At 36.5% G+C, this 70,386-nt stretch overlaps 4 protein-coding genes across 6 annotated transcripts; 2 read left to right on the top strand and 2 right to left on the bottom strand.

Moving 5' to 3' along the window:
- Positions 1 to 4,041: 4,041 nt before the first annotated feature.
- Positions 4,042 to 11,634, top strand: FGB (fibrinogen beta chain). Of its 2 annotated transcripts, XM_061192503.1 has the most exons (9): positions 4,042 to 4,162; positions 4,389 to 4,409; positions 6,797 to 6,988; positions 7,458 to 7,641; positions 8,524 to 8,751; positions 9,282 to 9,395; positions 9,743 to 9,868; positions 10,082 to 10,367; positions 10,975 to 11,634. In XM_061192503.1, exons 1-9 carry the CDS (start codon positions 4,058 to 4,060, stop codon positions 11,204 to 11,206), a joined length of 1,488 nt encoding a protein of 495 aa, XP_061048486.1. In that variant the 5' UTR covers positions 4,042 to 4,057; the 3' UTR covers positions 11,207 to 11,634. The 2 variants fall into 2 exon arrangements, with proteins under 2 accessions (XP_061048486.1, XP_061048487.1); XM_061192504.1 differs by lacking the exon at positions 4,389 to 4,409.
- Positions 11,635 to 26,909: 15,275 nt separating this feature from the next.
- LOC133091836 (NEDD8-activating enzyme E1 regulatory subunit-like) lies at positions 26,910 to 28,387 on the top strand. Its single transcript, XM_061191031.1, has 2 exons — positions 26,910 to 26,934; positions 27,021 to 28,387. The coding sequence occupies exons 1-2, from the start codon at positions 26,910 to 26,912 to the stop codon at positions 28,307 to 28,309; spliced, it is 1,314 nt and encodes a 437-aa protein (XP_061047014.1). The 3' UTR covers positions 28,310 to 28,387.
- A 7,911-nt stretch (positions 28,388 to 36,298) lies between these two features.
- Positions 36,299 to 44,279, bottom strand: FGA (fibrinogen alpha chain). Its single transcript, XM_061192502.1, has 6 exons — positions 44,155 to 44,279; positions 42,140 to 42,265; positions 41,140 to 41,323; positions 39,906 to 40,051; positions 37,972 to 39,319; positions 36,299 to 37,213 (listed from the first exon to the last, which is right to left on the bottom strand). The coding sequence occupies exons 1-6, from the start codon at positions 44,206 to 44,208 to the stop codon at positions 36,504 to 36,506; spliced, it is 2,568 nt and encodes an 855-aa protein (XP_061048485.1). The 5' UTR covers positions 44,209 to 44,279; the 3' UTR covers positions 36,299 to 36,503.
- Positions 44,280 to 54,380: 10,101 nt separating this feature from the next.
- Positions 54,381 to 62,638, bottom strand: FGG (fibrinogen gamma chain). 2 transcript variants are annotated; one of them, XM_061191586.1, is made up of 10 exons: positions 62,332 to 62,638; positions 62,186 to 62,230; positions 61,808 to 61,991; positions 61,603 to 61,696; positions 59,923 to 60,053; positions 59,489 to 59,622; positions 58,387 to 58,571; positions 56,659 to 56,936; positions 55,118 to 55,287; positions 54,381 to 54,594 (listed from the first exon to the last, which is right to left on the bottom strand). In XM_061191586.1, exons 1-10 carry the CDS (start codon positions 62,407 to 62,409, stop codon positions 54,580 to 54,582), a joined length of 1,314 nt encoding a protein of 437 aa, XP_061047569.1. In that variant the 5' UTR covers positions 62,410 to 62,638; the 3' UTR covers positions 54,381 to 54,579. The 2 variants fall into 2 exon arrangements, with proteins under 2 accessions (XP_061047569.1, XP_061047568.1); XM_061191585.1 differs by lacking the exon at positions 54,381 to 54,594 and having other exon boundaries at positions 54,884 to 55,287; positions 62,332 to 62,637.
- Between the last annotated feature and the right edge of the window lie 7,748 nt (positions 62,639 to 70,386).

Genomic DNA, 70,386 nt, shown 5'->3' with positions numbered 1-70,386 from the left:
GGAAGCCCTAACTTGCCTTTTAAATAGTACCCCCCTGCCATTAACTTACCAAAAGATAATGGGGGGGTACTATTTAAAAGGACAATCAGGTGTCTCAGATTTGGCAGAAGAATCAAATGATCAAGTTTGGAAGTTTTGGTGGCTCCTGCTGCTGAAGTTGGTAGGCTTTCTCTCTAGAATGCTGCCATGAATATGACATCAGGCCAATCAACCTAATTATTTCCTTTGCTTATTTCCTTTGCAAACATAAAACTGGGGGAGAGAAGCTGATAGGGCTAGCTTGGGTAAGGGATCTACCCCTACTCAGTCACCTGTGGCTAGAGGATCAGGGTATCACAATACTAACAGGACTGCAGGAGCCCCACTCCTGCATTTTAGGGGTCATTCCAAGAGAAGGGAGCAGCACTCCAACTGGTGTTGGTCACACCCTTTGTGGTTTTGAGTCTAATGTGACAGAAGCAAAAGAGCATCTCTGTCTTTTCTCTAGCTCCTGTGATTGGCATTGGGTTGAAGGAGAAAATGTCCTATTTCTCCTTATTGCCGTGGTATCAGCTTCTGTAAGAAAAGCAAACTGATATCTATCAAGTCAATAGAAGGAGACTTTCCATAAGAGACAGAGCTAGACCTACCCTTCTTCCCTGCAATGTGCTTTCCCATTGCAGATGCTAACCAGTTATGGCTGTCACTGTCACATTAGTCTCAGGTTTGCCCATCAAGCTCTGGTCCAAGCTGGCTTCCAACTCTTCAGTATTAATTTCCCCTTGGATAGTGGTTCTCATACTGTGGTTCAGGGTAAGACAAAAAGCAAAAAGAAAAAAAACCATACAGAGACTAACAATGATTTAATATGGTTCTCAAAACCTATGCCTTCTTAGACAAAGAGAATCAGTATTTCATTTTATTTATTCAATCATTCAGTCATTCTATGTTCACAAACTAGTTCAACAGATATTTGTCAAATACCTATCATGTGGCCGGTGTCTGATATAAACCACACAGTCATTCAAACCACAAGTTTCAAGTCCAAAAGCCTTTTCCTTTCAAGTCATTTTTCCCCTGGAAGGAGGTTAGGGTCCCTAAGTTACTGTTCCCAAAGCCTCACCTTTCCTGGCTCAGCACAGGGTCTTAGGTTCAGCACATATAAGTAGTTTTTATTTTCTGTCTTCCCCTCTAGACACAAATCTTCATGAGTACAGGGCTTTTGTCTATCTTGGTGACCAAAGTATCCTTGGCCTCTAGCACGAAATAGGTGTTCTATAAATATTTGATGAACATAACTTGCCTTGTGTGCTATAACTGGGCCTGACTTGAATTGTAAAAGTATCAACAACAAATGCTTGACAATCAGTGCTGGCAAGTCTGCCCTTCCTGCCAGAGAGCTGCTGGGCAGGACAGATAATTTCTGTTTTTTCTGTCACTGATTTACTGCCCTTGACTTACATAAGGGGATCAGCTAATTAGAAGAACCCTGCACTATTGATCTAAAAACATAACTGAACAAATAGTACTCCCTTTCTCCTCCCACCAATGACAACAACATTTTTAAAAATTTAAGTATTTTAGCAAGCAGGATCTCTGTAAATGCATTTCTTCTCTTTGAAAACATGGTAATTTACTTTGTAATATTAGGCACTTTAAAATGTTAGTATAGCTGTATATAACTCTATAAAAAAATCTAGCAAGAAGTAGAATTAAAGAAACTCATAGTTATTATTCACTGCATCAACCATGCCTCTCACACAGACATGAATATCCAACCCACACCCACATATTACAGTGAAAATGTAAGTGAAAATAAAGGGTAAGGATGGGAGTGCCCATCTGAGACACTGTAGTCTCAAGAAAAAGAACTGACCAAAACAACGACAACAGCAAACCAAAAAGGTACGGGTCAATTCTTTATCATGTTTGCATTTTGTTGGGCAATATGGTCTAACGGGCACAGAGCATGAACTGTCTGGTCAGACAGACATGGGTCAAGTCCTGCTACCAGTACTTACTACCTGTATGCCTTGAGTACTTTACTTAACCTCTCTGAGTCGCTGTTTCATCATCTGTAAAACTTAAAGCAGATAAATGATTATCAGAGCTTGGAATCTGAGGCCTGTTTCAATGAAAGCTAGTTCACTCATTCATTCTACGATTTTTTATCAAATGCCTACTATGATCTGTCTTATTCACCAATGTATCCCCAGCTTCTAGCACACTGCCTGTCACATAGGAGACCCTGAAGAACTATTTGTGGAATGAATGTTTAGTCTCTGGTGTTATGGAGTATAAATTCCAGTGATTTCCTTCCACCTTCCTGGTGATGATGGCAAGAATGCCTGTCAGAGTAGAAAAACAGTGCGACTTATAAGGGAACTTTCACGTTAATGTTGCACAAGTTACTATAATATGCTAGAAGAAACAAAAAATTAACAAACTTCTGGGAATTAAATAATGGTTCTATTGCTAGTTGATGTAATGTCAGTGCTTGAAAATGAAGATAATATAATGTTACCTCAAAAGAAAAAAAATTTTTAGTTGTCTTAACGTTCTCTGTCTTTTTAAATCAGCAAGAACCTGACATCACTAAAATAAAACCCTGCCCGGATGATTAAAATAAACTTTTCCTCAGTTACGTTTTGAAGGGAAATATTATTGCAGCTTCTTTTAATTGACACAGGCATACACACAAATTTGCTTTCTCAGTCAGAGTATGTATTCTTCTAAGAGAAAATAAAACTAAGCTGATCTTAAAGTATAGTATTTACCCAGTACTAATGATTGAGATAAATTTGGAAAAATCCAATCAACTATTTTACTTAATTTAAACTCAACATTTTGCTTCTATAAATCTGAGTTAAAAGGATTTGGGAATGCAACTTATGCTACCCAGAGAAGAAAGAAATTTAGTGTGTTTCATACCATTATCAAGAGACTGCTTCAAAGCATTGTTTAAAACATATTCTCCTGATCCAAACCTGGATAACCTGCTATCTTTTTAAGAAAATCACTTTAAAAATTTAACAACAGATGTTTCACTTTGCATACCAAAAAACCCCAGAAAAATGCTATAAAGAGCACACTTGCTGGGATTTTTGTTTTGGCTATGGTTTTGCTATTGATTCTTGTAAGATTAATCCTGATTGCAAAAAACAATGAAAAGACGACAAAGATGCATTTGTTAGCTTATAGGAAATTATGAAAGGAAATGGTGTATGAGCTTCTATTTGGAATAGATATATGAAGCCTTCACTAATGTTAAAATAACATTGTTTTTATAAATATTAATAATATAATATAAAATGTAATATAAAAATAAAATGTTAAATATGTATCCAATCACCATAATAATGATTTTGATTTAGGAATCTGTAATCTACTAATTATTTTAATAATGTTTAGAATTATTTAAACATTTTAACATATTAGTAAAGAACAAAATATGGAAAGTGGTCAGAGCAAAAAAAGAAGACTACATTTTCTTTTTCATGTTAGTCTATCATAGCATAAGGCATGAATATTATCGATAATTTTGTTATTCTGATTAATGTCTGAAAGAGAAGATGAACACATGGTAATATTATTCTTTAGTTTAATGGCCTTTTTAAAAACTGAATTACAGGATTACCTCAAAACAACACTTATGGTAAACCTCTAGTGAGTTCAAAATGTTAGTGGGTGCCTTGTAAGTAGGTCGAATTTTTTTGTGCTTGGATTAAAAATATTTTTTTCCTCACACATTTTGGGAGCCTGTGTAGCATCCACGTTAATTTACAGGAAATGTGATACACAACTCTTTTAGGAATGTCCCAATTTCCCATCATATTGTCCGATTAAATGAATTAAGGAACTTCGGTGTTACTAAACTCGGCCAACAGGGAACAGTTGTATGACAAGTAAATAAGTCTTGCTGGGAACATGTTGCTTAAGGGATAAAATGGTTCAGCCAACAAGTGAACCAAAAAATTAAACGTTAACTAAGGAAGGTAATCACTTGGAAAGGCATAGCTAACAGAGGATTCAGGTATATATAGGATTGAAGATCTCTCGGTTAAGTCTATAGCAAAGGATGGTTTCTTGGAACTTCCAAAAATTTAAAACCATGAAACATCTACTACTGCTACTATTGTGTGTTTTTATAGTTAAGGCCCAAGCTATTGATGACTACGATGAGGTGACTTTTAAATATTATTGCATTCTTACTAATATTATTAATATAAAATATAACCAAAACATAATCATATGTGAATATTATAATGAAATTAACATTGATTTTAATTATGAAATTGAATTGTTAATCTCTAAGACCTATTTTATTTAAAGAATGTTGCATAGTATTTCTTATATAAAAACAAAATAATAATTTCTCATTTTCTGGCTTATCACCTTTATTTTCCCAGGAAGAAGATGTCAGAGCTAATGTAAGATCTGTTTTTCCGATTGTTGCTGTCCTGAGTACTATCATTTTCATTGAGTTCTAGCAATATGTTATTACAATTTGAGAACAAATATCTGAAAATTTCCCAGACTATAAAATAATAAAAGAGCAGCATTTTAAAAGAAAAAAGCTGTAGTAGCTAGATGGCTCTTTGGTGAAGGAGGGTAATATAAAGATCATGAAATTACAGGCTATTTATGAATGAAAATTGTAAACTAAATCTAAAAGCAGAAGAGATCAAGTGTGGTAATAGAAGATTAAAAATTGTTTTTTTCAAATGAGAAATTTATTTATTGTTATTATTAGTGGTTATCAAATATATCGCTCCATTTAATTTATTCATTCGTAGAACAGTTTTTCCTCAAGTACTATCTTTGCTGATTTACTCCTACTGGTTTGAAGATGTCAAAAATACAAAAATGCATTTAGAGAAATGAATATTTAAAGAATTAAAATTTTATTATCAGATAACTCCTGATCAAATTTCTTGTATATAGCATAGTATCACCATACTAGAAATAAAAGTACACAGTAATACATAAATGAAGTGATTCATTTTGGATCACTTGTTGAATTTGAAGGGAGCCTAAGTGTTTTAATTATCAAACTGTACATATAAAAAGATAGTTATTTGGTTAATTGAATTAGGTAAGAAAAATGTAAAAAATGTGTAAGAGTAAACTTTTATAAAGTACTTGGCTAAGCACTTTTACATTCCTGCTCACCAACTAATCTACACAGAGACAGTTTACTAGTTTAACCTTCCAATTGGATTTTCTAGTTTTAGTTATTTCAATAAGTGGTCTTCATAAACTTCATATAATTTCTTTTAAGATGTTTAACATTTTTCATTTACTTTTCTCTAGTAAAGCTAGATCACCAACACTACCTCTTTAATTATATTCTAAAATAAAAAGGAAATATTTTTCTTCTGTTATAATTTGATTTGTAGTAAACAGATGAATCACATTTCATAAAATTCCTGTCTGGCTGGGACCATGTCTTTGACACAAAATATGTATATTTCCTACAAATCTTCATACATTATTATTTTTCTTGCAGTCACACATAACATATACTGTAGTTTAATTTCAGCAGTTAAGCAGGGGAATCTTGATCCAACTTGCCTGGGTTTAAAGCCTAGCGCTCTACCACTAAATGTTAAATATTATTCTAACTTACTGAATAAATGACAGTGAAATTCCAAACAGTCATTCAATGACTTCTAGGCCCACAAAATAGCTAGAGAGCTTAGTCTCTGCAGCAAATCTAGTCATTTGTTAATTTGTAATTAAGTCCCAAAAGGTGTAAGTCCTGACAAAGGTCATATGATGATAATGTAGTTAATCTAAGCCAGCACTTTTGTATTGCATTGCATATTTTCCACTTCACTATCTTTTAATGTAATATTTTTTCAATTAGCAAATAATTTTAATTGCAATGCACATACCTTGAGAATTATTTTAAATATGAGAAAATCATGGTATTTGATAAAGGAAATCAAGTAGAAAATTTCATGAGAATGATTTAACAATTTTGTTGATAGAAGATAAGATTGAAGTTAGTAGTGGAAAAGCCACTTACACTGTAGTATCTGTTATGTGTGATTGCAATAAAAAAAATAATAATAACTCAATATGTGCCAGGTATTCTTCTAAGGGTGTCATATGCAATAAGTCATTTAATCCTAGCAATCATCTTATATGGCAGATACTTTTATCATCCCTATTTTACAGATGAAGTAACTTGCCAAAGATCTTTATAGCTAGTAAGTGGTGGGGGTCAAGACTTGAAACCAAGCAGTCTGGCTCCAGAATACCTTATTCCTCTTCAAACATGTTAGAGCCAATGGTTGTCTTATTACAAATAAATCCTAAGTAAATTTCGCTTTTAATAAATCTGTATTACCTCTTAAATATTATTATATAGGAGTTAGCCAAATTAATCATCAATTCATAAAAATTGAAAGTAAAAAAATAATTAACAATAATTACAGGAATTTAGTAATCCAGTGCCTTGAGAACATTTATTCCTCCTGACGGTATAGATTTCTTACTATTTTGTGTGTTCCAATGTATAGGTTTCAGGAATCTGAGGTCATTACCTTTCATTATCTGATACAACATTTTTTAAAGTCTCTTTTTAAAAACTACCCCAGGCACAATAACTTTTTGCACTGTTTTTCTTTCTATTGTTACTGAAGAAACCTAAGGAACCTATTGATTTATGAACAACAACTAGCTAGTTGATGGACCTTAAGCAAATCCTCAGTCATTTGATAACCTAAGTTATAGAATGAGGGTGTTGGAATAGCTACATCTAAAATCTCCTATAACACTCTACATTTTATTTCTGCCTGGTTCCCTGAAGTTGCATTTGGATGCCCGTGGTCATCGACCCTATGACAAGAAGAGGGAAGAGGCTCCCAGCCTGAGACCCGTCCCCCCTCCCATCAGCGGAGATGGCTATCAGGCTCGTCCAGCCAAAGCAGCTATCCGCCAGAAGAAAGTGGAGAGAAAACCCCCTGATTCTGACGGCTGCCTGCACGCTGACCCAGACCTGGTGGGTGGGCCTCCCATGCGAAGAAGGCCTGTATTCATCATGTCTTCCTGATGTTGTGTTGACCCACATTACCATCATTTTTATTTTGTTTGTATCTTTTTGATGTAAATACAAAACATAAACTTATTGGGCCTTGGGCTAAGGGTGCTTTTCTAATTTTCTTTGGTCTGGGCCCAAGATTACAAATTAGGACACATGATGTTGCCTCTCCTTTGTACTTTGCCCACTTTGTCTGTTCAGAGGGTAACATTTTCATAGCCTAATTACCTTTGTTCTGTGGTAAGGATTATTTTTAATCTTCAGAGGAATATAATGATGAGTCTAGAATTTCTGGTCTCACATAAAGAAAATCAAATTGCAAGTTTTTATATTGGTGAATGATGTCATTGAATTTTCACTATGTGCTATTTTCACAAATATCCATAACCCCAATCCTTCATCTAATGTTGGCTATTTTCTTTGTTTGCAGGGCGTGTTGTGTCCTACAGGATGTCAGTTGCAAGATACTTTGGTAAAAGAGGAAAGACCAATCAGAAAGAATGTAGAAGAGTTAATTACTAATATAGAGTCTGTTTCCCAGACCTCTTCTTCCACCTTTCAGTATATAACTCTGCTAAAAAACATGTGGAAAGAGAGGCAGAAGCAAGTAAAAGGTAGATGTCCTTGTGTTTCCTGTTTGATTCTATTATAAAATTGAAACTGTCAGAGTGCCTTGGGGAATTACCCCAAGGTCCTCACTTAGGCATCTTCACCTGCAACTTGTCTGACGAGCACTATGCAACTCTTATTCCCAGTCTGGCATCAGCAAGGATGATTCTCTGTGAAAATTTTCACTGTGAGTCCTTATTTTTAGTCTATAAAAAAACTTGTGACTCCGAAGACAGTATATTCACAGAGTAAAAATTTAGCATTTATAGATTTAACATTTGAGGTTTTGAATATAACTGTGTCCAGGATATACTCAATTGAATTGCAGATAATGATCTTATCCTTTGAATCCTGAGATCTGAACTTTGAGTGCTATTGGCTTGGTGGTTAGGAATCAGCTAGTGAGCCAGCATGGCATAGGTGTTTCAGGGAGTAGCATACCCAAATTTGGACATTTTTTCAAAGGAATCATGGCATTTCTCTTGTATATTTCAAGGCTCTGCTGTACTTAAGTAAGATGAATAAATAAATCAAGTGTATCTACTCCATAAGATGTTGAACTTCTGAGATGGAAAGCCTAAGTCCTGCTTTCTCCTCTTTTCCTCACCAAAGTAATAAACAACTTATTGTATCTATTATTAGGCATAATTTTTAGCTTAATCTAAGGTAAATTACTATTATAGTAGCTAGACTATATGTTAATTTTTGTATGCCATGGGGCAAATAATTTCCCCTAAGTACAACTACATATCATGACTGCCCGATGTTCATTCGGGGTCTATTAGTTTATTCTCAGAAAATCAGAATCACAATTGTGTGGTTGAATATGTTTAGTTTTTTTATCAAGAGAAAATGCTAACCACTCCTACATAATTTCATTTTTCCAGATAATGAAAATGTAATAAATGAGTACTCCTCACAGCTGGAAAAGCACCAGTTATATATAGATGAGACTGTGAACAGTAATATCCCAACTAAACTTCGTGTGCTCCGTTCAATTCTGGAAAATTTGAGAAGCAAAATACAAAAATTAGAATCGGATGTCTCAGCTCAGATGGAATACTGCCGCAGCCCGTGTACTGTCACTTGCAATATTCCTGTGGTGTCTGGCAGAGGTAACTAGTTAAGATACATATTTCTAGTAGGTTCCAGAAGAACTCACACTCTCTAAAAATAAGAGAACTAAAAGAAGTCCAGTGGATTTTCCCAACAGATCCTAATGACATCTTAGCACATCATGAAGATATCCCTACCATGCCTAATGCATTTGCCAGTTTTTGATGAGTAGGAAGCAGTGTAATGATGGTGGTAGCTCCATGGGTGTAATGTACATGCTTGCTTGAAAAGATGGTGGAATCATGGATAGATGTAGGGATTTCTCCATCACGTGGGTTCTGGAAGTTTATGGATATCACAGGACACAAAAGGTAGAGAAGAGCTTTTTCACCCCCTTGGCACATAGAATTCCTTGAAACCGAGTTTGATTTTTAGTAAAAGGAAGATTAAGTTTCTACAACATATTCTCAAATGTCTAAAATAAAATGTTCTTTAGTATCTATGTAATCAGTTATCTTACAAAATTAGTGACTAAAGACAAGGTAATGATGTTGTAGTCCCTAAATATAATGTTATCTTACGGTTGCAGAATGTGAGGAAATTATCAGGAATGGAGGTGAAACATCTGAAATGTATCTCATTCAGCCTGACAGTTCTATCAAACCATATAGAGTATACTGTGATATGAAAACAGAAAGAGGAGGTAAGTGTTTGATAGCTTTTGACCTATTATGCTGAAATTATTTTGATACCATAAAATGCCAGGAAATAAAACCTAGGTTTAACGTAGCTAACAATGAGCCATTTGATTTGGAATTCAATCTGATGTTTTAGAATACCTCTGATTCACAATTTGGGGTAAGATAAGGCACTTGCAGTTTCCAAAGATTTTGCGAGTTTTCCTCTCACATTTATTTCCTTATTATATCTATTTTGGAGCACTAAATATCGATGGGCATGAATTAAATGGACAAGGAATTCAGACATTGCCCTCAAAGCGACATTATTTGTTAGTGGTAATGTGTGTTATTTTGTTTCTTTCAACCAAAGGATGGACAGTAATTCAGAACCGTCAAGATGGTAGTGTTGACTTTGGCAGGAAATGGGATCCATATAAGGAAGGATTTGGAAATATTGCAACCAATGCAGATGGGAGAAAATACTGTGGTGTACCAGGTAAAAACTGGGAGTACAAAATAAAATCATTCTTTTTTAGATGGTTTTTTTTTTCCATTTAAAAAACATAGTGTTGGTAGTCTGTTTTTAGGAGTTTTAGGAGGTTAAGAAGAATTTACAAAAAGAGTATAAAAGCTAATGATGAGGGAAAAAAGCCAGTTTTTTTTTTAAAGGTTTTATTTTTGGTGAGATTTTATTTTATTTTTCCTTTAGGTGAGTATTGGCTTGGAAATGACAAAATTAGCCAGCTTACCAGGTTGGGACCCACAAAACTTTTTATTGAAATGGAGGACTGGAAAGGAGATAAGGTGACAGCACTCTATGAAGGATTCACTGTACAGAATGAGGCTAACAAATATCAACTCTCAGTGAGCAAATACAAGGGCACAGCTGGCAATGCCCTCATAGAAGGAGCCTCTCAACTGGTGGGAGAAAACCGGACTATGACCATCCACAACAGCATGTTCTTCAGCACATACGACAGAGACAATGACGGCTGGTACGTGCTGGTTCTTCCCTCCTGCTTCTAGCACCGCTGCTAACATTGCTTCTTGGAGTCATTAGTGATCGCTAATGTGATTAGTGACTCTCATTTCTTGGGTACTTCCTGTGTGCCAGCCACTGTGCTAAGCTCTTTCTGGGTCACTCTAAAGCACTCCAGCTATAAGATTGCCATTACTATCCTCATTTTACAAATTAAGATTAGAGAGATTAAGTAATTTACACAAAATCACATAACCATAAAAGATACAACTGGAATTTGAGCACAGTTACTAAGTAGTGCATACTTAGATAGATTTCCCTATCTCTAAATTGTACTGTGTATATCAAAACCTCCATTTTGTTTTCCAGGGATCTGTAACACTAAGGGATCTGAAAGCTATCATTTCAGGATAAAGTAACAAATATAGATTAATTTGCCACATAAGCCCAGTTCTCTCCCTTTCTTGCTATAGGGCAGAGAAGACCTTTGCTGTGTAATTGTGACTTTACATATAGAACCAGAGGGAAGGACTATTGCACCCAGCACTTCTCTGTGCGTACTTAGCAAAGAATTAACTTGAGAGCACTGCAGTTCTAATAACCCCAAACGAATTTCCTTTCAGGAAAACTACAGATCCCAGAAAGCAGTGTTCTAAAGAGGATGGTGGTGGATGGTGGTATAATAGATGTCATGCGGCCAATCCAAATGGAAGATACTACTGGGGTGGCCCTTATACCTGGGACATGGCAAAGCACGGCACAGATGATGGAGTGGTGTGGATGAACTGGCAGGGGTCCTGGTACTCGATGAAGAAGATGTCCATGAAGATTAGGCCCTACTTCCCAGAGCAATAGTCCTCCACACATAGATTATTATTCTTCCCTACGTAACAACATTTTTATATATCATGTCATCAGAATTTTTTTTCATACCTTATATCCCTCTAAAGCTATCAAAATGTAGTAAGTGTGACTTTTTGGAAACAGTATTTAGACAAATGACATTTAAAACAGCACATGATTTTCTTTCATATTCATTATTTCTATTGCATACCAAGATGTAACTAAAAGGATGACTGTGGATAGTCAGTGTTCATAATTTCAGTGGATTGTGAAAAGTTTCAAATTAGGAAGAGAAATTTTCTATCCTTGTGGGAAAACTGTGAGGTGAGCTGAAAACCTGTGTTTAAAAGTCCACTTTTAAACCTCTCTTTATTTATGTAAGATCTGTCACAGAAAACTCAAAAAGATTTATTCATTAAACTGGTTTCTGTTACAATAAATTAATGTTTTCTTATTTTGTACTCCACATGGCCACTGAGTTAGGCTTTGTGAGAACTGAGGCTTTGTGAACTTGTGAGAAAAGAGAAGCATTCACAACCTCAAGTAGCTAATGAAGTGGCAGTGAACCCCTGAAGGTTCAGCATCTCCCTCTGCACCATGAAAATCCACTGCTCTGCAGGGAACTAGACTTGCGGATCAGAGATCCCAAGAGGACAGTCACGGTCAAGTCTTCACCATTTGTTTTTTGAGGGAAACAGCGAGGGAGGAAGCAGCATTTGTCTGTTGCCCCTGGAAATTCGACCTATTGGCCTCAACTGGGTTTTTGTTTTTCACATGGTCACACCAGAACTGAAATAGAAGTGAATTTCTCTTCTTTCTACTTCTCCTCGGCAAATGAGTATATCAACTCATCTTTCTTTTACTCTGTATTCTCCAACTGCCCTGTGCAACCCTCTGACCCTTAGTCCTCCTTCCCTCTTGTAGCATCATTGCCACTGATTTTCATGGAAACATTGTCCTGACGCTCATCTTCTTAGCCTTTGCATCTAAGCAAAGGTTATTCATTTCTATCACGGGAATGCCATCACTCCCTTAATTCCTCATCATAGCCAACTTCAACTTTTACCTGGTTTCCCTGCCGTAGGTTCTGTCTCACCTATATTCAATTTGTCTGTTACTCTGCCATCACATATACCGTCCTAAAAACAGAAAATTCTGACCAAATTACTTTCCTGCTTAATGTTAGCTCATTGTTATCTAAGTGTTAAAATCCAGATTTCTTAACTGGGAGTGAAAATGGTTTGTTACTTGGTCCCAGCACTGTCTCCTGCCCTTGTTCCTCTTCACGATACATCTGCACTCTTGTCACAGTGAATTTTTCACCGTTCCTGGAAAGGTCAGGCCCTTTTATATTGTGGTCCCATTGTAAACAACATCTTTCCTCCACCACCATCTGACAAAATTGCTGTCCATTTCAAGCTTCGCTTTAAATGCAATTTGTCTGTTCTACACATCTTTCTCCTTCGCTGATAATGAGCTCTTATTCATCTTTGATTCCAGAATCATCTGCCTGTCAGAAAGTCAGATTTTCATAAATTTATAAATATTCTATGACTAAATCCAATGATTATCAAGATCTTGGATAGCCCTTTCTTAGGTAGAACCCATTTTCCAATAAAGGCACACATAGAAACTCAATATGCAAGATACTGGAAAGTAGAAATTTTGCAGCAAGCCTGAGTGTATCAAAAGTCCACGAAATAAAGGATGGGGAGGTGGCAGGGGCCCAATCTAAGGGCAATATCCCTCAGATCTTTGCTCAACCCCCTTATGTACCCAGGACTAAGTGAATCCTAGAGTTTAAAGTAAAACCACAGATTAAAACTCACTAAAGTAGATAATCCGATGGTCAATTTCTTAGTTAATGTACAAGTAGCAGAAAAACAGAGACCACACCTGGGTAATATGTAATATCTATCTAGAAAGAAGTAAGCCTTCTTAAGGTATCAGTTGGTAAGAAATGTTACCTATCTGATTTTGCCCATTCAAGCTTCACAATTTTGAATACAATCAAAAGGTAGTGTCCCCTAGTTAGAATATATAAAACAGTATCTAAAAAGGTTAACTCATGACTTTTATGAAGATAATAAAAAGATGAGTTGAAAATTAATAATCCCACACTATGGCATGAGAACTATAATATATTTATTACACAATTAAGACTGAAAGTATGGAACAAACTATAAAGGATATATGCACTTAGGATGTAAATTTCCCATTCCTCTGCATTTAGGAACCAAGGAAAACAAGTAACCAATGTTAACTGAAGCCTTGTTTTTTAAGGTGAAAACACATGGGACAAAAATGTAGATTATCTAGCATACCACGAGCCACAGTAGTTGAACTGACATTTCTGTTCAACCATTACACACACTGATCATCTAAACCTGCAGAGCTTATTTAGAATACAGAGTTCCTGGAGTCAACCCAGGTTTATTACATCAGAGCCTCTACATGGGAAGATCCTAAGAATATATATTTTTAATAAATGTCCCCAAAAGATTCTGATCACCAGCTGGATTTTGGAACGAGTGATTCAGGCTACATTTGCATTCACCTGAGACTCCCATCTTTCTTATCTAGCACTCTTCACACTCAAGTGGTGACTATGAGGCAATATTTAGAGCAAGAGGTCATCTTTGAAATTACTGTGACTTCATACTGTGACCACTGCCTATCTTTAAGGCTCAACTTGGATTTAGCAGCTAACCACTATTTCTATTCTGGTATCTGTCAGTATCAGCTGATTCTTTAGTTGGACTTTTAGTTTTTCTGAGGTGTAGAAACAAATGAAAGATGCTACCGACCATTTGTACATAGAGCTGAAGCTGTGATCTGAACACCATGCATTCCCCCACTGTGCCATGTGATCTGATGCTCCCTGCTTGATGCTCCCACTGTCACTCAGCTCTGCACCAAGTCACAATGTGTTGGTGCATAATTATGCCTAAACCTAGCAAATGGAATAAGTTCTGTTTATTTTAACATTAATTGTGGTTTTAAATAACGAAAGTAGTACATATTATGTGTAGACGTTTTGGGAAATACAGAGAAATGTAGAACCATTTATAATTTCAGCACTAAGAGGGAAGCAGCTAATATCTCGGTAGATGTTTTTCTTTTTATCCTGTGCGTGTTTTAGAACTTGAATATTTCACATTGTGGCATGGAAAATTTTCCATGTTACTTAATATTCTTCTATAATGTTGTTTTCTATATGATTTTTAATGGTCATATAATATTGCATTGTGTGCCATGTACTCTTTTTTTAAGCAAGTGTCTCTCATTAAACATTTAGATTTTTCTGACCTAGTCCTAATAAAGACAATACTGCAATTAGCATCCTTATGCATAACTTTTTTGCATATATACATAATCTGTATTTTCTATAATATAGGTTTTTATCTATTTCCTTCTAGAATAAATTCCTAGAAGCAGAATTTCTAGAGGAAATAAAAGGTTTTGGCATTCTAAACGTTTATAAATAAATATATTGCCAAATAACTCTCCATAAAGATTGCATTGATTTACCTGTAACACACAGAATTAGAGGTGTTTATATATATATTTTTCTTCTCCTTCATGAATGATGAAAGTTATGATTAAAATATTGACAATTGCTTTAATTTTCATATCTTTAATTACTGGTGCAACTAAGGGATTTTAAAATGTTTAATGATCATTTGTGTATCTTGTTTTGAGAGTTCCCTTTCAGGTCCTATCCCCAATTTTCTATTAGGAGAATCATCTTTTATATGAATCCTTAACCATTCTTTATATATGTAGGATAGCAATCAGGAGCCTGATATTACCTATTATTTACTCAAATATTTTATTTCGTAGGTGATTACACTGGGAGAGTCATATGCTTATGCAAATAGTCTTAACTGGTATGAATATTAACCGTTGTACCCTTTCTCTCCTCCCAACCAAGATGTGACCAACAGGTGATATGTTTTTTGGTTTTGTCTTTTGACTGAATTATATTTATTTCTCCAACAACTTTTTATTTGAAAAGTTTCAGTCTTACAAAGAAATTGTAAGAATAGTTTAATGAATACCTCTATGCGTTTCACCTAGATTGACCAACTGTTTGCTACATTCGCTTTATCTCTCAAAAGGAGATACTTTTAATGCAGTTTTGCAACAGCCTATGTAGGCATATGACCCTGAGGTCATAGATCTATTGCAGATAGAGCCAAACGTGGAGTTAGCAAATATTTTCCAGAGTGCTCTGTTGCAATCAACATGTAGCCACCTTCAGCAGTGAGCTGATGAAGAGGGAGACCACTGTTTAATAGCTAAGCATTTCTCAGCTCAATCCTGGCAGGTTACCTTAAATTTTCTTGCCTCTGTGGTTTTGAAGTGTTGCTTTTACAAGGGGAAATGGAAGTCAAAATGTCTAACTCTCGTATGAGAATATGAATCTCTTCCCTGGGTGCAAATTCCTCACCATACTACTTACTCCCTTCTATGATGTTTAAGGCCCTGACACCCCCACCCTCAATTAATTAAAGATTTTCTTCATAAATGAGATTTATAAAGTATTTGAGAGTCAATTAAAAAGAAGATATAGGTGAATTAATAAATGCATAAATAAATACATATGATAGCTCCAGAATGGTTTCTATGTAAATTTCATTAGCTACAAGCAATTTGTATAATCTTCACCAAAATCTAAATGTTGCTACTTCTCAAGTTGTTTCAGCAAATAGTAAATGTTGTATTACTTTGTTCAAGTACAACAAATAATTAGCTTATGATTTATGCATCCTGCATGTACTTATATTAATATGGTATCATTTTCTTTCAGGCTTTTCTAGACATGATTTTAGATAAATAATGAACTTGGATGGATGGATCTTGTTTGATTCACCAGTTGCACCCCTAGTGTCGGCTAACTTGGAAATGTATTTTGTTGGTTATAAGGGGAACACATGACAGAGTATAATTAGATCAGTAATACTACTGGGAAAGTAATTAAAATTAAACGCTATTTGTAATATACTCATGTTTATCTAAACTACAGTATCATTATCCTAGAACTTAGAATAAATTATGTGGGCAAATTAAGTGGTTAGAGCCTGTAAGAACACTGTTGTGAGCTTCATCCCCAGACGTGTTTCTTATCATCACATTATTTAACCTCCCTAAGCTACTATTTTCTCATCAAAAAATCAATTTATAGAATGTCCTCACCTTTATTAAAGGAACTCTAGTAATTATCAATTAAAAATATTCTTATAATATTTTCTGGAAATGTAATACTTTATTCTAAAAGGTATCCAGACACTAAAAATAAATGTGTAAATAGAATACATGAATCAAAATGTAAATAATTTCTTTTAATAAAGATGAAATATGACATCAATAGATACAGAAGGGATTTATGCATTCAGTAGGAGCTTGAAATGGAAGACCTTTAAAGTTCCTTTTAACCCTTAAATTTCTTAATTCACAAATATTTTATTGGGTCATTACTTTGTGCCATACCTTGAGTGAAGTAGTAGGGAAAACAATACAGTCTCTGCACTTAAGGAAAGAGTAATCAAGAAGTTTCTCATGTACCACTGCATGGTAAAGAGAGCATCAATGTGGCTACAGGCTAACAGATGAAGATGGATCTATCTAGGTGTAAAATTAAGATACAGCTGAATATTTTTTACATTTCTTACTCAGGAACAAAATCCCTAATTCAGCATTTTCCTCTGTAGCAGACATATATAAAAACCATGTACTTTCCTGGCAAAACTTTCACGTTCATATCTATTTTATTCATTTATTGATTCATTCATTCAACTAGGGGTTATTATGAAATGGGTAATCTAAATAGAACTTGCAGATTAAGAGGGGGTTTGGGTGGGGTGGGCAGTGGGAGGAGGAGTAGCACCATGAGTAAGTAGCAGAAGTTAAGGAAAGAGGAAACAAAAAATTTTAAAAAGTCAATGTAAAATAAAACTGTTTTTAAAAAAATCATCAACTGTAAGAAAATCTTCTAAATTGAGTGATAGAGAAAGTTTGGAAATAAAGGAACAACATGAAAAAAATTAAAGAAAGAGGAAACAATAGTAAAATTAAGAAAATAAACTTAAAATTGTTTTAAAATGTATTTATTATTTTAAGAAAGCTTTTTAAATAAAGTGATAATGTTAAAAATAAAATGGCTTGTAAAGATATCTAGGTAAATGCAAAAACAAAGAAATTGGGAGTAATGATAAAACTAATATTTAACAAGGTGAAATTCAATTCTAAAAGGATGAAACAAGTAAAAGAGGGATATTATATAATGATTAAAAAGTATAATCAATGGAGAAGATATAATAGTTATAAACTTTCATGCACTAGATAATAAAAGAGCCAATCACACAAAACAAAATTTCTAGAACAGGAAAAGAAAACACACATACACAAAACACTGAGTGAGACCTTATTATATACACATGGGCCACACATAAAAACATGTATGTGTATATAAATATATGTTCATGCATACATGCACATATTTTAAAATATGATAGATCAATTATATAAAATTTAAAAAGGTACAGAATATTTAAATATTATCAACAAACTTGGTAACATAAAATTTTGTAACCTATAAATGTAAAAATATAATTCTTTTTGCCTATGAAACAATCACAAAAATTAATCATGTACTTGCCCACAAAGAATATCTTAATTCTAAAACAGAATGAAAAAATTGGTTAAACTAAATAGTTGATGAAATACTTGGAAATTAATAATTAAAAGATGACTCACCAATTCCACATCAGGTCAGTGTTATAGAAAAAAAAAGATAACTCACCGGAATCCCCTAAAAAAGGAACTAATTGGAAACTAAGAAAGGCTTTTCTAAATAGCCCCTAGAACAAACAAAAGAAGAAAAAACTGAAGTTAGAATTTTTCTAGACAGGAAGAAAAGAAGTGAAGGATAAAAGGGAGAATACTTCATCCAAAAGCTATAGTTTAAAGATGACCAAGGTAGTGTAAGCACTGGAGAGAGTCTGTATATAGATCCAAAAAGACTTTTAATAAAATTGGCATTTCATTTCCCCTGGCAAAGAATGGTTTAATAAATGACCTCAGCATAACTGGCTAGAAAACAAAAGTTGACCTTCTTCATAACATATTAAAATGAATTCTAGGTTAATGAAATATTTAAATGTAAAAGAAAAAACAATAAAAATATTTACAGAAACTTAAAAAACCCATCTGTGTCTCCCCACCCGGGAGCCAGTGCAGCCCGCCACTGCCAGGGTCCCGTGATCCAGGGACAACTTCCCTGGGAGAACACACGGTGCGCCTCAGGCTGGTGCAACATCACGCCGGCCTCTGCCGCCACAGGCTCGCCCTGCATCCGTAGCCCTCCCTCCCCCCGGCCTGAGTGAGCCAGAGCCCCCGAATCAGCTACTCCTTTAACCCCGTCCTGTCTGAGCGAAGAACAGACACCCTCAGATGACCTACACGCAGAGGCGGGGCCAAATCCAAAGCTGAACCCAGGGAGCTGTGCAAACAAAGAAGAGAAAGGGAAATCTCTCCCAGCAGCCTCAGGAGCAGAGGATTAAATCTCCACAGTCAACTTGATGTACCCTGCATCTATGGAATACCGAATAGACAAAGAAACATCCCAAATTGAGGAGGTGGACTTTGGGAGCAACGATATATATATTTTTTCCCTTTATCACTTTTTGTGAGTGGGTAAGTGTATGCTTCTGTGTGTGATTTTGTCTGTATAGCTCTGCTTTTATCATTTGTCCTAGGGTTCTGTCTGTTTTTTCTTTTTTTTTTATTACTTAAAAATTTTTTTTCTTAATAATTATTTTTTATTTTAATAACTATTTTATTTTATTTTATTTTATCTTCTTTCTTTCTTTCTTTCTTTTTTTTCTACCATTTATTCTGAACCATGTGGATGAAATGCTCTTGGTGCTCCAGCCAGGGGTCAGGGCTGTGCATCTGAAGTGGGAGAGCCAAGTTCAGGACACTGTTCCACAAGACCTCCCAGTTCCACGTAATGTCAAATGGTGAAAATCTCCCAGATATCTCCATCTCAACGCCAAGACCCACCTTCACTAAACGACCAGCAAGCTACAGTGCTCGACACCCTATGCCAAACAACTAGCAAGACAAGAACACAACCCCATCCATTAGCACAGAGGCTGTCTAAAATCATAATAAGGCCACAGACACCCCAAAACACACCACCAGATTCTGGTGGACCTGCCCACCAGAAAGACAAGATCCATCCTTATCCACCAGAACACAGACACTAGTCCCCTCCACCAGGAAGCCTACACAACTCACTGAACCAACCTTAGCCACTGGGGACAGAAACCAAAAACAACAGGAACTACGAACCTGCAGCCTGAGAAAAGGACACCCCAAACACAGGAAGTTAAGCAAAATGAGAAGACAGAAAAACACAGAGCAGATGAAGGAGCAAGGCAAAAACCCACCAGACCTAACAAATGAAGAGGAAATAGGCAGTCTACCTGAAAAAGAATTCAGAATAATGATAGTAAAGATGATCCAAACTCTTGGAAATAGAATGGAGAACATACAAGAAACATTTAACAAGGACCTAGAAGAACTAAAGAGCAAACAAACAGTGATGAACAACACAATAAATGAAATTAAAAATTCTCTAGAAGGGATCAAGAGCAGAATAACTGAGGCAGAAGAATGGATAAGTGACCTGGAAGATAAAATAGTTGAAATAACTACTGCAGAGCAGAATAAAGAAAAAAGAATGAAAAGAATTGAGGACAGTCTCAAAGACCTCTGGGACAACATTAAACGCATCAACATTCGAATTATAGGGGTCCTGGAAGAAGAAGAGAAAAAGAAAGGGACTGAGAAAATATTTGAAGAGATTATAGTTGAAAACTTCCCTAATATGGGAAAGGAAATCGTTAATCAAGTCCAGGAAGCAAAGAGAGTCCCATACAGGATAAATCCAAGGAGAAACACGCCAAGACACATATTAATCAAACTATCAAAAATTAAATACAAAGAAAAAGTATTAAAAGCAGCAAGGGAAAACAACAAATAACACACAAGGGAATCCTCATAAGCTTAACAGCTGATCTTTCAGCAGAGACTCTGCAAGCCAGAAGGGAGTGACAAGACATATTTAAAGTGATGAAGGAGAAAAACCTACAACCAAGATTACTCTACCTAGCAAGGATCTCATTCAGATTCGATGGAGAAATCAGAAGTTTTACAGAAAAGCAAAAGCTAAGAGAATTCAGCACCACCAAACCAGCTTTACAACAAATGCTAAAGGAAATTCTATAACTGGGAAACACAAGAGAAGAAAAGGAACTACAAAAACAAACCCAAAACAATTAAGAAAATGGTCATAGGAACATACATATTGATAATTACATTAAACGTGAATGGATTAAATGCTCCAACCAAAAGACACAGGCTTGCTGAATGGATACAAAAACAAGACCCATATATATGCTGTCTACAAGAGACTCACTTCAGACCTAGGGACACATACAGACTGAAAGTGAGGGGATGGAAAAAGATATTCCATGCAAATGGAAATCAAAAGAAAGCTGGAGTAGCAATTCTCATATCAGACAAAATAAACTTTAAAACAAAGACTATTACAGGAGACAAAGAAGGACACTACATAATGATCAAGGGATCAATCCAAGAAGAAGATATAACAATTGTAAATTTTTATGCACCCAACATAGGAGCCCCTCAATATATAAAGCAAATACTAACAGCCATAAATGGGAAAATTGACAGTAATGCAATCATGCTAGGGGACTTTGAAACCCCACTTTCAAGAATGGACAGATCATCCAAAATGAAAATAAATAAGGAAACACAAGCTTTAAATGATACATTAAACAAGATGGACTTAACTGATATTTATAGTACATTCCATCCAAAAACAACAGAATACACATTCTTCTCAAGTGCTCATGGAACATTCTCCAGGATAGATCATATCTTGGGTCACAAATCAAGCCTTGGTAATTTTAAGAAAATTGAAATCATATCAAGTATCTTTCCCGACCACAACGCTATGAGACTAGATATCAATTACAGGAAAAAAATCTGTAAAAAATACAAACAAACAAAAAAACAAACAACCCAATCCAAAAATGGGCAGAAGACCTAAATAGACATTTCTCAAAAGAAGATATACAGATTGCCAACAGACACATGAAAGAATGCTCAACATCATTAATCATTAGAGAAATGCAAATCAAAACTACAATGAGGTATCATCTCACACCGGTCAGAATGGCCATCATCAAAAAATCTAGAAACAATAAATGCTGGAGAGGGTGTGGAGAAAAGGGAACCCTCTTGCACTGTTGGTGGGAATGTAAATTGATACAGCCACTATGGAGAACAGTATGGAGGTTCCTTAAAAAACTAAAAATAGAGCTACCATACAACCCAGCAATCCCACTACTGGGCATATACCCTGAGAAAACCATAATTCAGAAAGAGTCATGTACCAAAATATTCATTGCAGCTCTGTTTACAATAGCCAGGATATGGAAGCAACCTAGGTGTCCATCATCGGATGAATGGATAAAGAAGATGTGGCACATATATACAATGGAATATTACTCAGCCATAAAAAGAAATGAAATGGAGGTATTTGTAATGAGGTGGATGGAGTTAGAGTCTGTCATACAGAGTAAGTAAGTCAGAAAGAGAAAAAGAAATACAGTATGCTAACACATATATATGGAATCTAAGGGGGAAAAAAAAGGTCATGAAGAAGCTAGTGGCAAGACAGGAATAAAGACACAGACCTACTAGAGAATGGAATTCAGGATATGGGGAGGGGGAGGGGTGAGATGTGACAGGGTGAGAGAGTGTCATGGACATATATACACTACCAAATGTAAAATAGATAGCTAGTGGGAAGCAGCCACATAGCACAGGGAGATCAGCTCAGTGCTTTGTGACCACCTAGAGGGGTGGGATAGGGAGGGTGGGAGGGAGGGAGATGCAAGAGGGAAGAGATATGGGGACATATGTATATGTATAACTGATTCACTTTGTTATAAAGCAGAAACTAACACACCACTGTAAAGCAATTATACTTCAATAAAGATGTTTAAAAAAAAATACAAACACATGGAGGCTTAACAATACACTACTTAATAACCAAGAGATCACTGAAGAAATCAAAGAGGAAATCAAAGCATACCAAGAAACAAATGACAATGAAAACACGAGGACCCAAAACCTATGGGATGCAGCAAAAGCAGTTCTAAGAGGGAAGTTTATAGCAATACAATCCTACCTTAAGAAGCAAGAAACATCCCAAATAAACAACCTAACCTTACACATAAAGCAATTAGAGAAAGAAGAACAAAAAACCCCAAAGTTAGCAGAAGGAAAGAAAACATCAAGACGAGATCAGAAATAAATGAAAAAGAAATGAAGGAAATGATAGAAAACATCAATAAAATTAAAGCTGCTTGTTTGAGAAGATGAACAAAATTGATAAACCATTAGCCAGACTCATGAAGAAAAAAAGGGAGAAGACTCAAATCAATAGAATTAGAAATGAAAAAGGAGAAGTAACAACTGACACTGCAGAAATACAAAGGATCTTGAGAGATTACTACAAGCAACTCTATGCCAATAAAATGGACAACCTGGAAGAAATGGACAAATTCTTAAAAATGCACAACCTTCTGAGACTAAACAAGGAAGAAATAGAAAATATGAACAGACCAATCACAAGCACTGAAATTGAAACTGTGATTAAAAATATTCCAACAAACAAAAGCCCAGGATCAGATGGATTCACAGGCGAATTCTATCAAACATTTAGAGAAGACCTAACACCTATCCTTCTCAAACTCTTCCAAAATATAACAGAGGAAGGAACACTCCCAAACTCATTCTATGAGGCCACCATCACCCTGATACCAAAACCAGAGAAAGATGTCACAAAGAAAGAAAACTACAAGCCAATATCAATGATGAATATAGATGCAAAAATCCTCAACAAAATACTAGCAAACAGAATCCAACAGCACATTAAAAAGATCATACACCACGATCAAGTGGGGTTTATCCCAGGAATGCAAGGATTCTTCAACATATGCAAATCAATCAATGTGATACACCATATTAACAAATTGAAGGAGAAAAACCATATGATCATCTCAATAGATGCAGAGAAAGCTTTCCACAAAATTCAACACCGATTTATGAAAAAAACTCTCCAGAAAGTAGGCATAGAGGGAAATTTCCTCAACATAATAAAGGCCATATATGACAAACCCACAGCAAACATTGTCCTCAATGGTGAAAAATTGAAACCGTTTCTACTAAGATCAGGAACAAGACAAGGTTGCCCACTCTCACCACTATTATTCAACATAATTTGGGAAGTTTGAGCCACAGCAATCAGAGATGAAAAAGAAATAAAAGGAATCCAAATCGGAAAAGAAGTAAAGCTGTCACTGTTTGCAGATGACATGATACTATACATAGAGAATCCTAAAGATGCTACTAGAAAACTACTAGAGATAATCAATGAATTTGGTAAAGTAGCAGGATACAAAATTAATGCACAGAAATTTCTAGCATTCCTATACACTAATGATGGAAAATCTGAAAGTGAAATTACGAATAAACTCCCATTTACCATTGCAACAAATAGAATAAAATATCTAGGAATAAACCTACCTAAGGAGACAAAAGATCTGTATGCAGAAAATTATAAGACACGGATGAAAGAAATTAAAGATGATACAAATAGATGGAGAGATATACCATGTTCTTGGATTGGAAGAATCAACATTGTGAAAATGACTCTACTACCCAAAGCAATGTACAGATTCAATTCAATCCCTATCAAACTACCACTGGCATTTTTCACAGAACTAGAACAAAAAATTTCACAATTTGTGTGGAAACACAAAAGACCCCCAATAGCCAAAGCAATCTTGAGAAAGAAAAACGGAGCTGGAGGAATCAGGCTCCCGCACTTCAGAGTATCCTACAAAGCTACAGTAATCAAGACAGTATGGTACTGGCACAAAAACAGAAATATAGATCAATGGAACTGGATAGAAAGCCCATAGATAAACCCACGCACCTATGGTCACCCTATCTTTGATAAAGGAGGCAAGAATATACAGTGGAGAAAAGACAGCCTCTTCAATAAGTGGTGCTGTGAAAACTGGACAGGTACATGTAAAAGTATGAAATTAGATAACTCCTTAACACCATACCAAAAAATAAACTCAAAATGGATTAAAGATCTACATATAAGTCCAGACACTATCAAACTCTTACAGGAAAACATAGGCAGAACACTCTATGACATAAATCACAGCAAGATCCTTTTTGACCCACCTCTTAGAGTAATGGAAATAAAAACAAAAATAAACAAATGGGACCTAATGAAACTTAAAAGCTTTTGCACAGCAAAGAAAACCATAAACAAGACAAAAAGACAACCCTCAGAATGGGAGAAAATATTTGCAAATGAAGCAACTGACAAAGGATTAACCTCCAAAACATACAAGCAACACATGCAGCTCAATATCAAAAAAACAAACAACCCAATCCAAAACTGGGCAGAAGACCTAAATAGACATTTCTCCAAATAGGATATACAGGTTGCCAACAAACACATGAAAGAATGCTCAACATCATTAATCATTAGAGAAATGCAAATCAAAACACAATGAGAGGGCTTCCCTGGTGGCGCAGTGGTTGAGAATCTGCCTGCTAATGCAGGGGACATGGGTTCGAGCCCTGGTCTGGGAAGATCCCACATTCCGCGGAGCAACTAGGCCCATGAGCCACAATTACTGAGCCTGCGCGTCTGGAGCCTGTGCTCCACAATAAGAGAGGCCGCGATAGTGAGAGGCCCGCGCACCACGATTAAGAGTGGCCCCCGCTTGCCACAACTAGAGAAAGCCCTCGCACAGAAACGAAGACCCAACACAGCCAAAAATAAATAAATTAATTAAAAAATAAAAAAAACCAAAAAGAAACAATTGGGTGGATTTGGTCACGGCTTCTGAATCTGCGCTCAGTGAAGTTTTAAAAAATAAATAAATAAATAAAAAGCAGAAACTAACACACCATTGGAAAGCAATTATACACCAATAAAGTTTAAAAAAAAAAAACCCCATCTGTTCAATCATGGAGTAGGTGAGTCATTCTTTTTTTTTTTTAATTTAATTTTATTTATTTTTTTATACAGCAGGTTCTTATTACTCATCAATTTTATACACATCAGGGTATACATGTCAATACCAATCACCCAATTCATCACACCACCATCCCCACCACCCCACTGATTTCCCCCCTTCGTGTTCATACGTGTGTTCTCTACCTTTGTGTCTCAACTTCTGCCCTGCAAACCAGTTCATGTGTACCATTTTTCTAGGTTCTACATACATGCATTAACATACGATATTTGTTTTTCTCTTTCTGACTTACTTAACCCTGTATGACAGTCTCTAGATCCACCCACATCTCAACAAATGACTCAATTTCGTTCCTTTTTATGGCTGAGTAATATTCCATTGTATATATGTACCACATCTTCTTTATCCATTCGTCTGTTGATGGGCATTTAGGTTGCTTCCATACCTGGCTATTGTAAATAGAGCTGCAATGAACATTGGGGTGCATGCGTCTTTTTGAATAATGCTTTTCTCTGAGTATATGCTCAGTAGTGGGATTGCTGGATCATATGGTAATTCTATTTTTAGTTTTTTAAAGAACCTCCATACTGTTCTCCATAGTGGCTGTATCAATTTACATTCCTACCAACAGTGCAAGAGGGTTCCCTTTTCTCTACACCCTCTCCAGCATTTTTTGCTTGTAGAATTTCTGATGATGCCCATTCTAACTGGTGTGAGGTGATACCTCATTGTAGTTTTGATTTGCATTTCTCTAATAATTAGTGATGTTGAACAGCTTTTCATGTGCTTCTTGGCCATCAGTATGTCTTCTTTGGAGAAATGTCTATTTAGGTCTTCTGTCCATTTTTGGATTGGGTTGTTTGTTTCTTTAATATTGAACTGCATGGGCTGTTTATATATTTTGGAGATTAATCCTTTGTCCATTATTCATTTGCAAATATTTTCTCCCATTCTGAGGGTTGTCTTTTCGCCTTGTTTATGGTTTCCTTTTCTCTGCAAAAGCTTTTAAGTTTCATTAGATCCCATTTATTTATTTTTGTTTTTATGTCCATTACTCTAGGAGGTGGATCAAAAAAGATCTTGCTGTGATTTATGTCAGAGTGTTCTTCCTATGTTTTCCTTTAAGAGTTTTATAGTGTCCAGTCTTACATTTAGGTCTCTAATCCATTTTGAGTTTATTTTTGTGTATGGTGTTAGGGAGTTTTCTACTTTCATTCTTTTGCATGTAGCTGTCCAGTTTTCCTAGCACCACTTATTGAAGAGACTGTCTTTTCTCCATTGTATATCCTTGCCTCCTTTGTCATAGATTAGTTGACCATAGACGCATGGGTTTATCTCTGGGCTCTCTATCCTGTTCCATTGATCTATATTTCTGTTTTTGTGCCAGTACAATACTGTCTTGATTACTGTAGCTTTGTAGTATAGTCTGAAGTCAGGGAGCCTGATTCCTCCAGCTCCGTTTTTTCCCCTCAAGACTGCTTTGGCTATTTGGGGTCTTATGTGTCTCTGTACAAATTTTAAAATTTTTTGTTCTAGTTCCGTGAAAAATGCCATTGGTGGTGGCCGTTCTCGGTAGTGGCCCGCCGGTTCTACGCGCAGCGGGCGCGGCCATGGCGCAGCCGGGGAAGCTGCTTAAGGAGCAGAAGTACGACCGGCAGCTGAGAGTCCAGAAAACCTTCTAGACAATGATCCTTCATTTTTCTGTAGGTTTACCATTGTGGTTGCAACTCAGCTTCCTGAAAGTACATTACTAAATTTAGCAGATGTCCTCTGGAATTCCCAAATCCCTCTTTTGATCTGTAGGACATATGGACTAGTTGGTTATATGAGGATCATTATAAAAGAACATCCAGTAATAGAATCTCATCCAGATAATGCATTAGAGGATCTACGACTGGATAAGCCATTTCCTGAACTGAGAGAACATTTTCAGTCTTATGATTTGGATCATATGGAGAAAAAGGACCATAGCCACACTCCATGGATTGTGATCATAGCTAAATATTTAGCACAGTGGTATAGTGAAACAAATGGACGAATACCTAAAACGTATAAAGAAAAAGAAGACTTCAGAGATTTGATTAGACAAGGAATTCTAAAGAATGAAAATGGGGCTCCGGAAGATGAAGAGAATTTTGAAGAAGCTATTAAAAATGTGAACACAGCACTAAATACAACTCAGATCCCAAGCAGTATTGAAGATATATTTAATGATGATCGCTGCATAAATATCACCAAACAGACTCCGACATTTTGGATTTTAGCTCGTGCCTTAAAGGAATTTGTGGCCAAAGAGGGTCAAGGAAATTTACCTGTTCGAGGCACAATTCCTGATATGATTGCAGATTCAGGCAAATATGTAAAACTGCAAAATGTTTACCGTGAAAAAGCAAAGAAAGATGCTGCTGCTGTGGGTAATCACGTTGCCAAATTGCTTCAGTCTATAGGCCAGGCACCAGAGTCCATTTCAGCGAAAGAATTAAAATTACTCTGCAGCAATTCTGCATTTCTTCGAGTGGTGAGATGTCGATCCTTAGCTGAAGAATATGGCTTGCATACAATTAACAAGGATGAAATTATTTCCAGCATGGACAATCCAGATAATGAGATAGTATTATACTTAATGTTACAGGCTGTTGATAGATTTCATAAACAACATGGTAGATATCCAGGGGTATCTAACTATCAAGTTGAAGACGATACAGGCAAGTTGAAGTCTTGTCTCACTGGCTTCCTTCAGGAATATGGATTATCCATAATGGTGAAAGATGATTATGTCCATGAATTTTGCCGATATGGAGCTGCTGAACCACACACCATTGCTGCATTCTTAGGGGGAGCTGCTGCTCAAGAGGTTATCAAAGTAATCACCAAACAATTTGTAATTTTTAATAATACTTACATTTATAGTGGCATGTCACAAACTTCAGCAACTTTCCAGTTGTAGAATAAGTACCCTATAGTGTGTTAATGATTGAAACTGTAATTGCCTTCAGGTTGTGCTCTAGTCTGTAAAGTTCTGCTAAGGGAGAACTGTTGTTTCCTTAATAAATATTTTTCTCATTTGTAAAAAAAAAAAAAAAAAAAAAAAAAAAAAAAAAAAAAATGCCATTGGTAATTTGATAGGGATTGCATTGAATCTGTAGATTGCTTTGGGTAGTATAGTCATTTTCACAATATTGGTTCTTCTAATCCAAGAACATGGTATATCTCTCCATCTGTTGGTATCATCTTTAATTTCTTTCATCAGTGTCTTATAATTTTCTGCATACAGGTCTTTTGTCTCCCTAGGTAGGTTTATTCCTAGGTATTTTATTCTTTTTGTTGCAATAGTAAATGGGATTGTTTCCTTAATTTCTCTTTCCGATTTTTCAACATTAGTGTATAGGAATGCAAGAGATTTCTTTGCATTAATTTTGTATCCTGCAACTTTACCAAATTCATTGATTAGCTCTAGTATTTTTCTGGTGACATTTTTAGGATTCTCTATGTATAGTATCATGTCCTCTGAAAACGGTGACAGTTTTAGTTCTTCTTTTCCAATTTGTATTCCTTTTATTTCTTTCTCTTCTCTGATTGCCGTGGCTAGGACTTCCAAAACTATGTTGAATAATAGCAGTGAGAGTGGACATCCTTGTCTTGTTCCTCATCGTAGAGGAAATGCTTTTTGTTTTTCACCATTGCAAATGATGTTTGCTGTGGATTTGTCGTAAATGGCCTTTATTATGTTGAGGTAGGTTCCCTCTATGCCCACTTCCTGGAGAGTTTTTATCATAAATCGGTGTTGAATTTTGTCAAAAGCTTTTTCTGCATCTATTGAGATGATCATATGGTTTTTATTCTTCAATTTGTTAATATGTTGTATCACATTGATTGATTTGTGTATATTGAAGAATCCTTGCTTCCCTGGGATAAATCTCACTTGATCATGGTGTATGATCCTTTTAATGTGTTGTTGGATTCTGTTTGCTAGTATTTCGTTGAGAATTTTTGCATCTATATTCATCAGTGATATTGGTCTGTAATTTTCCTTTTTTTGTAGTATCTTTTTCTGGTTTTGGTATCAGGGTGATGGTGGCCTCATAGAATGAGTTTGGGAGTGTTCCTTCCTCTGTAATTTTTTGGAAGAGTTTGAGAAGGATGGGTGTTAGCTCTTCTCTAAATGTTTGATAGAATTCACCTGTGAAGCCATCTGGTCCTGGAATTTTGTTTGTTGGAAGATTTTTAATCACAGTTTCAATTTCATCACTTGTGATTGGTCTGTTCATATTTTCTGTTTCTTCCTGGTTCAGTCTTGGAAGTTTATACCTTTCTAAGTATTTGTCCATTTCTTCGAGGTTGTCCATTTTATTGGCATAGAGTTATTTGTAGTAGTCGCTTAGGATGCTTTGTATTTCTGCAGGGTCTGTTGTAACTTCTCTTTTTTCATTTCTAATTTTATTAATTTGAGTCCTCTCCCTTTTTTTCTTGATGAGTCTGGCTAATGGTTATCAACTTTGTTTATCTTCTCAAAGAACCAGCTTTTAGTTATATTGATCTTTCCTATCATTTTCTTTGTTTCTATTTCATTTATTTCTAATGTGATCTTTATAATTTCTTTCCTTCTGCTACCTTTGGGTTTAGTTTGTTCTTCTTTTTGTAGTTCCTTTAGGTGTAAGTTTAGATTGTTTACTTGAGATTTTTCTTGTTTCTTGAGGTAGGCTTGTATAGCTATAAAGTTCCCTCTTAGAACTGCTTTTCTGCATCCTGTAGGTTTTGGATCATCGTGTTTTCATTGTCATTTGTCTCTAGGTAATTTTGGATTTCCTCTTTGATTTCTTCAGTGATCTCTTGGTTATTTAGTAACGTATTGTTTAGCCTCAATGTGTTCATGTTTTTTACATTTTTTTCTCTCTAATTGATTTCTAATCTCAGAGCGTTGTGGTCAGAAAAGATGCTTGATATGATTTCAATTTTCCTAAATTTTGTGAGGCTTGATTTGTGACTCCAGATGTGATCTATCCTGGAGAATGTTCCATGTGCACTTGAGAAGAAAGTGTATTCTGCCACTTTTGGGTGGAATGTTCTATAAATATCAATTAGATCAATCTGCTCTATTGTGTCATTTAAAGCTTCTGTTTCCTTATTTATTTCCATTTTGGATGATCTGTCCATTGGTGTAAGTGAGGTGTTAAAGTCCCCCACTATTATTGTGTTATTGTCAATTTCCTCTTTTATAGCTGTTAGCAGTTGCCTTATGTATTGAGGTGCTCCTATGTTGGGTGCATATATATTTATAATTGTGATATCTTCTTGGAATGATCCCTTGATCATTATGTAGTGTCTTCCTTGTCTCTTGTAACATTCTTTATTTTAAAGTCTGTTTTATCTGATATGAGTTTTGCTACTCCAGCTTTCTTTTGATTTCCATTTGCATGGAATATGTTTTTCCATTCCCTCACTTTCATTCTGTGTGTGTCCCTAGGTCTGAAGTGGGTCTCTTGTAGACAGCATATAGATGGGTCTTGTTTTTGTATCCATTCAGCAAGCCTGTGTCTTTTGGTTGGAGCATTTAATCCATTCACGTTTAAGGTAATTATCGATATGTATGTTCCTATGACCATTTTTTAATTGTTTTGGGTTTGTTTTTGTAGGTCCTTTTCTTCTCTTGTGTTTCCCACTTAGAGAAGTTCCTTTAGCATTTGTTGTAGAGCTGGTTTGGTGGTGCTGAATTCTCTTAGCTTTTGCTTGTCTGTAAAGCTTTTGATTTCTCCATCAAATCTGAATGAGATCCTTGCCGGGTAGAGTAATCTTGGTTATAGGTTCTTCCCTTTCATCACTTTAAGTATATCATGCCACTCCATTCTGGCTTGTAGAGTTTCTGCTGAGAAATCAGCTGTTAACCTTATGGGAGTTCCCTTGTGTATTATTTGTTGTTTTTCCCTTGCTGCTTTCAATAATTGTTCTTTGTCTAATTTTTGCCAATTTGTTTACTATGTGTCTCGGCGTGTTTCTCCTTGGGTTTATCCTGTATGGGACTCGCTGCGCTTCCTGGACTTGGGTGGCTCTTTCCTTTCCCATGTTAGGGAAGTTTTCAACTATAATCTCTTCAAATATTTCCTCTGGTCCTTTCTCTCTCTCTTCTCCTTCTGGGACCCCTATAATGTGGATGTTGTTGTGTTTAATGTTGTCCCAGAGGTCTCTTAGGATGTCTTCACTTCTTTTCATTCTTTTTTCTTTAGTCTGTTCTGCAGCAGTGAATTCCACCATTCTGTCTTCCAGGTCACTTATCCGTTCTTCTGCCTCAGTTATTCTGCTATAGATTCCTTCTAGTGTAGTTTTCATTTCAGTTATTGTATTGTTCATCTCTGTTTGTTTGTTGTTTAATTCTTCTAGGCTTTTGTTAAACATTTCTTGCATCTTCTCGATCTTTGCCTCCATTCTTTTTCCGAGGTCCTGGCTCATCTTCAGTATCATTATTCTGAATTCTTTTTCTGGAAGGTTGCCTATCTCCACTTCATTTAGTTGTTTTTCTGGGGTTTTATCTTTTTCCTTCATCTGGTACATAGCCCTCTGCCTTTTCATCCTGTGTATCTTTCTTTGAATGTGGTTTTTGCTCCACAGGCTGCAGGATTGTAGTTTTCCTTGCTTCTGCTGTCTGCCCTCTGGTGGATGAGGCTATCTAAGGTGATTCGTTCTTGTTCAGGGCAGGAGACACTAGGAATGAGCACTGCCTTAAAGGAATCCACAATCTGGTGCCATAATAACATAAACAAATATGGCAGAGTTAGAGATGTACTGTGTTATTTTTGAGATGTACACAAAAACTATTAGGGCTCAGGGATCAATTCCTGGTCCTATATTCTGTGGTGGGCATTAAGGAAAGGGTAACAGAAAGAACATTGCTGAGCTGTATTTTAAGGGATGAAGGGGAGGCTTCTAGGCAGCATAGGGAAAGGCACAGAATCTTTAAAGGAGCTGGTATCCCAATACCAGTGATAAATTCAATGTAATTGAAGTGTAAAGTGAATGATTGTAGAGGCCTAAGGAGATCAATTTGTGAAACAGCTTGTATGCAAAGATAAAACCTTTTAACCCAACCTTAAGATAAGTCCTTAAGCAGGAGAAAGACCTGATTGGATCTATTTTTAAAGGTAATTTCTGGAGGAGGAATGAGCAAAAGAATGGTGGTGAAAGACAACCTACAGACTGGGAGAAAATATTTGCAAACTATGCTACCAACAAGAGATTAATTTCCAAAATATACAAATATCTCATACAGCTTAATATCAAAATAACAAACAATCCAATCCAAAAAAATGGGCAGAAAACCTAAATAGACATTTCTCCAAAGAAGACATACAGATGGCCAATAGGCACATGAAAAGATGCTCAATATTGCTAATTACCAGAGAAATGCAAATCAAAACTACAATGAGATATTACCTCACACCAGTCAGAATGGCCATTATTAAAAAGTCTAAAAATAATAAATGCTGGAGAGGGCGTGGAGAAAAGGGAACCTTCCCACACTGTTGGTGGGAATGTAAATTGGTGTAACTGCTATGGAGAACAGTATGGAGGTTCCTTAAAAAACTAAATATAGAGTTACCATATGACCTAGCAATCCCACTCCTGGGCATATATCTAGAGGAAACTCTAACTCAAAAAGATATATGCACCCCAGTGTTCATAGTAGCACTATTTGCAATAGCCAAGACATGGAAGCAACCTAAATGTCCATCAACAGATGAATGGATAAAGGAGATATGGTACATATATATACAATGGAATATTACTCAGCCATAAAAAATAATTAAATAATGCCATTTGCAGCAACATGGGTGGGCCTAGAGATTAACATACTAAATGAAGCAAGTGAGATGGAGAAAGACAAATATTATATGATATTGCTTATATGTGGAATCTAAAAAAATGATACAAATGAACTTATTTACAAAACAGAAATAGACTCACAGACATCGAAAACAAAGTTATGGTTACCAAAGAGGATGAGGGGGGAGAGATAAATTAGGAGTTTGGGATTAACATATACACACTACTATGTATAAAATAGATAAACTACAAGGTCCTATTGTATAGCACAAGGAATTATATTCAATGTCTTCTAATAACTGATGATGGGAAAGAATATAAAAAGGAATATATATATATATGTATATGCATATATATCTATCTCAATCACTTTGCTGTACACCTGATACTAACAAAGCATTGTGTAAATTGTACTTCAATAAAAAAATAAAGAATGGTAGTAAAGTGAGAGGTTAAGAGACTTTTAAACAGCTCAAATTAGAAAAGATTAACACAAGATAACATAAGAGCATAAAAGTGTTGTAAGAATGGCTATTTTTAGAGTAGGAGATGGTTTGGGAGTAGATCAAATAATTGATTTAAAAGAAGAGTAGAAACTGAGAAGGAGCCCAAGTTTTCTAGATTAGGAAACAGGAGAGCTAATGAGTCCTCTGACTAGGATAAGAAATAGAGAGATACAATAGGTTTTGATGGGAAGGTAATTAGTTAATCTTAGATTAATGAGAAATATCTAACTGGATGTGTTCAGTATGAGTTGAAAATACGGATCTGAAGGTCAGGGCTGAAGTTTTAGATTTAGTTATCATCAGCCTATTGATGGTAATTGGATCTGTAGTGATTGTCAAATCATCCAAGGAGAAAATATACTCACTTGCAGAGTGAGAAAAGATGGACTGCTAATTGCGTCCCTCAACCTCTATCCTCCCTCTCCTAATTTTAATCTTGTGTCTAAGCGAACAGGCAAGGCGTCTTGACTTCTCCAGCAGCTTGGCCTGTGTGACTTATGGGACATAGAGGATGTGCTCTATGGAATATCCTGGAAAGTTTCTTAAAAGAGTCAAGGCACTCCTTTCTCTTCTGTCTCTCTTCCAGATTGCCCAGGACAGAATGTTTGGGACATGATGTAAACTTGAGGATGGAAGTTATTTATTACGATGCAGGCTTCCTAAAGACACCATGGGAACATATTCTTGTAGAGTTTTCCATCTTATTTAAGCCACTTGTGTCAAACCTAATCCCAACTAATAAAAATGAGTACTAATGTTATCGCAGTGAGAAACTCCTACATTTAAGGAGTGATCTGAGAAGGAATTGCCAGTTGCAAAGACTGAGAAAGGTGAGACAGAAGGGCATGGCATACTAGAAAGCAAGAGAGAAATACAGCTTGAAGAGGTAGATGGAGACAATGGTGGTAGATGTTTGAAAAAGATCAGGCAGAAGGGACTTGAATATAGGACCTTAAATTTAGAACTCCAAAGTTCCTGTTGACTTTTAAGAGAGCAATTTCAAGACAGTGGTAACCAAGCAAAAGCTAAGTTAAAGTGGACTTCTATGTGAATGAGAGTCAGAGGCTGAATTAGTATTTAATTTCAGGAATTAGGGAAATAGGGCAATAGGTTAAAGATAAGATAAAGTGGAAAAAGAGATGTTTGGTGTCTTTTCTCACGACCAAACTGTATCTCCAATTATCATGATTCTGCTAATATTGGCTATTGTTTATTAAATTAAGAGGTTGCTTATTCTTTGCTAATAAACTCAAAGCCTTCAAAATAAATGAGAAATGAATGGCTCTTCACAATCAAAGTTGATTTCATTTTGGGACCCAATTCTGTTCCTAATAGTGTGATATTCTGGAAAATAAAATACTTCCTACTTCCAACTCCAATTCTGTGGAGGCAGATGTGTGGGTGTAAAGGTGGTAGGCAGAGAAATACTATGGCACTCTAATGTCTGAAATGAATGAAAATCCTTTTAATTTTGAAGAAGTTCATATCCAGTTATACAAAGATGTGGGGGACGTCACTTATTTGTATGAAGGGTTTTCAACAGCACATAAGGAAATGCAAGAACACTGGGGCTTCATATATGATTCATTTGCAAGCTCTTTTGCTCACCTTTTTTCTGCTCCCCAGGCACTGGACAAGAGCCCTGGCATCTTTCCTTCTTCTCACCCCTCCTGCCTCCCTCCTTCTTCTTCTCCCTCTCTTCCTTCCTTCCTTCCCTCCTTCCCCTTCTTTCCTTCCTAGGAGAAAGGATGCATTTACATTAGGATAGAAATTTTGCAAGTGAGGGCAATGTACTGGGATCCCAATATGCTTGGAATATTTTAATACATTTCCAAGGGTAAGTGGCAAGTGGTTCTCACCAGAAGGAAATGTGAGTTAAAAATTGGGGCCAGGAACCAAGTTTACCAAGATCAAAGATGATCTTTTTCTAGATCAAATAAAATACTGACCAATGTAAATATGTTGAATTTATGGATATGGCATAGATCATATTTAGTGAGATGGTTTCAAACGAATGTCTTACTTTAATAACAAGTATTACATCACAGGATATACTTTATGATTGGTGAAAAATGAAGTCAAATGAATGCTGTGGGGATTTTTTATTAATGTGTAAGTTCAATGTTTTTGGACTACTTGTAAATATTTAAAAGATTTTAAATGCTTTTTTTGTGTGTGTATTTTTCTGCAAGAAATTGGTTAGACTCTGGGGAAAAAATTCGATGTGCATTATGGTCTTCATTGGAAGACTTAAGAAGTAGATAGATCTCTATTTCTGTCAGGAAAGAATGCTTCTCCTGCCTTGCTGGATTTGCTTGCCAACAGAAGAAATGAATGTACTTAGTAACTTGTAAATTCCTATACAAAGGCCAGCCAGTGTTCAGTTCAATGATTCATAACTTAAGATATTGGTTTAAAACCGTTCAAGTAGAATGGATGAAATTACTTTTTTACTTTACAATGACCCCATGACTTTGGGTGGTGTGGGAAATGGAGACGTTCTCAGAACTCCACCCTAAGTGTTGCAGAGAGGACCTTCCACTCAACTCCCCCTTCCTGATGTACCGAGTGTCCCTTGGTGCATTTTAATAAAAATTTTAAAACCCACAGAGCTATTTTAAAGTTTAAAAATTCATATAACTTTATTTTTTAAAGCACTAATATGTCTCAGTTACATTTAGCTACAGTACAAAGAATAATAAAATAGCACCCGAGAATTTTTAGTAGGCTATAAAGAATCTCGACTCCTATCTCCTCCTTATTTTTTTCTCCTCTTCACTAAACACAGAAACAGAGTGCTCTCACTGCCACTCCTTCAGCCTATTGTGTCCCAAAGGGCCGGATTTTCATGCGAACAGCCCTGAGGGAATAATCCGCACCTCTGAAGGGGACCCAGACCACTCCATTCTCAATCTCATAGGGACTGTTGTCCCTGGGGTCATAGGAGCCCCCGGGGTAGTAGATGCCATTGAGATTGGCTGCTTGGCAGTTGTTGTACCACCAGCCTCCTCCGTAGACTTCGGCACAGTTGTCTTCCCACTTGTCTGCATCCCTGTCGAAGGTGCTGAAGCGCATGCCAGCATGAGAAGTGTACTCTGTCCCTTCCTCTACAGAACCCTCAATCAGAGCATCACCTGCCGTGCCCTCGTAGGAGGAGACCTGCAGGGCATAGTCTTCTGCCTCAGAGCCTACCCTCCAGTGATATTCTGCATAAGCCCCTTTCCCAGCCCAGTCTTCTAATTCAACCCGAAGGATGGAGCCTCTCAGGGTTAGTAAGTGGAGGTATTCGTTGCCTAGCCAGAATTCTCCTTCTCCCTTGTCATTTAGGCTGCCGAAACCTTTCTTGTAGTCTTGCCAGGTCCGGTTAAAATTCAGTGAGCCATCCATTCTTTGCTGGATCAAAAGCCATCCTCCCAAACCGGTCTCTTGATCACAATAAACAGAAAAAATCTTACTGGATCCCAGTAGCTTGATATTGAAAATGCCACTTTGGGCACCTGAAGGATGTGTTTGGAGGGCATCATAACAGTCTAAAAAAAAAAATTAAGCTGGTTGGAAGAACTTACTCTCATTTAACTTTACAAAGCTAAATGGCCCAGATTAAATGAAGGCAGATACTGGCTTTCTTTCCCACCCTCCCTCCCTTCCTTCCTTCCTTCCTTCCTTCCTTCCTTCATTCATTCATTCCTTCCTTCCCTTTATAGAGAAAGGATGCGCTTACACTGGAATGGAACTTATGCAAGTAAGTAGCATTTATATGTACACATTGCAAGGGGGATTTTTCTCAATGAATTTGGAATTTCACTTGCACATACTGATTAATGGCAAGTAAGCAGCAAAGATATATAAGCATCATTTAATACTAATATCACTTGTTTTTAACCTGATCTCAATGTCAACTGAGACATACACTAAAAATATGAATAATCAGTTGAGTGACAATTTCCAATGGCACACATTTTGAATGGTAAAAGAATTTGGTTAAACAAATTTAAAATTGAGTTCCAGAGGGATTCATTCATTCATTCATTTAACATGTATTTATTGAGTGCTGACTCCACACTGCTAGGCATTTGGGAATACAGAGATGAACATGATAGACAAAAAGTCCCTGCCCCCATGGAACTTACAGTCTAGCACAAAAAAATAAGCAAAAACCTGTAATTTCAATAAAGCGTGATAGAGGGCTAAGAAAGAAGTAAAAGGTGCTATGGGAGATACATTGTAGGAGTAATGAACTTAGTCTAGGGGGTCACGGAAGGCTTCCCCAAAGGAGAAGTGCGGATACCTCTGGCAGGGCGAGTTTTAGCATGGCCTCTCTTGGTGGCATGTGCTCCTTTGAAGCCAAGATCCTCTTCACTTCCGGCCTCATCTGCCATTTTATAGCCCTTGCTTTCAAACGTGGAGCCTCCTCTGTTGATAGTCATGCTACTGCTTGCAAACTCTTTGCCATGACTTGAAGTTTTACTACTGGAAGAGACCTCAGGTATGCCACGGTGGTGAGAGCCGATATCCCCTAAGTCTGAGCGCATAGAATGGATCTTACTGTCAAGCTCTTTTAACGTAGAGGAGAAAAAACCATCATTGTGCCTAAGAAAGAAATCATCTAGGCTACCCCTGCCAGGCAAGTGCAAGTCTAAATCTGTGTCACTACAGTCAGAACCATCTTCAGGGTTTACCACTTCTTTGGTCATTTCTGTGTGACCATCGGCATGTGTAACAGTCCTTGTGATGATTTTAGAGCATGAACGACGAGTGGTGGTTGTCTGACCAGAGGTGACCTTCTCACTACCAATCAGAAGCTCTTTATCTCCTTTAGCAGTGACAAGTTTACCTGTGTGGAGCTCTTTCTTTGTCCCTGGACTTACATTTCCTGACACCTCTTCAAATGTGCCCCAGGGCACATCTGGGTTGGAAGGCCTGATGTTCCCATGCTCTGAGCTATCTGGCCTAAAACTTGCAGACACAGAACTTCCAGAGCTCCAAGTGCCAACACCTCCGGGCTCAGGGTGTCCAGTGTTCCAAGTGCCAGCACTTCCGGGCTCAGGATGGCCAGTGTTCCAAGTGCCAGCGCTTCCGGGATCAGGGTGTCCAGTGTTCCAAGTGCCAGCGCTTCCGGGATCAGGATGGCCAGTGTTCCAAGTGCCAGCGCTTCCGGGATCAGGGTGTCCAGTGTTCCAAGTGCCAGCGCTTCCGGGATCAGGATGGCCAGTGTTCCAAGTGCCAGCACCTCCAGGTCCATAGATCCCAGGATTCACGTTTCCAATACTACCAGTTCCAGGCTTCCTGGGGCTTTCTGGTGCTGATCCTGTTCCATGAGATGCAGAGTCTCCTCTGGCATACCCATCTCCACCAAACCTCTCTAACTCCATTTTCATCTGCTGCATTTCCAGCAGTGCCTTCCACTCTGGAGGGGCCTCCTGAAGCTGGCTCTTGAACTCTCTGGGAATCGGGCCTGGAACTGGCCTCATTTTTATCAGTGGTAAATATTGACTGTCTCTGGAGGGAAGTAAGTCTATGGCAATAACCTGTCCAAGTTGCTTCTGCTGATCTTTATAGTCCTCCAGATCTACTTTATGTTCTAAAGCCCTACTGCATGACCCTTTGCAAGATCGGATCTTAATATCAATGTCCACCTAGAGGGGGAGGGGAAGATAAAGAAAAAAGGTAGGTATAATAAGCTAGGTCTATTGAGTTCTTAGTAGTTAATTTATTTTTTGGAAACTGGTTTCATTTCTTTGACTTGGAGACCTACCAACCAATACTTCATTTATGTAGTATCCTCAGTGAAAGAGAGGTTGGGTATTCTAAGGCTGGCCAGGATAAGCAATAGCAACATCTGGATTTATCTTAGAATAGATCAAGAGCAAAGTGCTATTCCCTCTGAAAGGAGACACTGATGATGTGATCCTCTGTGAGACTGAGGCTGAAGACTCAGAGACACAGTGATGTCAGGGACAAGCAGGGGCTGGAATAAGATGCAAGGACTGAGTATTTGCTTTTGAAATTTACCATTTTATGTGCCCTTGGAAATTTTACTTAATAGCACTGAGTTTTTTTCTTCATCTGTAGAGTGGGGGAAATAATACTTACTTTGTAGGTAGATGATGGCTATAACACATTGCTTTACATAGAGTAGGCATTTAATGAATGACTATTGCCTTCCTTTCCCTACTATTCAAAAACAAAGAAATCTGGGGTCAGAGCCACATAATTACTCACCTCCAGTCGTTTCATATCTATCAGCTGATCCCTGACATTTTTCTGCAGAAGGTGGATATGCTGTACTTGTTCTATAACTTTGCGCTTCAGGATCTCAATTCTCCTTCTCAGATCTTCTGACACTTGGCTAAATGTATTTTCATTGTCTGAAATAGCAAGTATGGGTACTGAAGTAGCTGCTGAGTGATTTGCTTGTAATAGCCAGCAAAAGAAGGAAATTTGCTTATGGATATTCCCCATTTTACTTCTATAATAGTTTGGACATTAATTTGGGATTTCTAAATCTATTAGGCATTTGATATTTGGACAATATCCTGCAGTCATCCACGGATATCAATTAAGATGCCTTATTAGTAATCCAAATAAATGCAGAAGACAAAAACTCTTTGAAATTTTAAAGGCATAATTGAGATAAAATAATCAGTTTGATTACATTCCAATTATTTCATTATATCCTTAATCAAGGGACGTGAATATATTCTTGGATTTTCTTACTGAAAAGGTTTTCTTCACAGTTATAGATTTGAATTTGTTCCTAAGCTTTTTTTAGGTCAACAGGATCATACACTTGCCAGTTGCTCTTGCACCATCAACTTTAAATTAGCCAAGTGCCTCCCAAGGATATAAAGAGTCAAGGCAAGGTTTCAGGAGCTGAGGCCTTACTAAACTCACTGCCCATGCCCAGAGTGAGTCCAGAGTTTCCTAGTCCTAATGAGACTTAGTCGTAGGCCTATGAGAAAGAGACAACATGGCTCTATATTTTAAATTAAACAAAACAAAACAAAGCAAAACACTTCATAATAAGCACGGTGGAGTCTGTGGGTTGCACTACCAGCCCCACCACATGATAGCTTTGCACCTTTGAGCAAGTCCCCTGACCTCTCAGTTTCCTCCTTTGTTAGACAGAAACAGAAGTATCTACTCAAAAGGTAGGGCTCACCTTATTTTCCATGTATATTCTTTAAAAAGAACACACTTAAATTCTAATCTTTAGTCCAAAATGCTGCCTTACTTTGTGACCTTAAAACAATTCTAAACTAACCTCCTTTATGTGATAAAAATAACATAAACAAGCCCCTTCCTTAAAATTCAGGGATATCATAAATGTATATTTTTCTACATAAAGTACTTTGGAATAAAATCACAGTTGTAATAAGGAGACATCATATCTACTTCTGATTTTTGTTGTTTTTGTTGTGTGCTATAAAGTCAAAGCACTACCTGTAATACTTACTCTTAGAATTGGCAAAATCCCCTCTCAAAATATCCATTATATTCCTGGTCAATGTGTTAGAGTCCTTATTGTTCTTCTGATAATCAAATAGTGAATTTTTTAGTTTATTTATTCTGTTTGTAAAATCTTGATTGACTTCATCAATCAATCCTTTCATCCTGCAGCCAGAAGGGCATTTGTAGTTCTGGAACGAAGAGGAAAAATTACATTAAGAGTCTATCTCTTGGGAACAGACTTATGGGTGCCAAGCAGGAGGGAGGGTGGGGGGGAGGATCGGGAGTTTGGGATTAGCAGATGCAAGCTAGTATATGTAGGATGGATAAACAACAAGGTCCTACTGTATAGCCCAGGGAACTATATTCAGTATCCTGGGATAAACTATAATGGAAAAGGATATGAAAAAGAATATATATATATATATATATATATATATATATATATATATATATATATATAAAACTGAGTCACTTTACTATACACTAGAAATTAACACATTGTAAATCAACTATACTTCAATAAAATTTTAAAAAATAAAATTAATAAAAGAGTCTATCTCTCTGATCTAGTATAAATTTGAAGGTTTCTATGAACCCCCACTGCTCCCCTCCCCAGTCTCTTCAGGTCATCTCTTGACCTAAATGTAGTTTAAGAGGGCTAGTCAGAGATCTTAAAGAAATTCTGGAATGGGGGTCCACTTAACCATAAATTAGAACCCATGAAATCCAGAGGTCATAATACTCAGGTTCCTAGTATTTGCCTGAACATACAACTAAAATCCAATCTGTTAATCCCACCAATGACCCAGTGTCTCAGAGGTAATTTAAACAGTGCTCTCAGGACTAAGTTCCTTTCCACCTGTCTTCTTTAATTTGATATGTAAGGAGCTATTAGATTATTTCCCACTGGACAAGTTTTCTGTGACGTAAAGTGTCAGCCTGTGTGCATTGCCAGCAGCACAGGAAAGGACTGTCCTGCTCTACTCCCTGTGCTCACGGCTCACCCAGTCTTCATCAGAGCAGAAGGGCCAGTCCGACCCTTTGCAGGCAGACTGCTCTTTTTCCACAAGCCTTGGGCCACGCACACCTCCTCCTTCAGCGATAAATTCACCTTCACTGGGATCTGCCGCCTTTAAGGATTCATAAACACACAAAAGAGAGGTCTTTAAGCAGATAAGGAGGAGAAGCTGGCATGCCTGTAAATCCCAAGCAAGGGATCCAAGGGGCTCTGCAAGCTTCAGGTTTCTTATCTTTGGACTGAAAATCCTAATGCCTATTTTGTGGAGTTGTGAGATTGAAGGAGATGAGTGTATAAATCTCAACTGTGTTCTACACTAAACAAGCATTTAATAAATGTTAGGAGTTGTAAAGGATCCATTATAAAAGGAAGATTATTTGAATCAACAAGCTTAGTTAAAAATTACCTTTACATTTTCATTCATGTCTGGAGATAGAAAAATAATGGAAAAACTCAGAGTTCTTTCTCCTCTAACTCCTGTTTTAGTAGGAAAAAACCTACACCATCTTAGCTTCAGGTCTGTCTCTCCTTCAAGTATCCACCACAATGACCTTATGGGTCTATAATTTGAGCAAGTATATACAAGGACACAAATGTAGCCAATTCAGACTCAGAAATGCTTTTTGGGTTACTCACATAATAATTTCTTTTTATTTGAAATGAAAAAAAGTACACTGAGAGCAAAAAAAAAAATGGTCCATGACTGATACTTTTTTTGGAACACCTTATAATTAGAAATACAGATTCTTAAAAAAAATTTCTGTTGTGATCAAGTGAAATAGGATATATAGATATTCTTCCAACAAGATGTTATATCCTAAGAAATCAATGTTGGTTTTAGGTTTTAGCTATTTTTATTTTGTACCACCAAGTTACAAGGATTTTTATGACTATCAATCTCAGTAGTTTATTCTTATTAGTTAACATTTTCTGTCTCATTCAAAAAAATACCCCAATAATAGTAATATTAACTCAAGCAATCAAGAACAACTTATTTAAATGAACAAGTACAATCTTTTCGTCTAAGAAATAAAATCATAAATTCAAACATACATTGGAAAAAATGGCACAAAAATAAAAACAGGCAAAAATTAAATATTTATACCAATAAGGGAGAAATAAATGAAACATGCATTATGCAAAGTATAACTTTAACAAATGATGTTAGTCTTGTTTCCCATAAAAATGTTTACTTATTATTTGTATAAGGGAGAAAATTATGTTAGAAACACTCTTTAGTTTCTTCTGCTCTGGTATTTGGGTTTATGAGCAATAAAGGAAAAGAAATAAAATGGAATAATTCACAGTCTGGAAGTAACTGAGATTTTGGAACATATTTACCATGTTTTTATAAGATAGAAGTTGAAAAATCTTGTTGAATGAAGTTTCTCTTCTTTTGCATAGGTTTCTGGAGTCAAACTTTAGGAATTATTGCAATATTTGTAATTATCTTAAAAGAATACAATTGCTTCCAAAAAACATATTGCCTATCAATTAATCTCTTCCAATTTTGCTCTGCAATATGTTTTCAAAGATAACTAATTTGCTTTTTATTTGTCTCAAAGAAACACAAACACAACCTTTCAGAAAAGCTACATTAAACCACTGTTCTGCTTATTATGGACAAATAGCAATAAAATAATAACTAGGTTAAAAATTCTTATCATAAGAATGTTCTGTTCTGTTAACTAGCAATCCCAAGTCTTTACAGCAACAAAGATGGCAAAAATTTCTTCTCTTTGAAAAAATCCAATGTAAGACCAAGCTATAGGTGTCGAAGATTCCCCTGTGAATTTATACACTTTGGTCCCGCTAAGTCTCCCTCTGAGGGTGATATTACCCTGTATTCTTGAGGTGTCAAGCCCATCTAGGGACTTGCCTCCACTGGCTACAGCTTATAAAGCTAACAGTGTGTGAGGACGTACACAAGGCTGACTCAGACCTGCAAGCTCTTTGTGGAATAAACACCAGAAAGAGAAGAGGAAATAAAGAAGGCCATACCTGAACTGCGCCCATCACACTCAGGACCAGGCAGAGGACCCTCACAGAAACCATCTCTGCCGTGGGTGGGGCTGGCTCAAGAGGAGCACTCCAGCTGAAAGAAAGGAGGACTGCCTCCACGCCGAGTTCCCATCCCGTTTAAGTCTGCAGGAGGTCTGATTAATCATTATCTTTGTCCCATTGAGACAGTCAACATGCACCCTGTATCTCTTGCTCCTTCTGTAAAGTTGTTGTCCCAGAAGTTCTTGCTCAATTCTCTAAGCTTGTTTGCTTCAGATAAGCTGTTGCAAAGGTAGCCCAGTTCATGGAAGATCCCACATTCCAGTAACAGGCTGACTTTGGGGATGCAAAGGGGAACATGGGAGGACCTATCTCTACTCGAGTACTTGAAAGAATATAGAGGGTGGTGGAGGCAGGCTAGCTGTAGCCCACCGGCAGAGATCTGAAAACTGAGATTTCACTTTATGCAGGAATTATGGTTGGTTGATCTGACTTTTGACTGACTGTGGTGATGAGCTGATCCTGAAGGCCTTCAATAAGCTTCCTCTATCCAGAATGGTTAAAACAAGCAGCTCCAGGAGCCAAACATCCTAGGTTCATACTCCCAGCTACACCATTTCCCAGCTCTGCTTTTGGACAAATTACTTTACCTCTTTATACCCCAGATTCCTCATTTTTAAAATGGGGATAGTAATAACCTATCACACATGTTTTTATGAAGAATAAATGAGTTAATCCTTGTAAAGCCCTCACATTGCCACATATCCAAAGGTACAGAAACTGGAAAGAAATAGTATTTTCATGGCACTTTATGTTCTCCAATAACAATTATTATTTCTTTCCAGTTTCTGTACCTTTGGACATGCTAATTTATTTTCCCTGATCTTCATCTCCATATCAAATTTTCTTGTCTAAGAGTTGCCAGATTTAGCAAATAAAAAACCAGTTAAATTTGAATGTTAAATTTGAAGGTCAGATAAACAGCAAATATATTTTAGTGTAAGTTTGTCCCATGCAATATTCAGACCTATTCATACTAAAAATGTGTTGCTGTTGTTTATCTGAAATGCATATTTAACTGGGCATCCTGTAATATGTCTGCCAATCCTACCTTGTCTCAAATGCTGCTTCCTATGTGAAGCCAATCCTGATCATAGTATAACAGCCAAAATTTATTGAGTGTTTACTAAGTGCTGGGGACTTTGCTGGACACTTTACATAGTACCTGATTTCATGTCTCCAATTGAAAGCAATCTCTTGTTCTTTCATACTTCCTTAGACTATGTACCACTCATGACATTTATTACTGCAGAAACATTGTCCGTCTCTTCCACTAGATCATAAACTTGAGAACTGACATATTTTAATGGTCTTTATATTCTCCCCAAAAGGTGTGAGGCTTCATTGAGCAAGAAAGCATGAGCGGGTTCCACTGTTGTGAAATTGAGCCCTGTCTCAGGGCTCTGTGGGAATGTGAAGCTTGCTGTAAATGGGTGAGAGCCCTGGTACAAGGCAGCACCCTCCTACACTGCTTGCTCCATGGAAGGTTCTTTGTCTGATCAAGCTCACTTCTGATGTGGCTTTTTTGAAGCAGCTTCGGAGCTCAGAGAGAACCCTAGAGTCTTATCCAGGTTATGAAGGGCAATGACTCCATGGAAAGCTGGGTTACACTTGTCCACAGTGGTTGAGCTAGCAAAATGCCAGGAATGTATAGGATCTGAGACTGACTTCCCCAGATGTTTTCCTCTGCCCACAGGAAGTGCCTTTCTTAGGAGTAAACATGGTATATGGAAGAAGTTCCCAGACAGTAATCTGGTGAGCTTCAGGTGACTTGGTTGGACATAATCTGATTGAAAGTAAGTTAACAGAAACCAGTGTGACTGAATGCCAGCACTCTGGTGCCATGTCTGGGCTTTTCCAAGGTACCACCTGTGGCACCATCCTTGCTGTTCCATGGCTCCTTCAAGTATCTGCATGTCTCACTCCCTTACTTCATCCAGGGTTCTGCTCAGATAGCACCTCTTCAGAAATGCCTCCTTTGACCACCCTACCTGAAGGGCAGCCACCCTCACATGCTATTCTTTTAACCTGAGTTGGTTTTCACTCATTTTACTTTATCACTACTGGACAGTATATATGGGAAAGTATTTGTTTATTTTTTGTCTCTTCCACACTAAGCTTCCTGAAGCCGAGGCACACTGTCTAGTACAATGCCAGGCATAGGGTAAGTACCAGTAAGTATTTGTTGGAGTGATGGAAGGCTGTCACAGTGGCAGCACAGTGTGGTGGAAGGACAGTGGGCTTTGTAGAGAGTGAGATCTGCATCTTAGCTGAGTGACATGGACAAACAAAATTCTCTGAACCAGCTTGCTTATCTGTAGGATAGAGATGACAATAATTATCTTGCAGTGTAGAGATGACAATATTTATCTTGCAGTGTTGTTGTGAGGATTACATAAAATGTGAGGCTATGTAACATGTTCGATATACACATTACAAGCTCCAGAAATGGTCCCTAGAATGTTCCAATGCCCCTAAATTGAAAGTTCCTATGTTATCTCTCCAGTGCCACAATTCCCTAACCAGGCACCTTTGGGGCTCTCTTTGGGCCTAGCACTGCAGGAATGAGCACCAGGCTGGGCTCTTTACCTCACAAGCAAGCCTTATTATCAGCTATGGAGAAGTAGGTTTTGTTTAGACAGAAAGCCGTGCAGGTGAATAGGCAACAAATAATGCAAGGAATATCATTTTTTTATTGAGGTATAGTTGATGAACAATATTATATAAGTTTCAGGTATACAACATAGTGATTCACAATTTTTAAAGATTATAATTCATTTACACTTATTATAAAATATTGGCTATATTCCTGTGTTGTACAATATATAGGAGTATCATTGTTTAAAATCATGTGACAATAAGGATAACTTTACAAGTGTAAAAGTGGGAAGAAATTAAGAAATTTCCAGTTTCTGAGACCAAAACCACTGTGTATTGCATTTTTCCCACAGATGACTATATCCTATTTTCCTTAGCTCTAATGAGAGGAATGTTTCATTCATTTATCCTTTGAAATTAATATAATTTCTCACAAATTATAAGTATTTAAACTCAGGGATTCACATATTTGTTATGCCATCACATTGGGCAGCACTGGAATAGATTTTATTTGTATGATGTATAGTGTATGTCAAAAGAATAGAAATTCTATAGCTGTAATTATGTTTCACTTTTAAACTGTATCTACGCACCAAAATTTATACATGAGAGTAAAATACATAGCCAGTCGTTTAAATATTTGCCACTGTGTAAACATAACTTTAAAATACAAGCAAAACAAAATAAAATAAAACAACCCTCAGCTTTCTTTTGAATGGGGTGTTTGTCTTTCTGGGGGCTACATCCCAGGAAAGTAAAAGAACATCCCTTTCTTTACCAGTTTATTTTAAATGTATTGAATTCTGAGGCCAGTTCACTTACTTATTCATTTGTTTGAATATAACAAACATTTATTGTATGTCTACTATTTGTCAGTCCTGCATGCCGTGTTCTTGAGATAGAAAGGCAAATAATGTATAGCCTTGTACGTTCAAGTTGCTTACAGTTGGGGAGCAAATAAATACATGTGCAGCTAAGAAGTTAAACCATACAAAATTGCCATTTTTGTAGATCAAAATGATGAATGTCTGCAATTTCATATGGTTTAAGCTGATATAAAACAATGAAACAAATTCCGTGAGGTAAGTTCAAAGTACTTTTAGAGCACAGAGTAGAGGCTGAAATATCGTTTCTGCATTGTTTTCTGTCACATTTTGTGTAAAATGTTCCTTAAAATATCAGATTTAATTCAAGTCTAAAAATGAAAGATGCTTTTGAAAAAATACTAATTGTAAGTCTTTTAGCATAAAAATCTGTATGAATCTATAAATTTATTATTCTCCTAATAACAAGAAGGTAATGGTACCTTGACAGGAAATATTTTGTTAAAATAATATTAAGTGTACAACTGGAAAGTACCACAATTAATTTCTAAATTTTGAAATGCCTGAATTATAAAAATATAGGAGGTTCTGGCCCTTATACTACTCTTTCAGGGCCTCTGCCTCAGGTTTGGACAGCAGTGACGGATCTATAAAGGATTTACTGGAAAACACTGGCAAGGCTCCTTAGCTTTGTGTATATTATTTTCTCTCCTTGTCTCCTGCATTTCAAGAGTATTGCAGAAATTTGTTTTTAACCAATCTGCTTACTGTGAAAGGTGAATGGGATAGTATGATGATCGATGAACTAATGGGACTTTTACTTTCAGAACTCATCAGTACTCTGACGGCAGATGGTTTTCCTGGAAGTTACAGCTGTAGAAAGAAGTTGGGAATTTCCTTAAATACACAGAAATAATTCTGAACTACACTTACGAAAGTAAGGAAGGAAAAAAAGAGTTTTTCTTGATGGTTCTTGATTCTATCACATTGTATTTCTCTTTAATCTCTTTATTCAGGAAAGAAATCTACTTTATTTCTTGTAATTAAACTGTTCCCAGATGAGTAGCCATTTAATTGAATAATTTTTTAACATTTTTGGAATTAAATTCTGTAATGTTCCAACAATAGAATGATCATTCTCTTTTTTGTTTTTATGCATGATTTTCATGGTCTTTTACTTAAGCACTTTTAATCATTTCCACTAAGTCGTTATGTGTGTGTGTGATGTATGTATGTATGTATGTATGTGGGATGAGTGTGTGTGAGAGAAAGAGAGGTGAAGGTGAGGTCCTTGAGTTTTTGCCACTGCTTTATTTCTTTGGTTTTTAACTGCATTATCAATTAAATAATTCATTTTTCAAGATAAATTAATTTTACTTATAATGTGCTTTGCTAAATTTTACTGGAATTATCAAATTCTTTGTTGAATGTGTATTAAAGTATAAATCCTTTCTTGAAAAGTAAAACCATTATGCAGATGAATAATCAAGTGATGTATTAATATCAACAACATGAATTCATTCCACCGTCATACAGCTTAAATCCATTTAATTTGGCACACTGTCGATTTCATTGTGGTTCTTCTATTAAAGATTAGCAAACATGATCTATCAGTTGGTATTTATTTAATAGGGATGCATTGAGATCTGGGGAAATAGTATCTGTGAGGTATTTAGACTTTCCACAGCAAGGAATTATGTGAAAATTATGGGGTAATTTAATTATCAAGATCCATTTAATTCTCTGTGATTCTTCTTGAAACCTATTTTTAACAGACCATTCTATAGTAAAACCAAGGCAATTTAAAGAAGGCATTTTGGTAAAATTTTGCTTAGATAAAATTCAACAAAAAATTATTGAGCATCACAGAACAGAAACCCAAATTGAGGGACATTTTACACATACTTGACCAGTCCACCAGAATATACTCTAAACAGTCAAGTTCATGAACAACAGGGAAAGACTAAGAAATTGTTACCAAAGCTGACTAAGGAGATATGACAACTAAATGTAATGTATCCTGGATGGGATCCTGGAACAGAAAAAGGACATTAGTGTAAAAACTGATGAAATCTGAATAAAGCATGGAAGTTAGAAAAGAGTGACTACTAGGGTTGGTTTCTTAAGTTTTGACAAATGAGCCATGGTAATGTCAGATGTTAACATTAGAGGAACTGGGTGACAGGGGTAGGGAACTCTGTAACTTCTTTTCTGCAAATTAAAATGTATTCTGAAATTTAAAATTTATTAAAATATAAAAGCCAAAAAATTAAAGTTTTAAAATTATGTTTCCAAACTCAACTGACATTAGATTCAAATCTCATGCAGCAATACCAATCTTAACAGCAAAAAACAATTCAGTTTTGTTTTTGTCTCTGGAGCAATTTCATATGTGATCTCATTTGACCCTTCCCATAGCTTTGTGATACAAAAAGAGTGATTTAGGAAGGAAAACATTTCCAGTCCAAGGTCTCTTAAATGTTAGATCATTTTTTTTCTAAGTCACACTTTACCTATTTGTCCCTGAGGGTTCGAAAGAGGCCACTTTCGTCACAGAATGGAATCTGCCCTACTCTGTTTATTTAGGGAGAGTCAACATTCAGATTTATTTAGGAAGGATTCCCATCTACCTCAGGTTACTTCATGCTTTTAAGTTACCAGCAGAAGCAAACCTGGGTGAAGATCGGGGAAATGGGAGAGAGGGTCAAGAATACTGGATTTGGGATTTGGAAAAGACAGTTTTGGGCCAGTTGAAGACCTGATTAAATGTCATGATCTGAATTTATCCTTTTGGACTTTCAAATATTTCCCAATGAAACTGAGATGAATAAGAGCTTGAAATTTCACCAGCCAGCCTTCCCAAAAGGCTTTCAAACCTGCTACAAAGGTGTGTTCTACAAGTCAGTGGTCAAACCTATTATCGATGCTCATAACGGGCCATGGCTACAAGGCCATTTGGGCCAAAGCTCATGTTTACAAGGCCAATCACTATCTCTCTTTAGTTCCTTTTCCTTCTTAAAGGAAAAAAAAAATTAACACTCTTCTTGGATGCAGATCATTATTGGAGAGTGGTTATGATTTATGTACACTTTTATGGGGCTAATTAATTCTCTGATAATTCCTATGTCCCAAAGTAATTTGTGAACTGTCTCTCAAGAATCAGTATCATCAAAATTATGTTCTTTGACCATAATGAAATGAACTTAGATGTTAATTAAAAATACAGTTTTAAAAAGCACAAGCTTTGGAGCCAAATAATATTCACTTTTTAAGTCTTCAGTTCAAAAGGAGATCACAGGAAGTTACAAAATACTCAGATTGTGGGGAGATCTTAACGGTGCTGAATGGAAAAAGTAATAAATACAATGAAGACCTTAGTAGTGTTTCTCAAAGTGTTTGTTCTAAAGGACCAGTTTTATTAAATTTCTAATCAGTCACAGACTTATTAGCTTATAAAATGCAATAAAAATAATTTCTAGTAAAATAAAATGTAAAAAAGCAAAAATACAGGTCAATTTTTTTATTATTAGATTCCAAAGACATATAATTACATTTGAATAAATACAATCATCACATACATAATATAGGAAAAATGTTTCTACATGCTAATTCTCAATTTTTTTACTTATAATGCTGACTAACAAAAAATTTGTGGATCAGCATTCTGAGAAATACCCATGATTTATAAGAATATGTACAAATAAACATGCATCAAATCTAATACAATGTTTGATTATTAAGGAATTAAAGGGAAGAATCAGAGTGACCCAGCACAGATGAATGTGAATGGTGTGCCAGAAGTATGACTAATTTAACTTCTGTCTCTGGGACACACACACACACACACACACACACACACACACAGAAAATGTATATGAAACAGTCTTTCCCACACTCTTGGTCTCTTTATCATCAACTTAGTATTTTCCATCTACTTTAACTCATCTTATTATCTTTAACTCTTTTTTTCCCCATTCTTTCTGAGCTACATCAAACTGATAAGAAATCATCAGTAGATTAATTTTCCCCAGGGTTAAATGTGTATTTTGTTTTTCACTTCGATCTTCTGAATTTATATCTACAAAGATACATACTATGTATAACTTGGCTTAGTTTATACTGTTCAGAGTTAAGAATTTTAGACCTTGTAAGTTCTCAAATATGCTGTCTATACTTACACGTTTTCACTTCCCGCTCACTTTCAGCCTACCCACAAATCTGAAACATGATCTTTAAAGCCAAACTACTAAACATAACAAAGAAATGAAAAAAAGCTATAGCACTTCAGAGGTATATTTAAAAATCTTGATATTGTCCAATAAATGACTGTTCCTGTCTGCTGATTAAAGAACTCTGCCCTGTAGTTCATGACCTGAAGTCATAGTATCGGTGCATCTGTACCAGTACCCTCCTTTTTGGAAACTTCCCTCTGTGGGTTTTTCAAAGTGTGTGACCATGCACATCTGTTTTGTACTTAGCCGCCCTATTTTGCAGTGACCTGAGTTTTGTGCACCCGGAAAGTGAAGGGAAGCGTTGGGTAATAGGTATCTGTGATTTGAGCTGTGCAGAAAAGTAATCTGTCGCTAGGAGGCTCCAAACTCTTTATTTCACTTAAAAGTAAATTTTTAAAAGTTGATTTGTCAAGATAATCCTTTCATTTCTATTTTATTTGTGGAGACACGATCCAATTGAGTGTGGAAGTATATATCTTGCTTCATTTCTTAAGCTATAACCCTTCAATGTTCACCATTGAATATTAATAACTAAACAAGTAAAAATTTGAAACTCACCTTTTTATCTCTACCTAATTGGGTTTTAAATTAACTACAAAACTAATAACGTACTCATTATAACAAATCAAACAATGCAGAGGTATAGAAGGAGAAAGTTAGAAGCCCCTTCCCACTAATCAATCCTGAATTACCCAACATATATGTACTCTGGACACCCACAAAAACAGGGGCCTCCAAAATGTTTTTGAAAGAATGTTATAATTGATATTTTAGAAGAAGCATTGGAAAAGTGATCATGGGAAAAATCAGAAACTTTTGGACTTGTTTATATTTATTTTGTTTAGTATTTTTATTAAATTTTATAAATCGATTGGGGAGAACAAATATGTACAAATAATGCATGTATGTCAAGATTACATTTTGTTCAAAAGTATATGCATATATACTTTTACATACTTATCATTGTAGAATTGTTTTTCATCTTAAAATTTCACATATTACTTAGTAAATGTTTCTATGCTCATACAGAGATATTATACTTATTATGTAATCATTGCATTCTCTTCCATTGTACTAATAAACCACCTTGCTTGTCCATTTTTCCACTGTTAAATATTTTCTAAATTTCCCACTGCTATTAAATATTTATTTAATATTTAAATATTATCTATATTTCTATATAGAGCTATTTTCTTTTTCAAAAATAATTTTCTTGAGATAAATCACTAGAGTGATATTATTTCATTTAAACTTATGAATATTTACATAACTCATCCTGTCTATGACCAAATTGCTCACCCAAAGGATTTTATAGATTCTCAAAGGGTAGACTATATGCATGCTGAATTTAGAAACGGTTTGGAGCATGATGAGGTGGGAACAGGTAAGGCTGGAAGCAAGATGGAAAACAGGAAGGAGGCATTTGCCATTATCCTGGCAAGAGATATATATCCCAGCTAGAATGGTGGCAGTTGGCATAGAGAAGTAAATGAATATAATAAATATTTAGGAGGTGGATTTGACAGGCTTGAGGATATGGGGAGGGAGGAATAAGGAAGACTTATTGCTGGTTTTTTGGAACTTGAGAACTGGATGGAATGGAACAGTACTGGGAGAAAGGAGGATGCTACTATGTGCTATATACCCAGCACAGGGGCTAGTACAATGAAGGAAGTCAATAAATGTTAGTTGAATGAATGCCTCATGCATACATGAATGAATGAGTGCTACAGACAATGAATCAATGTTCCTATTTTCCCAAAGCCTCACAAGTATTTGGCTGTATACCTAGAAGTTGACTTACTGGTTTTTATCTCCTCAATAGGATGCTTTTAAAATCAGGACTTATGAAAACAAGGAAGCGAAAGAATTAGGAAAGAAATTGTGAAAAGGAAGAGAATCCAAAGCCAATGCTCAGGACTTCAGAACAACCAGATCTCCCCCCACGACCCCATAAAATTAGTCAATTATTTTTCATGTTCAACTTTATGCCAACTAATGTAAATGCAGCTATTCCTTACAGAAAGTTGGCGATTCCTGATCTCTGGCTACTGCAATAATGGCTTCATTCTGCTCAACTTGTTCAGCAGTGAGGGGCTGAGCAGATTGTTCCCTGGAGCTCTCTGTTCTGAGTTGTAATCCTCTCCAAGTGCCCACATATGGCCACAGGAGCCCGGAGCTAAAAGGATTTGCTGGGAGAATCCCCAAACAGCCTAATGTCTCCAGCTGCACTGAGGTACTATGAACCTGAGTTATGTGATTGTGACATGTATTTATGTTTTTATACCAAATTTTGTCATTTTGGGTTACTGTATTTTTCTGTATTTGTCTTATAACCCCTGGAGGGCAAAAGCCATGATTTCTATTTCCTTCATAACTTCCCAAGAGTCAGGTACAATGTTTAGCATAAAGTGAACACTGAGCAACTACTGATGATTGTCCAACTGTAATTATTAAATTGAAGGAAAGTGATGGTTTTTAATGGTCAATAGAATGTACCATGTATCTAGTCTTAGGAAACAAAATGTTTATTGAAATGGTGTGTAGATAAATTACAACCAGCATAATTCTTAGTGGAGTTTTCAACATGGGTTCTTTTTACTCTTAAAATGAAGTGAGGCTTTGCAAGTCCACTGTCGCATTGGAAAAATATTATATTTTTCTTTTTAGATAGAGTCATTTCATAAGTAAATCACTTTTGAAATGGTCTTTTATACGTCTCCAGCCTATGACCAAAGCAAAAAATATATTAAAAAGATATAATTATATCCATTTAAAAGAATAATTAAATATGAATGATTTAGGGGTAATAAATATGGAAAAAATATTTAGTCATTTGAAATGCTAGAGTTTGCTCCTATTATATTAGTATATACTAAAATATTTAAGAAATAATTTAAAAAACCACCAAGACACAATGATGTGTGATCATTAAAATGCAAACTATCACAATGATTTTATTACATATTTAGGAAATAAGCTAAAATATTATTATCTCATTAAATAAACAAATTTTAAATAATTCTGCATTCAGTAATTTGGGAATACAGTCCAAAGTGAGTTTTAATTGCCATTCAAGGCTAACTATTCTTAATAAAAGACTTAAAATTAATAAATACAGTAAGAGAAAATGGGAAGAAAATTTCATAAAAGTTTCTGAAACTTTGTGGGTTAATAGAAGTGAACAGCTAATCCTCAGGGTAAAATGACTTAGTCATATTCTATTTCAACATGGTGTTCTGGTCTGACCTGTTTGGCTCCCCCAAGGTGGTGCTGCTGTCCTTCTCCAATGGCGATTCTGTTATATGGGATTAATTTCATGGTGGTTTTCTTCATTGAATACCACCGGGATTTCCAAGTGGCCCAAATAATGCCATTATCATAACCATTAGGAGTAGATGTTTTTGAGTAAGTGCCACCTAAAACAAATTGTAGATGCACATATCACTGCTCTTGAATCTCTTCCCCTCAGAAAGTCTATAAAGAACTGTCTATTATGAAGTCCATTGTCATATACATCAGATTTTATAGTGTTATCTCCTAACTGAAAATATCCTTAAAGACTCCTAAATTCTCCATTTACAATTGACATAAACTTATTATTAAACAAACACTTACAGCTGTGTTGTGCTTTCTGGTCACATCCATACTTTAAATGTATTCACTGCTAACAGGCTTAGAACCCCAAATTTCCCCAATTGGTCTCTCTCCCTAAGTTTAGCCATCCTGGATTCAGCTATTATGGACCAACTTTCTGAAAACAGGTCATAATTCCTCATCAGATGATCTCAGGTCATCTGAAAAACACAATTTTACTGGAAAATACGAGGAGCTCTAGAAAGCGGTTCTGGAATGTTATTTTACATCTCCATTATAAAGTGGAGGCTAGGCTGAAGTGCCTTCACCTCGTTCCTGGACACTAGATTTCATGTGATTTTGTAAGGGATTGTCGGAGTCTAGTACTGGAGGGTACCACAAGATATCAACATGGCTACTCTGGATCATATGGATCAGGCAGCTTCCCTGAGAGCTTCTTCTAATCACATGGTTTGTTGGTGCAAAGCTAAGTTAGGTTTCAAAAAAAACATTGTGAAAACCAAAAGGTAAGTTTAAGTAGTTTTTAAGAGGATTCCAAGTCACCTCTTGGCTAGAACAGTGCCCTAAGGAGGGAAGATTGCTCATTTTAATGGATGAGGGTTTCCCCATGCATACCTGTTGGGTAGTTACAATAGTTTGTCAGTAAGTAAAACCAATGCTCAGAACTACTTCAGTCTTAGAGCAAACTACAGCTTGCCCTCCTCTTGTCCTAAAATAAGTGTCTACACTCCTCAGGCTGGACTCCTCTCCTCTTAAGCTTTCATGGACATCTGCCCTCACCAATACATCCCTGCTCTTTGCTTAATTCCTCCAGACACCTACTCACTGCTTACTGGATCTATCTGACACATAGCTCATGGGAAGCTGAACCAGGCTACTGTGTTAACAAGCATAAACATGGTAATGTTAGTCCATCCAGATCATATATATGGTAAGCCTAGAGGAGACACCATAACCCAAAGTATTAACTCTGATGGAGGCACGATGAATACCACTGCATAGTTTGCAGCAGTTGGATTTCTTGTAGAAGGACCAATTTCAGGTATAAGCTAGCAGTATTCAATTCTGGTTTAAAATAAAGAACTATATAATAAGCTCTCAATATCTTTATTCATTTCCTTATATTTATTTATTACCTTTTATAAAAATATAGACTATGCACAAATTCATGCATCTAAGGAAGAAAGCCATACCTTGGTAATAAATTCCATTGAGGTGGCCAGCATGACATTTGTTCATCCACCAACCAGATCCATCCTGTTCAGCACAGTTGCCTTCAAACTTATCATTGTCATTGTCCCAGGTACTGAACTGCATGCCATTGTGGGATGTGAAAAACTTGTCACTAGTATCCTCGCCAAAATCGTAGCCATCAAACGCATCTCCAGCATCTCCACCAATGAAGTAGGCATATGTCATGCGGTATTTGTCGCTTTCACCTGTTACCCTGAATGTAGCATAGTCTGCAGTACTACAAAGAAGGGAATAAAGACCTTAGACCCTGAGCCTCAGAAGGCATCTCAGAAGTTCTCTCTTTCATAGGACAATTGTTTGGAACTTCTAACTTTGCTTCTTAATCTGAAATGTGCTCATTGAATAAAATTTTCTGCAAATCTGGCAAGGGAAAATGGATGTGGGAGCTAGCACCACTCAGGATGGGTCTAGAAGCCTTCAAGGAAGGCTTCTAGTCCCAGGAAGACTAAAAATTTCAGCCATCTGAATGCTTTTTGCCTATAGGATCCTAATATCCAACCCAGATATGTGGATGAACCTGACTAATTTCATATTTTCCACTTTTATCTCAGTATGTAGCATGTACACACAGTTCTCATAAAACACATTAACTTTCTGACAGTGAGTGACAATGCAGCAAACTTGAAGGAGCTACAGTTCCATTAGCCACTCATACCATCTAAAGTGTGAAGTCCTAAAGGGGTTTTTCTTTCCCAAGGCAGTGTGGCAGTGACAAGAAGGAGGGCTTCCTCAAGCATCACATAAAAGAAGTTCCCTGTATGGCCCACAAAACATGAGCTATAGGATCAGAGAGAGATTCTCCCCTGGAAAAAAGTTGTGAATGAGGGCCAGAATTCTATGGAGTGCAGGGAAGAATGGGCTTTGGTGCATGAACAGAGATTTCCAGAAAACATTTATCTTCCCTGATCTCTAGGACTTGGGATATAGGAGATGTTCTCATAGGAGGTCTACTGACTATGGTATTATACTTTCTGGTTAAAAACTTAAAAAAGTAAAAATACGTATTTGGGCACAGACTATATTTCATCATGCCATAGACCTAACAAGAGGGCTGGATATTGTTTTGAATTTTAATTAGGCATACAACACTCAAAGTGCCCAGACAGCTCTAGCTCACCAAAGAAGCCAGCTGGTTTCATTTTAAAGTAGCTCCTGGATTTGACTGACTGAATGGTCATTAAAGCACTGGGAAATCTGAAGAAGCTAGATTCACTCTTCAACAAGGATAATCACTAAGAGGATGGGTTGTAGAGTTAAACTACCTGAGTTTAAATCCAACCTTTATCATATACCAGTGATGCGACCGTGGAAATGTTAATCTGTAAAATGGGGTTAATAGTAGTTCTTGCCTCATGAAACAGTTATTTGGATTCGATTAAATTATAATTCCATGTTCAATTTATGGTACATATTAAATGCTCAGGAAATACTAGCTATTATTTTGTATGGTTCCAGGGTAAGTGGATTGTACCAGAACACTTAGATCCTGCCTAAATAGGACCTAGCATCTTGGACTGCCCAAGAACCAAACTGACTTCTGGGGAACATAGTTGGATGTGCTCTTCACATCTGTCAGACTGTCTTCCTCACTGTTCTGTTGAGAGGTGGAAAGTGCATACTCCAGACTGTCTCTATGGCAAAAAGTTAAAAGTCCTTTCTAATAGTACCTGGTTCTGCCATTCCAGTCCTCCAACTGCACTCTTAATACATATGGGATGGTAGACTGTGTGCTTATCAAATGAATCTTCTCATTTCCCAGCCAAAATTCTGTGTTTCCAGTAGGAGACAGATGTCCAAACCCTTCTTTATATTGAATCCAGTTTTTCTTGAAATCCACACTGCCATCAAGCCTCTAATTACAGAATTGCACGGGCAAAAGGAGAGAGTGGATTATCAGTGCACATAAAAAAAATTATAAACATTTTGTCCAAAATATGGAGGATATGATTTCATCATTTACTAAGTGACCCTGGGCTAGCTGCTTCAGTTTTCTCACCTATCAAGTAGGAATAATGATGCTTACTTCTTAGGGTTGTTGCAGGGATTACACCAGAGAATGTAAAAGTCTTAAAGAGCAACTGGCACATGATAAATTATAAACTAGTAGTAGTTTTAAAAAGACTCCTAGAAGACTCCAGAACACCAGCTTGATGTTGCTGATTCTTGTACTGATGGTAGAAAGGTCAACCTATTGCTCAATCTGTGTCTACCAGCCAGAGCTCCCATCACTCACTGGCTCTGAGTGGCCCCTTCAGGATTAGTTGTAACAGTGGTCAAAGGTAAACAGAATGCAAGAGGATTTGCAGTGGGTGCCTGGGGCTGGCAAAGGCAATAGAGGGTCCTGGTCTTGGAACAGCCTAAGTGTATCCTCTGGGCGACATCATCTTCTTGTGATGCGCAGCCCTAGGTCTTGATGTACCTGTCAAGAGAGGTCTCTTCGAGTTCTTTGTCACTATGATATTGTGATTATGTGCCATCATGAATCTACAACAGCAGGGCCAGCATAGTAGAGAGTCACAGCACAGACTGAAACCAGACTATATCCTTTCTCTGTTACTTATTAGTTATGTGACTTTGGGCAAGTTATTGATACTCAGCCTCTTGTGCCTGTTTCCTCCTCTGTAAATAGGGATAAGAAGGCAAAAACTACCGCAAAGGGAAGTTGTTAGTGTTAATTGAGTTAATGTTCACAAGGTGCTTGGAAACGTATCGGGCATATAGCAGAACAATTAGGTGTCTATTAAATACACACGATGTGGGAAAAAATACCTTCTGAAACACAGTCCATCCATTTCCAGACCCATCAATTTCACAGTAGACTAAGAACTGCTGCTTAGCTTTCAGAGGTTTGATAAAGTAAAGCCCACTCTCTCTGGCCCCCTTATTGGCAATGTCTTGACAATCTGAAAAAGAAGAAATTTTTGTGGTGGTTTGAAATCCAGGTAAGACTGTTCCAGTCTTGAAAATGAAATTTTTAACATGTCGTAAACTATTCATTTCCTGAGAAGTATTTTCTTACTTCTCACATGATTATTCCTTTCAAAGTATTTTTTTCAGCCACTCAAGAAAAGTCTAAGCAGACTGTTTAGATTTAATAGCTAGACATTTTCCAATGTATTTGTATACATTCCAATACATACAATCTCCTTTACTTTTTATATTTGCTTTGATGAACTTAATCCCAATATAAAACTTTCACTTACCTTTCCCAGTTGTATCATGTATTTTCACTGTATCTTGACAAGGTTCCTGACACTTTGCTTCCAGCTGGACCACTTTCTGTTTCAGGTTAATGATTTTTTGATTATTTGAATTATATATTTCCTGCAAAAATCTACAAGCAAAATAATAAGACAACAGAGTATTCCTTTTAGAGGAATAGTTTTGTATATTCTTTTAAAAATACCACCTTATTTTCTCAAGAATTATTTCCTGATAAATTACTCCATTCTTGGAAAAAGTGTAAAATGCTGTTAATAAATAAATTGAGGTGAATTAAAATTCTAAGCTTTTTGGAAAAGAAAATAACAAGGTCCTTGCCAATAAACAGTATCATTGTTAAGTGGCCTTTCTGAATTTTATCTTTTGCATAAAGGGCAGCAGATAATGATGTACACAAGTGATGAGCCTGATTAATAGGAAGACCATCTGGTGATTATTCTTGGGACAATATTCTTAGGGAAGGAAAGGCCCTGTTCCAAAATTCACATGTGCTGAAGCATTATTCCTTTTCACTTGTGGATTTACTGAGGATCTGTTTGTGGACTTCAATCTTATAACTTACATAGGAAAAGTATCTGGGGCACTACCTTACCTAAAATAAAATAACAGACATTTTCCCTTTCTTCTTAATGTTTCTATTTACATAGCTTCAGAAAAAGGCTGGGGGAAGTGAAAACTCTTCCTTTTGTTGTTTCTCACAGGGTTGCTTGTACATATTCAGAAATGATAGAAAACTATCTATAGTGCATAGACTGTCATCTCTTTCTTTGAGGTACAGGATAGACAAACTATTTGACCACGTTTTTCTCTACTGCGCCTTAGAAAATTTCTGCACTGTAGTCTCCTTCAACTTCAATGATGGGCAATAATAATGCAAATCATAATGCTAATAATATCACAATAACAATAATAATAATAGCCCTCTGATATCAAAAAGAGGATAAATCCCTCCTGGGCCACTTTTCCTCAGCCACCATTTATCTCAATTTCTTATACTAATTTGAGAACAATTTAGGAAAAAAATTGAGGAAGAAACTAAAACTGTATCTGATACCCTATGTTCAGAAAGTCTACGAGTCCCTGGGAAGTTGTTAACAGAGACATTTTACTTTCGAGAGAAGGGAGGAGAATACGTAATTGCAGGTTCCATGATCAACAGGTAGCTTTACAATGTTTGTTACACTTATCTCTTAAAACACATTTTTTCTGCTCTGCCTTCAATATAATTTACTTTTGCAGCCAAGATCCTTCCTATGTCTCTGCTTACAAATTCCTCACCACACATTTGTTGACATTCTTATAAAAAGAATTTTATTTTCAACACCCATATTCCCATCAGTTTGAATTTACCTTGTAAGACAAATGGGGGTGAGGGGAAACATTTTGGTAAATACGGTCATAAAGCATTTGAAGACACCTAAAACATCTTTCTCCCACATGATTATTTTTTTTCCACATCATTATTAAAAAGCAATTACAATCCAATACAACTCATATTGCCTAAATACTCCTATCTCCACTGTGTTCAAGATGGTCAGGCATCATGTCAATTAGATATTACAAGTAGAAAAAAATAAAAAGATTTCTTCTACTGAAGCTTGGAATATTGAGTAAACACTAGCTCAGTGTTTGGAGAGCAAATTGAAACAAAAAATTCTTACCGAACTGTTGATTCATGTGTTGAAATCAATGTTTCGTATTTCATAATTTCTTCCAACATTTTCTTGGAAATCTTGGTAGCACTCTCTATCCCACCTGTAACATGGGATCAGAGACATAAAAATACGTAAACAAACAGAACCACTGAAATAACAGCAAAAGAACTTCACAGATGAAGTTCTCAGTCAGTGGTGGTTAGATTCTCACTTGGCTTTGCTAGTCCATCAGAGCGGTAGCTGATCTGGATTGCTTTGACCAACTCTCTGGCTTCTGATGTCTTGTTCTCAACTTGACGTAAGATTCCTTCCAAATTCTGTAGATCCTTGTCTACACTGGTTTGGTAAGTAGACAGGAAATCTGCAATTCCACAGGTAGTTGGGCAATAACTACCCTGAAAATACAATAATAGAGTGATTAAAAATCCTGATAAAAAGCTACATAAGATCTACTAATCAAAATAGGTAAAACCTAGACTACGTTTTAAAAAAAAAGTCTAAACTGCCAAATGATATTTGAGAGAGAATTTCTTTTATTTCTCTGCCCACGTCCAGTGCAAACACAGCGAGAAACATAAAAACTACTTACAAATCTTTCATCTAAGATGCAGCAGTTGTCTCGGGTAGCAATATACTAGAGGAGGAAAATACAGACATTTCACTAGTTTATTGTATATTTTCTTATTTTTAAGCTTTCCGTTTAAAACAAATACGTTTTGTAAACAGCACACTTACTGCCAGGCATGTTGAAGAGAGCAATGAAAGAGTGTAGAAGCAGAGGATTAAACTCCGGGGGTGCGAGGACCAACTCATGGTGTCAGGGGTGCCCGGTGGTCCAAGCCTGAAGGGTCAGAACTGTGACATCTCTGCTCCAATTGTCCCTTTATTTAAGCTCCGAGGATGGCAGGACCGCCAGGGGCTGGAGCTGATCACGGGGCTTTCTTACCAGGGGGGCGGGATGTCTTTCCAGTCTCTTTGTCCTCATCCTGGCCCCGGACTAATGTTTAGTCAGGTTCCCAGGTTTTGCACACAGGTCTAAGCTCCTCCTTTCTGGCCCAGCTGAACCCTTCTCCTGAGAAGCCAACTCTTCTGCAAAGGCTAGTGAAGCATTAGCCGTTGCGATGAGGAGTGAGGGGGCCGGGGAGGCTGCGTGTTGCAACAGCTTCCAGTACAGGCGGAGAGAACAAACACACAGCTGACCTCGGCCAGAACAAACCGCCCCAACCTTAAGACGGAGCCTGGTACCATAACCCAAATACCCCAAATTACCGCAAGTCCTTTCTTAGACCTGCGATGAAGGAACATCATTACTTTTAACCTGTGCCTATGGCAGGTAGAGGCTTTGCCTTCCACCAGGTCTCAGCACGTCACTCTTGCCAGGAATGAATGACACTGGAAATGTATTCCTGCCCCACTGTGTTGGCCATTTTCTTTCTTTTTTTTTTTTAATTGAAGTATAATTAACATATAACATTATATTAGTTTCAACTGTGCAACATGATTTGATATTCGTATATATTATGAAACGATCACCACAATAAGTCTAGTTAACATCTGTCAGCACACATAGTTACAAAAAACTTTTTTTGTGTGTGTGATGAGAACTTTTAAGATCTACCCTCTTAGCAACTTTCAAATATGCAATACGGTACTATTAACTATAATCCCCGCACTGTACATTATATTCCCTGGACTTATTTTATAGCTGGAAGTCTGTAACTTTGGACCCCCTTCACCTATCTATTGACTATTTTCATAGGCTCTCAGTTTGCAGTGGGCTTTTTTTCCCAGATGGTAGCCTAAGGACACATTCCCCCCCCTCATTTTATTTCTTTTATTTTTTTAACCTTTTTTTTTTTATTGAAGTATAGTTAATTGACAATGTTGTCTTAGTTTCAGGTGTACAGCAAAGTAATTCAGTTATATATATATGTGTGTGTATATATATATATATATATATACACACACATATGTGTGTGTGTATATATATATACACTTTTTCAGATTCTTTTCTCATTACAGGTTATTACAAGATATTGAATATAGCTCCCTATGCTATACAGTAGGTCCTTATTCGTTATCTATTTTACATATAGTAGTGTGTATATGTTAATCCCAAACTCCTAATTTATCTTTCCCCCACCCCATCCCCTTTGGTAACCATAAGTTTGTTTTCTATGTCTTTGAGTCTATTTCTGCTTTGTAAATAAGTTCATTTGTACCATTTTTTTAGATTCCACACAAACGTGATACCATATGATATTCGTCTTTCTCTGTCTAACTTACTTCACTTAGTATGATAATCTCTAGGTCCACCTATGTTGCTGCAAATGGCATTATTTCATTTTTTTATGGCTGAGTAATATTCCATTGTGTAGATACCACACAGCTTCTTTATCCATTCATCTGTTGATAGACACTTAGGTTGCTTCTATGTCTTGGCTACTGTAAATAGTGCTGCAATGAACATTGGAGGGCATACATCCTTTCGAATTATGGTTTTCTCCAGATATATGCCCAGGATTGGGATTGCAGGATCATATGGTAGCTCTATTTTTAGTTTCTTAAGGAATCTCCATACTGTTCTCCACTGTGACTGCACCAATTTATCAATACATTCCCACCGACAGTGTAGTGAGCTTTTGAGCTCAACTCCTCCCTCTGCCTGGAAGCACCAGCTGGTGGGGCACCACACCTGCCGCAGAGGGGAAACAAGTCAGGAGCCTACTTTGTTTTCTCTGAGGCTCCATCTGTTACCACAGAGGAAACCCTGGCTATAGGAGCCAGGGGCTAGGAAAATCCACGTCCCATATATGTGACTGGGAGCATAACTGAAGGAAAGGGCGCAAAATGAAATATTAAGTGGGAGCTGTCCTTTTCACTCTGCCCCTAGAGCTTCCTTGTATATTGGGACAACATGTTTATCATCATCTCCTAGTGATAATTGACAATTATGCAGTATCATTACCCCTACTTTTAATATCCCTCATTTCATTCTCTGAAAGCAAGCTTACTGCAAATTTTTATTAAATATTTAGTGGGAGAAATACATCTAAATTGAAAGAAATACTAATACTTCAATGTTTAATCCTAAATCTTTACAAAGGAATACTTGTTTTGACTTGAAACAAAGATAAATGTTCCTACTCAGTAAATAATCCCTAATTATTATAACAAAATGAGTACATCAAAACCAGATTTGTTGCCTTTTCCTTCCTCCTTAACAGTTACCCTCTCTGACTTACCAATCATTGCCAATCACATCACCAACCACCAGCCAATTAAAGCCTCACAGTCATCCTCCTTGTTTATTCATCTCATCAGTTGTTGAAGCTTATTATTAAAACTATTTTCTCACTGTCATTTCTTTTTTTTTAATAAATTTATTCATTTTATTTATTTATTTTTGGCTGCATTGGGTCTTCGTTGCTGCGCACGGGCTTTCTCTAGTTGTGGTGAGTGGGGGCTACTCTTCACTGTGGTGTGCAGTCTTCTCATTGAAGTGGCTTCTCTCTGCAGTGTTGCAGAGCACTGGCTCTAGGCACACGGGCTTCAGTAGTTGTGGCACGAGGGCTCATTAGTTGTGGCTTGCAGGCTCTAGAGCTCAGACTCTGTAGTTGTGGCACACGGGCTTAGTTGCTCCGCAGCATGTGGGATCTTCCTGGACCAGGGCTCAAACCCGTGTCCCCTGCATTGGCAGTCTGATTCTTTTTTTTTCTTTTTAACATCTTTATTGGAGTATAATTGCTTTGCAATGGTGTGTTAGTTTCTGCTGTATAACAAAGTGAATCAGCTTTACATAAACATATATCCCCATATCTTCTCCCTCTTGCATCTCCCTCACACCCTCCCTATCCCACCCCTCTAGGTGGACACAAAGCACCAAGCTGATCTCCATGTGCTATGAGGCTGCTTCTCACTAGCTATCTATTTTACATTTGGTAGTGTATATATGTCCAGGCCACTCTCTCACTTCATCCCAGCTTACCCTTCCCCCTCCCTGTGTCCTCAAGTCCATTCTCTACGTCTGCATCTTTATTCCTGTCCTGCCCCTAGGTTCTTCAGAACCTTTTTTTTTTTTTTTTAGATTCCATATATATGTGTTAGCATACAGTATTTGTTTTTATCTTTCTGACTTACTTCACTCTGCATGACAGTCTCTAGGTCCATCCACCTCACTACAAAAATCTCAATTTCATTTCTTTTTATGGCTGAGTAATATTCCATTGTATATATGTGCCACATCTTCTTTATCCATTCATCTGTCGATGGACACTTAGGTTTCTTCCATGTCCTGGCTATTGTAACTAGAGCTGCAATGAACATTGTGGTACATGACTCTTTTTGAATTACGGTTTTCTCAGGGTATATGCCCAGTAGTGGGATTGCTGTGTCATATGGTAGTTCTATTTTTAGTTTTATAAGGAACCTCCATATTGTTCTCCATAGTGTCTGTATCAATTTACATTCCCACCAACAGTGCAAGAGGGTTCCCTTTTCTCCACATCTTCTCCAGCATTTACTGTTTGTTTGTAGATTTTTTGATGATGGCCATTCTGACCAGAGTGAGGTGATACCTGATTGTAGTTTTGATTTGCATTTCTCTAATGATTAGTGATGTGGAGCATCCTTTCATGTGTTTGTTGGCAATCTGTATATCTTCTTTTGAGAAATGTCTATTTAGGTCTTCTGCCCATTTTTGGATTGGGTTGTTTGTTTTTTTGATATTGAGCTGCATGAGCTGCTTGTATATTTTGGAGATTAATCCTTTGTCTGTTGATTCGTTTGCAAATATTTTCTCCCATTCTGAGGGTTGTCTTTTCGTCTTGTTTATGGTTTCCTTTGCTGTGCAAAAGCTTTTAAGTTTCATTAGATCCCATTTGTTTATTTTTGTTTTTATTTCCATTTCTCTAGGAGGTGGGTCAAAAAGGATATTGCTGTGATGTATGTCATAGAGTGTTCTGCCTATGTTTTCCTCTAAAAGTTTGATAGTGTCTGGCCTTACATTTAGGTCTTCAATCCATTTTGAGTTTATTTTTTCTGTATGATGTTAGAGAGTGTTCTAATTTCATTCTTTTACATGTAGCTGTCCAGTTTTCCCAGCACCACTTATTGAAGAGACTGTCTTTTCTCCATTGTATATCCTTGCCTCCTTTGTCATAGATTAGTTGACCATAGACGCATGGGTTTATCTCTGGGCTTTCTATCCTGTTCCATTGATCTATATTTCTGTTTTTGTGCCAGTACCATATTGTCTTGATTACTGTAGCTTTGTAGTATAGTCTGAAGTGTAGGAGCCTGATTCCTCCAGCTCTGTTTTTCTTTCTCAAGATTGTTTTGGCTATTCAGGGTCTTGCATTTCCATACAAATTGTGAAATTTTTTGTTCTAGTTCTGTGGAAAATGCCAGTGGTAGTTTGATAGGGATTGCATTGAATTTGTAGATTGCTTTGGGTAGTATAGTCATTTTCACAATGTTGATTGTTCCAATCCAAGAACAAGAACATATCTCTCCATCTGTTTGTATCATCTTTACTTTCTTTCATCAGTGTCTATAGTTTTCTGCATACAGGTCTTTTGTCTGCTTAAGTTAGGTTTATTCCTAGGTATTTTATTCTTTTTGTCACGATGGTAAATGGGATTGTTTCCTTGATTTCTCTTTCTGATCTTTCACTGTTATTGTATAGGAGTGCAAGATATTTCTGTGCATTAATTTTGTATCCTGCTACTTTACGAAATTCATTGATTAGCTCTAGTAGTTTTCTGGTATCATCTTTGGGATTCTCTATGTATAGTATCATGTCATCTGCAAACAGAGACAGTTTTACTTCTTTTCCAATTTGGATTCCTTTTATTTCTTTTTCTTCTCTGATTGCTGTGGCTAAAGCTTCCAAAAATATGTTGAGTAATAGTGGTGAGAGTGGGCAACCTTGTCTTTTTCCTGATCTTAGTGGAAATGGTTTCAGTTTTTCACGATTGAGAATGATGCTGGCTGTGGGTTTGTCATATATGGCCTTTAGTATGTTGAGGAAAGTTCCCTCTATGCCTACTTTCTGAAGAGTTTTTATCATAAATGGGTATTGAATTTTGTCAAAAGCTTTCTCTGCATCTATTGAGATGATCATATGGTTTTTCTCCTTCAATTTGTTAATATGGTGTATCACATTGATTGATTTGCATATATCGAAGAACCCTTGCATTCCCTGGATAAACCCTACTTGATCACGGTGTATGATCCTTTTAATGTGCTGTTGGATTCTGTTTGCTAGTATTTTGTTGAGGATTTTTGCATCTATGTTCATCAGTGATATTGGTCTATAGTTTTCTTTTTTTATGACATCTTTGTCTGGTTTTTGTATCAGGGTGATGGTGGCCTCATAGAATGAGTTTGGGAGTGTTCCTCCCTCTGCTGTATTTTGGAAGAGTTTGAGAAGAATCAGTGTTAGCTCTTCTCTAAATGTTTGATAGAATTCGGGTAGGTGGATTCTTAACCACTGCACCACCAGGGAAGCCCTCACTGTCACTTCTGTTTTATTGTTATTTTCTATTTCCATGGCCAATGTCCTAGAGAAGACCCTTTTTTTTCTTGTCTAAACTGCTTGTTTATGCTGCCTATTAACTGATTTCCCTTCCTCCACTTCAGTTACCTCCTGCTCCAAATCAGTTGTCATATTGCAGACAGATTCATCTTCCTATAAATGGAGCTCTGATTATTACATTCACCTGCTCAAAAACCTTCCGTGACTTTCTATATCCCATCACAGTGAATGTAAACATAATAAATGTCCCTTCCTACCACTGCTACTTTTTCTCTCTTGATTCTGTTTCCTACACTCTCTAGTCTAACCAAACTGAATCACATAATATCCCTAACATGCACCATATTGTCCCATTTCTCACATGTGTTTCTTGCTTTACATGCTGCTCCCTCAGCCTAGATTGCCTTCACACACACTCCTGCATCTCTGGCTGTGTCTTGATTCCTGCTTCCTACAAAACCAAAACCCAAGCTCTGGAGGCCAGCTCCACCTCTTTCATAGCATTTATAGCAACCTAGAATTGTATATACACATGCTGCATCCACCTCATTAGATTGTAAACTGATTTTTATGGCTATTGCCCCTAGCATAACAATATTAAACACTCAATAATGATTTGATGACACTAAATTGAATTGGGCTGGAATAAATAAATAAAGTTTAAGTAAAGTTTACATTTCTAATAGCCCTTAAAACTTCCAAATTGCAAAAATAAATGACTTTGGCAAGGGTAATTATGTAAAGGTAAATGAATAATCAATTAGAAAGTAGCTATTGGTAAGGTGGGTATACAAAAATTACTAATTAGAAATCAATATAGCCATCGTCTACAGAAACAACCAGTTAAAATATATAATGGAAGAAAAAAATTGCACTTATAATTTCCACCACACAGACTCAACTAGATAAAATATCTAAGGAAAAATTTAACAAGAAATAAGCAAGAAGATTGATATTATTAAAAATTCCAAATAATACTATCAGGATACAAAATAAGAACTGGAAAAAAACTCATGCTCTATGCCTAAATAAAAAGAATCAATAAAAGTATCAATTATTTCCATGATAATTTAGAACAGTATTGATATTGCAATAAAGCTAAAAATGAGATTTTTTCTTCTTCTCCTTCCTTTCTTTCTTCCTTTTTTAAGAACTAGATAAGATGTTTCTAAAGCTCAAATGAAAAAAAGAGAGAAAATTATCTTGGAAAATTCTAAACAAGAGGAAGAAAAATGAGGGCAAAACTATCTCTCAAATATTAAAGCATATTATAAATCCATAATTTTTTAAACAATGTGATATTGATTTTTTAAACAATGTAATACTGTAGGTAGATAGATAAATATTGTTGAGATACAAGCCTAAATATATTTTGGTGTTTAGTACAATCAAGTTGGCATTGCATATCAGTGATGATAGAAAAAAATTATTCAATATATGGCATTAGTATGGTGTTAGGATAATTGGGAAGCTATCTGCAACTAACTGCAGGTTGATACTGTAATGCTCCCCAGAGGAGAGAGCATCTTGTTGTCTAATTTAGGTGGAAATGCCACCTAAATTAATTCTACCCATCAAAGATGAAATGATAATAGAACCAGTATGCTTGCCTTATGAAAAGGTGTACGTCCTACCAGTAAGTGTGTTGGGCAGAGCATGTTGTCATTGTAGTTCTTTTTGTTGAAGACCATAAAATATTGATTTCTTGAATGTAAGGTAACAACTTATAACTTTATGTTTACCCTTTATGTTAACATATATATAATATATATATAACTTCATACTCACAAGGTTAATAAACAGTTAAATTGAGGAAATTGGAAATTCTATCTTATCCAGTTTTAGAAGTGTAGTATATTCTGGTTTTTGCTGACTTGCCTTGGAATCTGATATGTGTTATCAGAACTTTATAGAAAAGACTTGTTTTTTTACCACAATCTCAAGTCCTAAATCAGAATCCTATCAGAAAAGATGCTCTCTGAGAGAAAATGGCCATCAGTGACTTAGTGACCTACATTGGCCTTGCATTCAGTCACTTAGGTTTGTTAAATTTTAACTAGTTGTTCTCATCCATGTTTGGGACACTTTTTTTCTCTGATAAATTGTAAATGATTAATGAATTCCAGGAAAGAAGAGTATTTCTTAAATCAAATTTTTTCTACTTCCCAGTTGGTTTTCTGAGAAAATAGCAGAGGTAATATTTAAGCCAAAATAATCATTTTATTTAATGCAGAGGTCAATAAGCTTGCTTA

The sequence above is a fragment of the Eubalaena glacialis genome, chromosome 5 (assembly GCF_028564815.1).
Source record: "Eubalaena glacialis isolate mEubGla1 chromosome 5, mEubGla1.1.hap2.+ XY, whole genome shotgun sequence".
Lineage (NCBI taxonomy): Eukaryota > Metazoa > Chordata > Mammalia > Artiodactyla > Balaenidae > Eubalaena > Eubalaena glacialis.
The sequence above is the reverse complement of the archived record's forward strand: the minus strand, read 5'-3'. Positions and strand labels throughout refer to the sequence as shown.

Coding starts and splice junctions, on each gene's coding strand:
- FGB (XM_061192503.1), top strand. CDS start 4,058: ATGGTTTCTTGGAACTTCCAAAAATTTAAAACCATGAAACATCTACTA. Junction 6,989..7,457: donor TGCACGCTGACCCAGACCTG/GTGGGTGGGCCT, acceptor CTTTGTTTGCAG/GGCGTGTTGTGTCCTACAGG. Junction 9,396..9,742: donor TATGAAAACAGAAAGAGGAG/GTAAGTGTTTGA, acceptor TTTCAACCAAAG/GATGGACAGTAATTCAGAAC.
- LOC133091836 (XM_061191031.1), top strand. CDS start 26,910: ATGCCATTGGTGGTGGCCGTTCTCG. Junction 26,935..27,020: donor ATTGGTGGTGGCCGTTCTCG/GTAGTGGCCCGC, acceptor TACGACCGGCAG/CTGAGAGTCCAGAAAACCTT.
- FGA (XM_061192502.1), bottom strand. CDS start 44,208: ATGGTTTCTGTGAGGGTCCTCTGCCTGGTCCTGAGTGTGATGGGCGCA. Junction 42,266..44,154: donor GTGTGATGGGCGCAGTTCAG/GTATGGCCTTCT, acceptor GAATCCTTAAAG/GCGGCAGATCCCAGTGAAGG. Junction 41,324..42,139: donor TCTGCTCTGATGAAGACTGG/GTGAGCCGTGAG, acceptor TCTTCGTTCCAG/AACTACAAATGCCCTTCTGG.
- FGG (XM_061191585.1), bottom strand. CDS start 62,409: ATGAGTTGGTCCTCGCACCCCCGGAGTTTAATCCTCTGCTTCTACACT. Junction 62,231..62,331: donor TCTCTTCAACATGCCTGGCA/GTAAGTGTGCTG, acceptor TTCCTCCTCTAG/TATATTGCTACCCGAGACAA. Junction 60,054..61,602: donor ACACATGAATCAACAGTTCG/GTAAGAATTTTT, acceptor TTTTGCTTGTAG/ATTTTTGCAGGAAATATATA.